Source organism: Apus apus, chromosome 22 (assembly GCF_020740795.1).
Source record: "Apus apus isolate bApuApu2 chromosome 22, bApuApu2.pri.cur, whole genome shotgun sequence".
NCBI classification, from domain to species: domain Eukaryota; kingdom Metazoa; phylum Chordata; class Aves; order Apodiformes; family Apodidae; genus Apus; species Apus apus.
In genome coordinates, this window is record NC_067303.1 from 1,645,757 (window position 1) to 1,716,758 (window position 71,002).

Consider the following 71,002-nt stretch of genomic DNA (forward strand, 5'->3'; position numbering starts at 1 on the left):
ATCTGGTGGGCCTGCCATGGAACGGCACGGCTGGGGTATGGGAAGGGTGAGCTGGCGTGTTGCGACCTTCCATTTACACCTCTGCAGCAGTGTCCTTTTTTACAGATGATTAATCCTGCTCTTTATAAAGACTTCGCAAAATTATAATGGTTTTTTCAAACACATTTACAAATCAACTAAAAAGCGAAATAATTAGTAGAAGTTGTAACATTGGAAAGCAAATGCCAGTCTCATTAAATCAGCACTTAGATGCTAAAGGTGAATGCATTAAAATTAGATGTAAAATTCTCATTTTGAGTTGGCACATCTCAGGAAATGGGTGAATTCTCTGTTTCAGGATGCCATCAAATAAATGCTTTGTGGATGCTTTTCTGAAGATGCTGTTTCACCCCAAAATGACAAACCAGAGCAGTTCAAGGACTTCTGAGTTGACCCATCTGCATAACTTTATGGTTAGTGCTTTAGCTCTATGAATGTATTGCTATTTTTTACTAGAGAGGATGACTGGAGTAATGGGAAGAGAAGGCAGGGCTGGGGTTCAGATTGTGTGGGTTATACAAGTGGATGGCAGTTACTGAAATGAGACTGGGTAGTTTAAAAACATCCTTAGACCAGTGTAACATGAAGTGCAATTTCAGTTCCAATAAAGTTGGCTAGAATGGTTTAGTTTTTAGCTGCAAATGTCCTGCTGAAAAACTGACTGGGTCCAGACTGTGTTCACCCCAAGCTTTACAGTGGTTTTAGGAAAACTGGACATTGATGGAAATTAAACAGAGCTGAGGAACTCTCTGTGGACAGAGTTGGAGTGAAGGCTTCTGTGTCCTCTTTCTGGGACACATGGACGTGATTCATGAGCCTATTCCTGTCTGTGATGAGGAACTGTCCAGGAATATGGATATGCAAGATATTCCTGAGAGGCAGGAACAAATATAAAGCTTGTAGTGACTTAGACAGGAACAGAAGAAAGGAAAGATCAAGAATTGGGCAAGATGATTCTATAACAAGCATGAAAGACTCATCCCAGGCTCATTCCCTAGTCTTCTGTTCCCCCATTTTATTTGGCAAGCAGCAAAGTCTGTATCTAACACTGTGTTGCTGTGAGCCCACTGCACCTTAAGAGTTTTAATAACTTCTTTGAGCAGACAGATGCAGACACTGTCTATGATTTTCTTTGGTCCAGCTGGTGAACCTGTCCTTGGCTTGTCAGGAGACAAGGGAAAATGCTCAATTTAGATGAGTAGAGATCCTGCAGGGAAGGACCATGACACAAGACATCTGGTTGCATTTGGAGTGCTGCCCTGAAAATGACTCTTATTTCCCTAGACAAAAGGCATCCCTCATCTTTCCTTCCAATTCCCCACATGTAAAGAAAATGATAGTGTTGTGTGATCTGTGGATACTGTGAGAGTGACTCCACTCGTCCTTGCAGGGCACGCAAATTCTGTGCTAACACACTCGAGAGAAAAGCCAACCAATAAAGAAAGTGATGAATAACACAGGATAATAGAAACCATTTCTTGGACGTGGTACAATGCAGTTTTAATGACTCATGGTCTCGTGCAGTGTAAAATAACACCCTGGTTTCTGATAGAACAATAGTTGTATGTTGCATCATGCACCAAGTGCTCACAGAATTATGCACAAGAAAGGCAGTTTTATGCTTTATACATGTATGCTTTGCAGCCTTCTGCCCCTCTGCTTCATAAAGGCTTAAGGAGGGTTTATTCCAACTTTGCAGCAAAGCCAGTATTTCTTCCTGAAGATTAGTAATTAGATCCTGTGGCAGCACTTAGATATTTTGATGATGGTCCTTTAAAAGCATCTTAGATTAGATAGTCAGATAGGAATGCATGATAATACACTGAGCAGACAGGGCCATGTGCTGAGTTACTCATTATCACTTCAATCCATTTTGAATTGTGTGAACATGCCGACACCGAAAGGGAAAAAAGTAAAGTGGGCTTCTTAGGAATAATCCTGTTTTTTTGCTCTCTGTAATTGATTATCTACATATGTTACTGTAGAAGGATTCAGAAGAAAGGACAAGGAATACATCATTTTCTTCTTGCCTGTCTTGCTGGCTTCCTTAAAAAATGCAACTTTGAATAGATACAACAATATTCTGAAAGTCTAAATTACATTCCATTAAAAACTTTATTAAAGGGCCCTCCATGAGATACCAGCTCCTAGAGGAGTGAGTCAGGCTGTGTCTTAACTGACTTCAGTGGAAGCTCTGCTGCCTCCAGACACAGGGTTGGGCATTTGCAGGGAGGAACCTGATCCCAGAAAGGCACTGCAGGATGCCATTCACAGTTATGATTAGAAATGTCCCAGGAATGCGTGGGGAAGGGCGGCTGTACAGTCTGCCCTGGGCAGTGCCAGCATGGCCTCTGCTCTCTCAGGAGTGGCCAGATGGCATTGTCCTTTTTTCCCAGTGGTTTTGATTCGCTAAGGTCTCCTTTTCCAAGTGCTCAGCGGTAACAGCTCATTCGCTCAGCCTGGCTGCAGAGGACCTGGGGAACATCTGACTCCAATCTTTTCTGTGGGATTCTTTCAGGATTTGCTGCTGCCCCCATTCCCAGTGCTGGCATGCACCAGCCTACTGCAGCTTTCCAACAGGCAGGGAACACCCCAGGAACACCACCCAGGAACTTTGCTGCCTCATACCCAAATCTCCACTCCCATCTCTTTGCAGGTTCTGCAACTGGCCTCTGACAACTAAAGAATCTCTGCAAAAGGTTTGCCTTTCTCTTGCCAGAGTAGCAAAATGTAAAGCTTTGGGATCATTGTACACAGCCAGCACACCACTGCAGCACTAACAGTTACCATCACTGAGGTCAAGTTAGCCAGCAAGTTACTGGCTGAGATTAATTCCTTTGGCTGTGTCAGTTATCTCCAGATAGGCTTTGATTATTTTTTTCCCTGACATGGAGACTTTGTGATTTGCTTGGCATACTTAGCTTTGAGCTTTATTGACAAAGAGTCTTAACCCAGGCTTGGATTAGTTTAATATATATATTTTCATGTAAATCCTCGTTTTAAAAAGGACTTGCAAGGGGAAGTTTTGCCAGAAGGGGGAACTGTGGCTCCATCTCTCAACCGCTGCTCTAGCACAACTGACAGACATGTACTTAAAGCTTTGGATTCAGTTAGTCCTTTCCCTCTTGAGGCAGCTGCTGGAAAGAACTCTTGGTAACATTCAGAGTGTATTAACTGTTCTTTAGATCAGTTTTACCAAAACCCAGTCATCTAAAAGTCACATCAGTTCTGAAGGGACTTAAAGTACTCACTTAAAATCATGACGTTTTTATTATTACAGATGCCACTTGAAAGATGCATCTTGTGCTTTTTTGTTCAGTCTTGTGGTGGTTTAGTTTCTCAGAAGTCAGAGGTGTGACTATATTTCTAGTAACATAACTCAGGAAGCTGGTGCTTCCAGTGGAGTGTCAGCACTACAAATCTTGCAATGAATTGTTGAGCCAGCAACACTTCAGACCTCAACACTGTTGGCCACCTGAAGAGGCTGCTGGGTGAGGCTACATTTCAGAGGCACTGAGCAAGGTGCAGGCCCCACATGTAAGGCTGTTTCTTTCCAGCTGTGCAGTTCTCCAGGGAGCTGTCTAAGCAGAGAACAGCAACTAAAAAGGTAGGGATGTGTTGCAGTCTTCCAGGGGTCACAGGAATGGCAAGTAGCAGAGTCAGGAATCACATCCATCTCCTGAAACAGAGTTGTTTGCAGATGGCACTGTGCCTTCCCAGGGCACAGCAATGATCATTTATTCACTGTTCAGTTTAGCAATAGATCCATGATCTGTCTCTCCCACTTTTTACTTCTCCATCCCTTCGCTTCACCCGGAATCTCAAACCACAAAAAATTCTGCCCTTCATTTTGGGGAAGAGAAGTCTTCAGAGAGACTCACAGCCTTAAAAGTAATGGAAACATTTGCTAATGAATGACCCCTCGTTATGCACATTACAAGGAAACACTTAATTGACAGTGGCCACCGGATAACAGGGTTTAATTAATAAATCTAGGTGGCGTCATATACACCACAGGAAGGGATTACAGGGGTTAATGTGTCTGTCTGTTGGACTTTTATGGAAGAGTTGTGTTGCCTGTCTTTTAACACGAATAACCCGCATGTCTGTGACCCAACACTTGCAAAAGGGAGAGTCAATTGGTTATGAGAACACAGCGGCCCTGTCTGGATGTTTGGACATGGGTTGGATGGCATCTGAGGCTGTGTAGACCAAAGGGACATTTGTTTTCTTGCCTCTTTAGCCAGCATCTGGGTTTCTATGGTGCTATCTATTCTAACCACACACAGCACCCTGTGTTTGACAAACAGTCTTCTCAAACTTAGCATTTTAATGACCAGTTCATTAGTGCCTCAGATAGGCTGCCAGCACCCACCACAACCAGAGCAGCAAGCTTTAGCAGCAGGACATGCAGAAGAGGGATTCTCAGCTGATGGATAGTGATACCTTGATTGAAAAATTAGTGAATCTGTGCTGACCTGCCTGTACCTACCACCAATCCAGTGTTGCTGTATTCTATGGGAAGCAAGGCTCTGAAGATCCCACTGGAATCTGTCATGGGAGACAGATTGCTGTTATTCTGACCTGCAAGCTGCTCCTGGAGTTTGCAGGGTAGTGTGAAAAGGTCAGAAAGAGTCCAAGACTTGTAATCAATCTGTCTCTTGATAACATTGTAATCCTTTTGATTTGCATGTATTTAGAACAGTTAAAGTGCTCATTTTAGAGGGGAGAGCATTTATTTATAAAGCACAATGAGGGAATGTCCACAAACCCCAGCCCAGGAGCACCTCCACCTTTACCCACTCTGCAGATTGCTTGGGTGCTAGTCACCAGGACCTCAAAAATCCCCTGCAGAGGAGAGAGAAGGCAGCAGCTGACAACACATACCTGTGCCCAAGAGACTGTACCTCCTAATAAAAGTCAGCTAAACTCTCTGGAAGCAAAGAGAACCAGCCTGATTTTTCTCAGCCCACCTTGTGGGCTGCATATCTACTGTTCCTTATGTGGACAAAGTGAGGACTGGGCACTAGATAAACAAAAGTGCCTCATACCAAGAGAGCCCTTTGGAACATGACAGAGTTGTTTGTACTCCTGCACACAGGAGCATCTCGTAGCAATGTGGCCATACCGGTTCTGTTTAAAACAATTAGGAGCAGAAAACCCTTTAACCTGCTCTTTGCCTTTCCCAGCAATCATTTGTGGCTTAGCATTACACCTTAGGTCACTGTTCTTTGCCTGATTGAGGCTGTCAGTGTCACACCTTTACTATTTATAAATAAAAAAATTCACACTGGATGTTTCAAGGAGCAATTTTTCACAAGGATGCTGCTATAAATTCAGAGCAGGGCTTAATTGTTAACCAGTTACTTACCCTGATTCAACTAAGAGAACAGTTGGACCATGAAGACCTAATTAGCTGGTAATTATTCTCAAGCTATGTCTCATCTGGATCACCAGACAGATCTTTATCTAGTATCAGTTTAGTCCTATTGCAGGCAATGGAACAGGATTAATCAGTTAAACTGGACCCTGTTCACAATCCTACTGTTCTGGAAGACTCTGGGAGTTTTCCTGCTCATGTCTGTAGAAACACAGCAGCTGACAGCAAGAGTTAATTGGAAGACTGAAGTGAAGGCAGTAGCCAGAGATGCCATTAATTAGCCAATGTAGGTCATAGACAAAGCACTAAAAAAGAGAGAGACAGAGCAGCTACTGGAGTTAGGCCTCTGCCTCCTGCCCCGTCTTCCCCAGCCTGCTCCCTCGGTGCAATGTCATTCCAACCTCCTCTCCTTCCTGCTAAGAGCTCTATTTGCTTCTTAGCTCCCACACCTCCCTTCGTGCTTCCAGTGTCCCAGTGCCCTCAGCTCTGGTGTTTGCTAAGGGATCCACATCTGCCAAGCCAGGACAGGAGCCTGTCACACTGCAATGGAAACAGAGTTGCCCTAAGCTGGTAGAGGTCCATGAACCCACATCAGCAAGGTTAGCACCACTTTCTAGTGTCCAAACCATGCCCTGGAGTTTGGAATTAGTTGTAGATCAAACGTTCCTGTTCAGGCATTACATCAAGGCAGAAACACCTGGTAGTTAACTGTCAGTCTCTCCAGCCAGTCGACAGCCAGCGGTGCTGTTAGCACTTGCTGTTAGCCCCATCCCTCTCACCTGCACAGCCACCTCTGCCCTGATTATTGCTTTGAAAGAACTCGACCAGAGATGCTCTGTGTTTCCTTTAGAGGTTATTTGGTATTTATAAGGGAAGAAAGCCTATTTCTGTCATTCTAGGAGCAGACATCTCACTGTAAAAGAACAGGCTGAAGTAGCTGTTTCACTACTGATTATCACTAACAGGCCATGAAGTGGTAGCAAGAAGAGCAGCTTCTTTTACTATGAAAAATTCTGTATTTTGGTGAATCCTCTAGTTGCAGCTGGATAATTTTTTCCTGCTCACTTAGTAGAGGATTTTATAGAAGCCTTGTCTGTCCTTCCATGTGCCAGTGCACATACCTACTTTAACACTTGTATTTTCTTACACGTTTAGTATTCTTCCCTGGACTCTAGAGCCATAACTGTGGTAAACAATTTTCTTAGTACAAAAAGAAGAGCACAGAAGAGGATGCAGAAAAGAACTGAGACTACAGACTTTCAGAGTGCTCCCTAATCCCTCTTTATAGCTTCTAAACAACATTCTTACCTACAGTGGGGATGTATAGCTGATCACAGAACGTGTAGGGTTGGAAGGGACCTTTAAAGGTCATCTAGTCCAGCCCCCCCTGCAGTGCACAGGGACCTTTTTAACTACATAAAAGTAAAGTTTCATGTGAATTAGTAAGAATTCATAAGCTAAGTCTTGGAAGGTTCTCTTTTAGCACTAGATGACACACTTGTTTAAAGTTAACAAGCCAGACAAAAAAAAGAAAAGCTCTGTGTATTAAAGCATAGCTTATAGAAAATAGCCTGAGCAACAGAGCTCAGACTTTGTTCTTCATAGCAATCTTTCAGTCCAGTATTACACAATCACAATCTATATAGAATTTTAATATTGCCTTTACCTATACAGCAAGAACACTTTGTTTTCAAACTCTGAGTCTAAAATCTTGTTGTTACCACAGCATAACCAGCAAGCAGTATGAGTCTCTCTGAGACTGCCCTATTCAATTTTTATGATGCAAAGGCACTTAGCACATACCCTAATTAGTGCTTGCAGGTGGAAATGCAGGGGAGGTGGGCACCTTTTCTTTCTTATAAAAGGGGGAAGATGAGCTTCCCTTTTTTTTTTTTTTTAAACTAGGGTTCTTTCTTCCATTTTCTTCTTAGAGTAGGGATATTTTTAGAACAAAATGTGAGATGCTAAACAATGCCTCAACTCTGGTAAGATAGTAAGAGGAGGAAGGCTATGAAGAATGTAAAATGTTAATGTGAGAAGCAGGAGTGTCTCTGGAATAGAAGGAGATGCTGGTGGCAGACTGGTGGCAAAGTGGTTGAGAGGAAGCAGGAACAAGCTTTCAGGCAGAGTCTACAGAGATTTGTTTTCTGTAGCAAAGATGTTGTTCATTTGCTGCTGTTGCTGTCTGCAAAAAGCTGCAGGGTGGAGTTGTACCTACCTTGGGCAGCCTTTGAAATAGGTGGCAGAGAAATGAGAATGGTTCTTGCTTGCAAACAGACACGAGCAAGATGTGTGCAGACTGTTAAGCCCTGAATGAAAGATGCACCATGATCAGTTAGTAGCTAATACCAGGCTCGAGGCTCCCAGAAGTGGAAAGGTCCCTGGCAATAAGGACTAAGAACTTTCCAAATTCCTTTGGGAAAGGACTGCTGAGAGCACTATGGAGAGAGCAGGCAAGGAAACGGGTAATGGTGAGAAGGCAAACAGCTCAGGAGCAAGCACAGAGCTGAGCTTATGGGCAGATAAATGGAATATCTGAGACAAGGAACTCGGAGGTGCTCCTTAAAAGCAAGGGGATTGGACATATGTACCAGTTGTTTGATGTCCTACTCCTCCACTTACATTGATAACACAGTAAAAGCTCTGTGGCTTAACCATTGGCACCAGGGTCTTAACAGCTATGTGTACTTTAATGTCCTAATTATACTGAGTGGCAATGGAATTCTGGTTGATTTCTTGCTCTTCCTTGGGGGTACTAGCTGTTTGGGCTGAACCCGGGGACAGGGCTTGTCCCCACACAGAGCCAGGATTGTCCTAAAAGCTCTGTCTGAAAACATGTTGCAGAGAGAGGAAGGAAGTGAGGCAGAGCCAGGTACTGTGGAGGTGAGCAGTGGCACAACCTGATGGATTGCAGGTTCCTCTGGCTGCCTCAGCTGTTGTGAAGCAATCCGGAGTGTGACAGATTGGCTCCCAGAGTGGCACTGGTGCAGACAGATCATTCTTCAGGGCCAGATCTTTTCGTCCAAGGTTACTCTGAGGGTTTCAGTGTTACGAGTAGTTTTGACTGAGCTGGGGTGGGTGAAACTGAGTGTGCTGCAGGCAGAGCAGCTGTGTGCCGAGTCCCCCAGATACTGTTCTCCTGAGCCCTTGGAGCTGTGTGCTGGTTCCTAGCTGATGTTGAAATACCCAACTGCTGCAACCCAGGCAACAAATCCTTCTGGGAATCGGATCTTTCTTCAAGTCTGGCCATGAAATTGATTACACAGGTAGGAAATTTATACAGACTGTGGCAGGTCCATAAAGGAGGCTGAGCACCATAGGCAGCCAAATTAGGCACTTTTAGTAGGAGGGAGACTCTCCTCTGCATTTCAAGCATCAAATCCTGCCTTGGCTGGCAAACCCTTTGCTGTGAGCAGGCTACCTCAGAAGAGTAAATTTGGCCAGACCTCTGAAAGGGGTTTTTTCACTGTAGCTGAGGTTTCATTCTTTCCTTGTTTAGAAGAGATGAGTCTATTTATAGGCGTGACAGGTTCTGCTTCTTGGAAACCTCTGCCCTTCTCTTAGCATTAGGCAATGGGAGTTTCAACCTTACCTGCGAACCCTGGGGACCCAGCAGTGCTACCGTAAACTCTGGTGTGCTCTGTTATTTATTGACTCCCAGAGCCCCTGTCTCTCCTTGTTTGTCCTTGTATTAATTCAGTGTGAGTCTGTCTGCCCAGGTGAGTTGCAGCAGCACGGTGCCTGGGTAAGTGAGGAGCAAGACCTGGGCTTTTGTAGGTGCACTGTGACAGCTGGGCTTCTTGCAGGCAACTCCTGGCTCTCTGCAGCCCGGGAGGGGAAGCCAGAGTGGTTCATGTGGGACACACAGAATCTGGGGTCTCTCTGGGGAGGGTGGTCTTGGTTTCTTTCAAACAGCTGTGCTAAGATGCATCTGTAGCTTTGGATTTGGAGTCCTGCAGAGCCCAGAATGATGAAGGCTGTCTAGAAACCATTTATAAAGATCATACTTGATGGCATCAATAACTCCCTCTGGGCTTCTTGCAGGCTGAGATAGTGGCAGATTGTCAAAATTACTTAACGTCCTGGAACACCACCCATTCCAGTATGAATAGGTTTCTTGTGTACTACTCACATGATCATGGTGTTTTTCTGGTGTCTCTATGGAGACTGGAGACATTCTTCTGGCCTATTGGTTTGGGATCTTTTTTCTTCTTGCCTTTCAGGTAAATTGTCTTGTAGGTGAAAAGAAAACAAGCAGATATAATCCTTGTGAATAATGAATAAAGCATCAGTCATGGAACACCAAAACATCCGGGCCCCTCTTATAGAAGGAGCTGGAGATATTTTGATTTTTTTTTTTCCTTTTTTAATCTGCTACCATCCAGCTTGGCAGGGATTTAGCAAGCCTTGTGCAAAAAATAATTGGCCTTAGGCAAAGCTGGATGAAGTAGTGAGCATTCACATATGGATCCTCATCCAAATTAGGCTGGAGTGTGGATGGCAGAGCGAAGTGGTGTTCGCTTTGGGAAGCCTACCATGGCAAAATATTGGGGGAGCTTTCTAAAGATGTTCCAATCCCAAACACTCTCTTTCTCATGAGATCAGGTGCTTTCCCTTACTGTTGGCTCCAGTCCCTCCAGGGAAGTGGTTTAAATGAGATTTATTTTTTTACCTTGGCCATATGAAGGTGTCTTGGTTTCCATTGGCATCCTGGAGAGGACAGCAACGTGGATGTGGGCAGGTTGCTTCGGAAGAGATGGTTTTGCAGTGTGGAGCTCCCTGGGGAAACGGATATGTGGGGAAAACCACTATTTATTGTCTTGTTAATATTTGGGATGAGTAGTAGGGGACCAGGCACATCTGTCTTGCCCAAACTGGCCCCTCAGGTGTGCTTAGGACAGCAGTAGGAGCAGTTGCCTTCTGTGATACTCTCCAGGATTTTTTTCTTCCTCAGCAATGGGCCTGTCCGTGATGGTATGATCTGGTACCTTTGCTCCAAGTCCCCCTGGTGTGTTTGGCTGCTCAGGATGACACAAAACGCTCCGTTGCACTCCGGGCTGCTGCTCCCAAACGCCCTGGTTTACAAGTCCTGAATCTAGTCTTTTAGCTATAGCATGAAAAAACAACTCTTCACTTGCTGAAAGATAGCATGTTTCTTGGCAGAAACTCAGGCGAATGGAGTATCTCTACAACACCCAGAAAATCAGAGCCACCCCATAAATATCTCTCTAAATGCCTTCAGCTCTGCCAGTGAGTCTGTCTGGGGATTCATAATGATTTATTCTGTCAGGTTTGGTGTGTTTGGTGCCTGCATAGGGACAAGGCAACACCCCCGGATGAGCTCATGGAAACTATTCCAGCCACCACCAATAGCAGGATCTGGTTTGATTTTGGTAGCAATAGAGCCTAGGAAAGGAGAAGCAGCTCAGGTGTTGTGTGTCTCTGCAAAGAGGTAACTGGAAAAATAGCAAGACACTGTCTTACAGCCCCCAGTGCCCTTGTGGGGAAAAAAAAATGGGATCACAGGAGGAAAATACTGGCATTTAGTTTAAGCTCTCCAACTGGAGAATGCATGGTGTTGAGTGAGGTCTGGCTTCTGTCCTGTGGGTTAACAGATGGACCCTCTGCCTCAGTTTCCCTAAGTGTAGATCTGAAGCCATATCTGTATGTCCTTTCTAAGGGACTTCACGATCCATGTGATAGTTTCTTCTGTCTTGTGCATTGTGAGCCTGCTACCAGCACTGATAAAAACAGTTCATATTAACTGCTTTAGTCCTTTAAAGCTTAACTATCTTAACTAATGTGGAGACTAGTCACTGGCTTCAATCACCTAAGTACCACTATACTCTATTTCTGGAGGAGTCAAAGCTGGCTGTAAGCAAGGGAGACTAGGGGTGGGGCTTATGTCAGACCAACAAAGGTGTCCCAATTGCTAGTTCAGATTTCACTATAATTTTATTGAAGAAAGTAAAGCAAGCCTTAGTTTATGAAGAGGGCTGCTTTGTAGTGACTGTGATTCTGGGTTGCTGCCATGAGCCCAGGTTGGCCATTAAGGGACAAAACCTGCTGGCAAAGGGCTAGTTTGGACTGCACAAAACCTGCAGCATTGCTATGGGGTAGGGAGAGCAGGGGGAGAATCAGCCGTGCTCAGAGTGAGGTCTGTGGACACTCACAGAGGCTGCAGACAGATTTAAAGGTGACAGAAAAACTAATGTAACTTGGAGGCTTTGAGACAGACTCTACAGCAACTGCTGGACTCGGAGCAGTCCTGTTCTGCAGTCACCTAGGCCAGGAATGACATTTGGTTGTAAAGATAAGCTGGCAGCAGCAGCCTCCCTGAAGCCAGTGGAGTGTGTGAGCACACACAGTTACCTCTCTGCTCTGCTGTTGCATTGCACACTTGGGTGCCCAGCAGGGTCATCCTGCCATCTGCAACGGGACCAAGTTAAAGTTCAGAGTCAACAAACACAGCAGTTTCTCTTCCATCCTCTGATGGGATCCTGCTTTTACAGAGGCCTTCCAGGAGACAGGAGAGAGACTCTGCTCAGAAGTGTCTGAATGTCTCTTTCTTTCAAAAATGCCATTTGACAGATAGTAAAAACCCTCTTTACTTCTAGGAGGTGGATATTAAGATCTTTTGCTCAAAGGGACTTTAATGCACCAAGACCCTTCATGCTGAGAAGACAAAGCCTCTGGATGTGATTCCCTTGAGCAAAACACTGGCCCACACTGTGCCTCCCTGTTTCTAGCCATACGTTTGATTTTTATCATGCTGAAAAGGCATACACTTCAGATCTGAGTGTTGGTGTTTAACAGGATTATGTCTTGTTTTCAAAGGTGGTTGGATTTCACTGGAAAAGGCACTTTCCTAGTGATTAAACATGGTAATGTCAGGGGCTTGTGAAAGGGATCTTTGCCCTTTTGATAAGGAAAAAGGAATTCAGAACAAGAACCAATGCACTTTAAGGCTTTGGCACTTTTCTGGACAGAATGGACAGGAAAAAACATAGCTGGTTTTGCATTTTAAATTCTTCTTTAAATGTGAAAACCAGTGAGCTGAAAACCCACCAGACAGAATTCCTCTTCCCAGGCAAATGATCCCAGCGTTCTAGGCAATGTACAAATACAGAAGCAAGGAATCACAATCAGCTAACTCTTCCCTGAGCAGAGCCAGGTACTTTGATACTACCTAAATAACAAATTTAGTAATACAGCAACAGCTTAATTCCTATGGCCTTAATCACCATCTTATAATAATGTTTGTACTTGGACTAAACAAGGTGCTTAATCATTTTCCTGAGGCACACGGTGTCAGTGGGGTTTCAGTACCATACAAAAAAGTGCCTGGTAGCACAGCTTGTCTCCAAATTAAAACAAATTGTCTCCAGAAATTCTAGTTCAGGAGGTCTCCTGCCATATCTTTTCTGATTGAACATGATCACCCTCCTGGAGGATCCACTTTCAGTTCTCTGGTGGAGGACTGAACTCTGCTCTTCAGCAGCAGCAACCAACCCCTTGCTGACTGACAAGCTCAGAGCAGTGCTGTTTTCCTCCTCAGTTCCAATAGTGGTTTTACACAAAAAATAGCTTCAGTCAGTGAACTCTAGGATCATGTCCCTTGGATTAATTCCCCCTTGCCTCTTGGAAAAGGGCATGTGTAGGAATCCTGGTAACTTGTCACACTGCCATTTGTGGAGTGCAGGTTCTGGGCTGGCACTCGAACTGCATCAAGTCTTCTGCCCTCCAGGCCTTTCCTAACACACTTTTTGCTTTTCCACCCTCCTGTACGGCCCCATTTCTCAACCACTAGAGAAACCTTAGGGAGAAGGACTTATCAGCAAGGCTGTCCTACATGGGAAGAGCACTGGGGGCTCCAACAGCTGCTCGGGGTTTGAGTCCCCTTGGCAGATGTTTGCTATTCCAGCCACTTCATTAATGTTGGAAACAAAACCCCTGATTATTCCTGACCAAAGCACCCCCTTTTTGATTGACAGCCAGTGTGTGTTTCATACAACATAACCCACTGTATTTCTCCAGCCACTGTTTTTTGATTTTTTTAAATCATTAATAAAAGAAATAAAGTTCCTCCAGACATGCCAGAGTATCTCATCCCACCTGCACATTGATGGCTCTGGTGAGGCCATCAGTGTTTCTAGGGCACAGGCAGAGATGCCAGCCCCACATCTCTGGATATCCAGCCCTTCAGATGTGAGGAAAATTGTTTAAAGGCAAAAGGAGACTCTTGTCTCGAGGTCAGTGACATGCGAGTCGGGCGAGCCGGCGGCTTTCTTCCCCTCTTCATTTCTGAGCTGGATCTCCTCAGGCTCATGGAAGACTCTTTGATTTCCAGCACTCTTAATTGAGGAAACATTCCTCTGCTGCGTCTTGTCAGGTTTTGCAAAGCCAGGAAAATGCAAAATGAATTTGCAGTGGGGGCAGGGGGGCTGCAGCTACTGCCCAGACACCGAGGAAGCACCGTTGAGCAAAGTGCCGTTTGCTGCTGGTTTCTGCTCTGCCAGGATTTCTTGCTCAGGAAATATTCTTTGCAATAATTATCAGCAGGCAGCGATTGATTAAGTTAATGTTACTGGGAATTACTTTGCTTGGGGGAAAAAAGAAAAAAAAAAGAGTCTGAAAAAGGAGCAAAGAAAGTATGTTCCTAAAATGTTTTATGTCTGGGTTAAGAAGTGAGTGTTCATGGGGCTACAGTCAGAATGAAGTCAGTAAATTGCCTTCAATATTTGCAGCTTGTTTAGCAACAGTTTAAGCAATTTTAAAAAAATTATCTCATCGGGGGGAAAAAATCCTTGGACTCCTTAGTGGTTGTTGTCATTCTAGTGAAATTCCTGTCTGTAAAGATGGCTTTAACTTTTCAAAATAAAATGAAGCAAAACCATTTCCCACCCGTTTATTTTAAATGAGAAGGCCACGCCAACGGCTCGATGAGCAGAACGCTTTGTTTTCTCTTTGGTAGAATCTGCTGTGCTGTCTATTTTAAAACCACGTCACGAGTTTTTAAGAAAAAAAAGTTCAAAAAGATAAATCAGAAGTATTATATTTCCTTGTGTCTGCCTTCCAGTCTTGGCAGCGCGCGGGCAACGCGAGTGTCTTCTTTCCTTTTTGGTTTTAGGGCTCTCCAATCTATCTCTGAAGTTTAAAGCCAAATGATTCTTGTAACTGACAAACAGTTTATAGAGTTTGGAGGGCTTTTAAAAATATAGATCAATAAAGCAGAAGTTGCTCAAGTGGTTTTATGAGAGTTTGAGATGGTCGTTTCCTTTTGCAAAAGCAGATGCAGGTTTCTGATGGTAAAAGAAGGGTTTGCTGCCATTTGGATCACCCAAAGCATGAAAACTAAAGGGTGGCTGACAACGTTTTTGCAGATTATTTAAATCCTCGTATGGAAGCTGCAAATAATAAGCTGTATTTTTTTGGTGGGGTGGCACATCTTTGTCCTGAGCCTCTCTTGAGAAGCCTGTGGCCAAGAGCAGCCACGGGCTGCGGCGGCTGCGGGAAAACCAGGCAGGGAGAGGCTGAGGTTTGGGAGGATTCCTCAGACACCTTCCCCGGAATGAGGTGTCCTGGTGATTCCCGTGCTCAACCACCCTGATTCCAAGCAAGGTGTTTTTTTCTCAGCAGGCTAAAATCCCCCTTTGGGAGCCGTCATTCCTGCACGCCAAGGGAACTGCCGCGGAGAGGCCACGGGGCAGGGAAATAAAAACTCAGCGCTGAGAGAGAAAACAGCTTTGGTGGAGCAGGGAAACCTCGGCACTGCTGGTGGGCTGCAGGGGGTCTGTCCTCAAGGCTCATCTGCGCAAAAATGCGGCTGAGGGAAGCAGCGATGTGCCAGAAAATCCTCTCGTCTGCCAGAGCAGCCGAGGGACCGAGCGAGCTGCGTTTCCTTCAGCAGGGCCCTATAAATAGTCGCTTCCCTGCCGCTCTCCAGCACCGGGGGAGCGGGGATTTGGTGCCGATCGGAGCAACCTGGAGGGGGCTCGGGAAGAGGTGGGATGTGCGCTTTAAATCTTTCTTTAAACTCATTACCGGCTGGCGGAGGGGAGGGGCGGGGGCTGGGAGAAAGAAGAAAGGAGGAGAAGAAAGAAAAAAAACAAAACACAACAACACACAAAACAAAACAAACCAAACCCAAAACAACAAACCGAACAAACAGCCCCGATCTGGGACCTTCCCGGCTTCTGCACCAAAAAAAAAGCAAGCAAGCGGTAGACACAAACACACACACACACACACACACACACCCCCCAGTATCTTAAAATAGAGAGCAGGGAGGGGAGAGGCTGGGGATCCTCCCGCCCGGCGCAGGGTGAGGCTGGTGCTCGGCGGGGAGCAGCGGGCGCCCTGATTGACAGCCCGGGCGTCCTCAAAAGGCGGCGGAGAGATAGATGCTTATCGGCGGGTTTATATAGCGGGGGAGCCGGGCGCTGCCGCAGCAGCGGGAGGTGCGGTGGGTGCCCCATGCCCGCCCGGCCGCGGCTCCCGCAGCCCCGCGCAGCCCCGGGGCCGGCCCCGCCATGCACAGCCCGTCCCAGCCCCGGCCCCAGCCCCGGCCCCGGGCGGGCAGGAGGCGCTACAAGACCTTCATGATCGACGAGATCCTTTCCAAGGAGACCTGCGATTACTTCGAGAAACTTTCTCTCTACTCGGTTTGCCCGTCTCTGCTGGTCCGGCCCAAGCCGCTGCACTCCTGTGCCGGTAAGACCGCTCCCCGCATCTCCCGGGGGCATCACCTCCCGGGGGCATCACCCCCCGGGGGCATCACCCCCCGGGGGCATCACCTCCCGGGGGCATCACCTCCCGGGGCATCACCTCCCGGGGCATCACCTCCTGGGGCATCACCCCCCGGGGCATCACCTCCCGGGGCATCATCACCTCCCGGGGTATCATCACCTCCCGGGGCATCACCTCCCGGGGCATCATCACCCCCCGGGGCATCATCCCCCCCCGGGGCTCGGAGGATGCGCCGGGTGCACCGGCACCGGTTGCCAGGCAAGCCGCTCTGCCCGCGGCGGGGCGAGCAAACTCCTGCGTGTCCCGCTCCTCTGCGGCTCCCCCAAACCCAGTCCCTGCCATCAACCCCAGCTTTCAGTCGCCGGCGTGAGAAAACTGCATGTCCTGCTTCTCTGAAGGAGACTCCCCCAGACCCAGTCCCTGCCATCAACCCCGGTTTTCGGTCTCCATTCCCAGTGCAAGCAAACTCCTGCACGCCCTGCTCCTCTGAAGGAGACTCCCCCAGACCCAGTCCCTGCCGTGAATCCCAGTTTTCAGTCTCGGCCCCCAACATGAGCAAATTCCTGCATGTCCCTCTCTGAAATGAAGGAGCCTTCCTCAAACCCAGCCCCTTCTATGAACCCCAGTCTTCACTCCTCATCCCCAACATGAGTGAACTCCTTGCATGTCCCACTCCTCTGAGGGGCACCCCCCTCCCCAAAACCCAGTCCCTGCCATCAACCCCTTGTCACACCCCAACAGGAGCCTTTGTCTTTTGCTCCCTGTGTTTCCCAGGGAAGAGGGCAGATGTCATTTAATAAACCTTCAGGGCCACGTTGCTAATCTCAGTGTGTAGTGGTGGGATTCAGCTCTCATCTTGCTGGGGGTGTTTGCAAATAAATAACCAATGCAAATGAGAATGAGTTAACAGGAGCACAGGTCCTCTATAGAAAAGTGGCCTTGAACTTGTGCTTGTTGAAACCACTGGTGGGTTTTTTGCTGCCAACTGTGGGAGTACAAAGAAATTAAGAGAAAATGTGAAAAAGGAGAAAATCTGCTACTGAGACAGTATTTTCTTCCTGAAATTCTCTCTTCCTTTGGAAGAAGTTCAGCTCTTTCTAACAGAGATGATGTGAAAATCCTGCTAATGATTTTGCAAACTTAGACACCACAAATAAATCCGTGCAAATGGATGTCTCCTGGACAGATACCACTGATTTTAATGCCATAAAATGAGTGACTGAGTCTTCACCAAAGGTGTTACTTGATTTCATAAACAGATTGGTGTAACGTGGGCTTTGAAAAAGCCATGTTCAAGTAAAAATATCATTCTGAGAATGCATTTTGATTTAAAAAAAAAAAAGAAAGAAAAAAGAAATCCTTCTTCTTCTTTTTTTTTTTTTTTCTGGCAAAGTATGCAGTTTTCCAGATTTATTTTTGTCCTGGTTTGAGCCAGGAGGAAGCTGTTCCTGTGTCAAACTTTGCCAATGTTCTCGTAAGGCCCCACTTCCAATGATGACACCCAATGTCTTAAGAGAATCAGATGATGAAAGTGAAACTTAAAAATACATTCTTCAAAAAATCCAAATGACTGAAATATTTGTAAAAGACTAATTCCTGGTCAAATAATATACATTTCAAGGCTATAAAATTCTATTTTTCCTGCAAATGTGAATTCGCATTGGTATTAGGCTGTGTTTAAAAATTCAAGGCTTGCACTTTGACTTAGGTTTGGTGCTTCGTTTTGTTTTTAATGCTCAGCTAAATACAAATAAGAAGGAACTTTTCAGGTGGTAGTGGAGCTGTGCTAATATATAACCTGCTCTGAGGTTACCTAAGAGTTTGACGAGTAAACCCTTGATCCAAGCGTAAGGCTTCCTCCAACTTCAATATTTATTTATGTAAATAATTAAAGATCCAGAAGTGATTAGCAGGCTGAATCAGAATTAAGACCCACATGGACCTGCTTTTTGAAAGAGGTGAGATGAATAGTGTGATCCTCAGTCGCCATCTCCTTCTTCCCATCGATGTCTGCGGGGCGTCCTTTGCCTTCTCTCACTAATCGCTGACATATTTTATACCAGAAGATCTGGTTGTTAATCAAGATATTGCTGACAAGGGAATTTTCCAGAGCTGATCCCTGACTACTGCGTAGACACTGAAATTCTGCACTTGGCCAAAATAGGCATGAAAGTCCCAATGGTTTCAGTAGGTGGCAGCTTGAAGTTATGCGGAGAGGGCCTGATTCTTCCTCCATCAGAGACCGTGGTGTGACTTCCACAGACTCAGTCTGTCAGGAAAAATTCTATCTCCTGTGCAGCAAGAGGAAACACCAGAAAAGAAAGCTCCTTTTAGCACCCAGAAGGAGTAATTACCAAGATCCAGAAGCACGTACGAGTAACTCGGCATCAAAACACACAATGTCAATGTCATGTTCAGGCTAAAGGATCCTTAGTGGTTTTGATGGATGGGGTTTCCCAGCAGCTGTTTTGAGTCTCACCACCCCCATGGGAAAAAAGAGATATTTATATACATGTATATGTAGTTCTGTGTCAGGTATAGCAAACATTGTCTTCGTAAGACTAATACATGTTCATTAAACACTCATTAATAATCCTCAAATGATTCAGCAGTGGATTCTGAGTGATGCTGGCGTGACTCTTGTGGTTACTGGTCAATTAAAGTCTTATTTCTCTTTATGCCTTGGATCCTTAATGAATTTGCCCTCAAGATTGTGTTTCTAGCCCAAGCTCTGGCCTGTCCCTGTGTTCAGGGTGGATTGTGAATATCTGCTTCTAATGGGATAAGCTGTATGGAATTGCAGTGCTTGAGAAGTTGTGTACGGAGAGAGATTTGATTGCGGGATTAAATCCATAAAAGAAATTGCTACAAAAGTCCATGCTTCCAGATTTTAAGCTTTCTGAGGTTTATAGGTACAACTGAAGTCCTACATGTCTTAGGGATGGAAAAGTTTGTTTAAAGCAGGAAATTCTGTCATTGTCTAAGAAATGGACAATGATAAATAAAAGATAAATAAAGATAAGATAAATATGAAAGCATTTGTAAAATACTCAACACAAACATGTTTTGAAAAACCCCAAAAAACAAACCCCAAAGCACTTTAGTGACTGAAGACTGCAGAAATACAGCACCATGGCATTTAACTCACTGTGTTTCCTTTGTCCCTTGAGTTAAGCAGGGAGGGAAGGAGTCTCAGTCTCTTTGAGATCTAAAAGAAATTAATACTAATCTAAATCACAGAAATTTACCCCGCTGGTGTAGTCATAGCTGAGACTTAGTGTTTAGTACTGAGTGATTAGTTCCTCCAGCTGAACTTCTCTCCAGCTTTTTCTCAAGTCGGGAGTCAAATTTTGGAGGCATTTTCACGTGCTAAAGAATTAAGAGTTCTTTCATCTTGGGTGAAGTCAGAGAAGTCTGATACGCCTTTATAATTTATTTGGAGCTGAAAGATAGAAGGTGTTGAGGTCGTGCAGCGTGTGTTTAGCAACAGCCTTTGTTAAGTGAAGAGAATAAACCATCAGTGACCAAATGGAAAAAGTGGGGCTTTTTGGCTGTGCTCAAACACTAAATATTTAAGCACGTGCAGCTGAATTGGGACAAAACAAAATGGTAAAGTAGAGGGAAATGGGGGATGGAAAGAGGGTTCAGGACTTTTCCTGTGCCTCGTGAAGTCGAAAGCTGACATTTTAATTGTAAGGAGCATCCAGGAGGTCTAATCAAAGCTCACCGAGAGATTCCCATTGCGAGGAGTTTGGGATGAGCCTCAAACAGAATTATCTGTGGTGTTTTTTTAAAGAAAAATGCAATTCCCTGGGAAAAGGATCCATCATTAGCTTAAAATTTAGTGTATGAACATGTATTTGTGGTGTTTATTGAGCCAAATAAGGAAGGCTGTGCTCATACTGAACCTGCAGCAAAATACTTGCCTGGTTCAGAGTTGTTGTGATTAAAAACTAGATTTGAACAGAAATATTCTCAGATGGTGGTTAATACCTCTTTGATTTATGACTTTTTGGATTGTGATGACTTAGTGAAAACAGTATTTATTTTGTTTAATGATTATTTTTTTTTTGGCTATTCACATTGCATCTTAGCTAATTAATTTGTATAAGTAATTATTTTAGTGTTAATGTATATTGTGCTTGGTTTCTTACAATGATTTCTGAAGGTTGCTTTTGGACTGAGCAGAATCCTCTAGGAATCCCTTTTCAAATTGTCCTTATTGTCCTGATTTGAGCCGGGATAGAACCAATTTTCTTTGTAGTGATTTAAAATTTTGGCTAAATTCAATTCTACATTTAAAAATCTTAGCAGGCCTTTATACCAATTCCTGCATTTTTAAAAAATCTTGGTTCATCAATACATTCAAACTCCAAGGGACATACTTGTAGGACCAGGCATGATAAGAATCAAACGACATAGTCAGTGTATGATATTATGAGATCAAACTGGGAAGGTTTCATATTTATTGAGGTCACTAAAATAGATTGAAAAATAAATGCTGGGGTGGTTGTGGCTGGAGGGGAAGTTGTGTGTGATAGTGGAATTCCTTACATAGTGCATTGATAATGGACAATTTCATCTCGGATGTCCTATCTCTTATTTATCCCCCAGTGAAATTAAAAGGGCTGAAGGAAAAAGAATCACGTCTCCTCTTTCAAGAGACCTTTTTTTATGGCTCTTCAGTTTGTTTTAGAAAAATCCGTAATGCAAATTATTTATTGCCTGTGCCGCGTATTAATTTCTACCCGGACCCGTTCTGGAGCTCCTCAAAACCCCTCACATTTGAAATCATCTTAGTGATTTATAACTTAAATTCCAGTGATCATCAGTGTAATTTAATTCTGTTCTACAGGGAGGTTTATTGTGGTACGTATCTGAGGTCAGACTGTGCTGTTTTCTCTGGCTGCTGCAGTAGCTCTACTAGCACAAAACCTTGCGTGGACGTGGTTTTGCAGGCACCAAGATGTTGTTGGTGGGGTTGGTTGGACTGGTCTTCAGAGAGAATTTGCTACTTTGACATCAAATCTTTGCACTTGTGTAAGGGGACTTGTGTGAGAGGGGGTTGTACCTCTCTCTGAGTATCTAAGAGTGCCACAGCTTGGGGAAAGGGACGTAATCTTGATTTTCTCTGCTTGTTTAGGTCTTTTTGAAAGTGTACTGCTCTGCTTGCTAGTCTGTGGAATAAGTTGCTTTTAAAGAACACTAATAATTATGACTTGCTTCCTTTAAATTATTATTTGGCATTTTTGGTGGGGTTTTTGGTTGTTACCTGGGGGTTTTTTTGAGGGTGAGACCTTGTTCAGCGTTTGTGCAACTGGAGTTTTAACGTAGATCAGTGTCTAGTACAGATTTGTTCAAAACTTAAATTCTTCTTTTCCAAAGCTTTTTTTCTGCTTTCTGTTGTTTTATCTTAGGATGAAATTGGGAACTGCTTCTCCCAAAGATTTTTTGAGCTGTCATTTTCCGGGTATATTTGATATCTTCTGGATTAAACTAAGCAACCACTGGGGTGGCAAGGAATTACTGCTTATGGGATAAAGTGTGAGCATTGATATTCCTGGTCCTGAGTCAATCTTCTCAGCCTTTTTAGGAAACCATGGTGAGAAAGCAGATTTATTGTCTTAAAACAGCTCAGTTTTTATGTGTGACCTTACAACAAGATTCCTTCTGATTCTGTTCAAAAAGGCCTCGATATGGGCAAGGTTTGAATTTGCTCTGGGATATTACTTAAAATCGGGGTGAAAACCATTTATTTGGCTCAAGCACTTGCTGAACCTTTTTCCTTTAAATTGAAGGGATCCTGTTACAGAGTTCCTTGGGGGAAAGCAGGACCCTGTGGGAAAGGAGAAGGGAATCCATGTAGTCTGTGCCCCAGCGTGGGGGAAAAATGAGATGCCATCCATTCAAAGTGTTTGATCCGAAGCATAACAGCTGGATTAATCCCATTAAATAAAACAAATGTGAAGTTGTAGGTGGACCTTCCACCAGGCTGACTCAACCCAGCCCTGTGTCTTCAGCTGGGCTTTATTCCCCCCTCGGTACGCTGCGGGTCTGTGCCATCCCAGGCATTGGTACAGGGTGTTGAAAAGAGTTTGGGGCTTGTGGTGTGTGTGAAATGGCTGCTCAGGAGACCTAAATGTCTGAAATAGCTCAGGATGTCCCTTAAAGACCTGTGTCCCACAATGTGTTTGTTGGGGGAAGGAGGCCAGAAGGAACATGTTTGTTTATACAGGAGTGATAGGTGCCAACTTCCATTGCAAAGCTGGAAGTGTCTCTGTGTGGGTATCTACATTGCTGCAGTGCTGCTGGGTTGTTTTTTCTGATTATTGGTGCAAATATATGAAGAAAAAAAGGCTTCTGGGTTTAGCTGACAAAGATCAGCATCATTCTATAATTTAATAGTGAAAAATAAAAGCAGAATGACAAAGGAAATTTATTAATCTCAAAAAATACGTCTTGCTTCTGTAGGTGTTTCTGATATCCTGTATTAGGGAAGCTCTAAAGTATTTCTAATAAATGTAATTAATTCAGTCGACACAGTTCCTAGCAGATCCAGTCACATTTCCATTGATGCCTCTGATTGCTCCTCTGAAATCCTAGCAAAGTCAGAATTTGCTGTCAGGACTGTCTCCCTGCTCCCATGGTGTGATTTATTCAGCTGCAACCTCAGGAAAGTCTTGAGTTTTCTCTAAACTCTCACCCAAATAACTCCCTGTCTGTTTTAGCCCTACAAAACCCAGGTCTTTCTGTAGCCATCATGCTGAAGACCAGCTCAGCAGTGAAGGTAAACTGGGCACACAATATAGACTCTGAAAGTGGATTCACCTGTAGGAGCTGAAGATTGGGCACAAAAGTTAATTTTCAAGATTGTTTTTCAGGATGCCCACCTGGGTTTTTACATGTTTTGATGCCTGTAGTGGAAAATACAGCTCAGAAATGCCCAAAAGTGGTATATGAGGGATAATAATAGACTGGCAAATAATAGCTATATGCTCAGAGAGGAACCTGACCATTTTCTCTGTCAGATTACACATTAAGGGTGGTATTTCAGAAGCGAAACCACATCAGAATCTGGATTTGAAAACAAGTCTTAGACTGAGCAGGGAAATCTGGCTCTGCAGAAGTTTCAAGGCTAGACATTGAAAAAATTGGAATCGAGGCTGAATTTTGCTGTGTGTGTCTCAGTGCAGTTAATAGTGGATAAAAGAAATTAATGAAAGGCAAAAGTACATGGAACAAAACAGAAAAGCATACCCCAGTAATTGCAATAAAACCTACAGTGGAGAGGAATCAGCGTTGTGGTTGTGGTTAGGCATGAATGAGCAGTGTGGAGGAATGCTGTAATAACTGGTACTAATGGCTGTGGGATTCCACTGGGAAAACTGACACCTACACCTGATTTTTCTCAAGCCTCCCGCCTTGCACTGGAGCACAGTTGAAATCCATCTACACACAGTTCCAGGCTTAAAAGCTGTTGGTTTGTGAAGAGCTGCTGACTTGAGTTTGGGCTCTGCTGGGGGGGATGGCACGATGCAGACCTGGTGCCACGGCCGGCCCGTTGTTGTGCTTAGGATTTTTATGACTTTTGTTCCACACGGTGCTGTCAATTGCAGGCAAAAGGCAGCTTTGTCCAGGAGGAGAAACGTCCCCCCAGCATTGCTGCCTTCAGTACCAGTGGGGGGTGAGCAAGGGCAGGAATCTTCACTAGGGAAGTTGGGGAAAAAGGCTTGAGACAATTTTGAGTTGTGTGAAGCTCCCAGTCAGCTCACCCAGCTGCGGGGAACAGAGCAGAAGCTAAGGAGCCTTTTTGTTTATTCCTCTGTTTACTTGTGTTGAGCATGACATTTTTTTTCCAGCTCAAAGGGCGGGGAAGGACAGCTCAGAACATCATCATCTTGGCAGTGTGTTGATCAGAGGGTCAATCCACCTTTGGAGAGGATGAATGGTGACAGGAGTGTTGGGACAGGGCTGGGTGGCTGCAAGACATCCCTGCCTCACTGACTTTGAAGTCACTTCCAAAGTGACTCTGTGCAAAGTGAAAATACTAGAAGTAGGCAGAAAAATGGATGTTTTGGTTTGCTGGTAGACAGAAGAGATAATAACCAATTGGGCTCTTTGCTTCAGAGTGAAGCAAGATGTTTCAGATTTATTTTGGCAAGTGCTAAGTTTAAAAAGGAGACATGGGGGAAATCAGATCAGAGAAAATACTTGATCTGGAATAAATACTTGAAACATCTCGTCTAAAGGCTGAAACAAAACTTTGTAAAGCTTTCTTTTTTATATTAGACATTTGGCAAAGCAATGAAGTCACTTTCTCTACTGCAAAATGGTTCTTTTTTTTTTTTTTTTCCTTTTCTGCTTTGATGAAAGGCAATTGCAAGTGAATGTTTTCAGTCACTTTGATGCAAGAATTGTTCCAGCTGGACTGCAGAAGCCAGAACATGTTAACATGAGCCTCATTTGCTAGGAAATAAGAGTTCCTTGGAAAGTTTAGGGCATGGTTGGTGATGTCATTTGTGAAAGCCAAGGTAACAGGAGAGGATCAGAAGGACAAGCTGATGGGAGCTGGGCTGTGGGTGCCCTCTGAGCGCGGCGTTGGGTCACTCGGATGAGACGCACCAGGTTCTGCCTCCAGCACCACAGGGTCAGCTCACACCAGCTGCTGCAGATACGTGTCCCCTCTTGGCACTGCTGGTGTTTCTCTCTCTGCTGGGAAGGGTTTCTGTGCCACGGGGGCTCTGGTGGCTCCCACCATGGCTTGGGTGGGGGAGATGAATGCCAGAGTTTCGGGGCAGGTTTAGTAGCAGTGAATCGTGAGCTCACTGTAATATTGGCATCCAGGGAAATATTGGAGATGGATTTCTGCCCCCCTTGGGGGTCTATTCCTTGTGTTCCCAGCGCTCTGGGAGAATCTAGCTGAGAGGCTTCTAGCCCTTGTTGAGTGATGTGAAATTCCCAAAGCTACATTTTAGTGACATCTTTTAAAAGATACAGGGATTTGATGTTAGAACCTGGCTAACAAGGTGAATACTGAACATTTTCCATCTGCCCCTCATGTAACTTTTCATTTGACTGACTCTTGGCATCTTCTCTTTCATTTCTCTTGGCCAGAACACAGCTCAGAAGAAGACCACGTTACCACTTGCAGATATTTTGGGCAGGTGTTGGGGTGCTCAGAGCTCAGACGCATTAAAGTAACTGAAGGGAAGGGTAAGAACAGCCTTTCACAAATTAATGCTCCGTCCTCCCGAGCATGGACCCCTGCACTGGTATTCAGGTCTCTTCCGAGAGGAGTTAGCACATCACAGTGGTGCAAATGAGGTTAGATACTTGCTGCTTCTCACATGTCCCCTCTGGGGCCCTGGATATGTTCAGAGGACAATTCCAGTGGGGTCTGGGTGCTGCTGGGAGAACGTGTGCTGTGAGGAGGCGAAAGGCTTCATTCTTCTCTTTGATACCTGATGGGAGTTGATGAGGGTGGGAATGTTCCTGGGGTCAACATCAGTTAGCTGCTCATGTAGATCTCTCTCTCTGAAGTGTGACACATGGAAAGGCAGTCCAGCATCTTTTCATCTGAAAAAAACCACACCAACCACACCTTAATGAACTGGGCTCCCCAGTTCCAGAGGGACAGGGATCTACTGGAGAGACTCCAAGGGAGGCTGCAAGGATGATGGAGGGACTAGAACACCTGCCTGATGAGGAAAGGCTGAGAGACCTGGGGCTGTTCAGTCTGGAGAGGAGAAGACTGAGGGGGGATCTAATGAATGTCTATCAATACATGAGGGCAGCAAGAAGGCAGGGACAAGCTCTTGTCACTTGTGCCCTGGGACAGGACGAGGGGCAATGGATTCAAACTGGAGCCCAGGAAGTTCCACCTCAACATGAGGAAGAACTTCTTTCCTGTGAGGGTGACAGAGCCCTGGGACAGGCTGCCCAGAGAGGCTGTGGAGTCTCCTTCTCTGGAGACTTTCCAGACCTGTCTAGATGCCTTTCTGAGTGATCTGCCCTAGGTTTGGTCCTGCTCCATCAGGGGGGTTGGACTCGATGATCTTCGGAGGTCCCTTCCAACCCCTAATATTCTGTAATTGTTGACTGGTCTGTTCATACCTCTTGATGGTTGGCACTTCTGTAGAGCATCAATGTGTATAGTTCAGTAAGAAGAAAAGACTTGCAGTAAAAACAAGAAGACATTTTTCAGTAAGAATATCCAGGCATATATGATGAGCAGAAGCAAGGCAGTCTTTTCCCTGTGCAAGATTCTTATAAAATTATGGTTCTAGCAGTATTTATTTCTAGAATATTTGATCTGTCCCTAAACCACAGAGCTTGAAAGAAGGCCACCCTTAATCAACAGCTCCCAGACAAAAATCACTTTGTTTTTTTCGTTTTTGTGTAAAAAAACACACTTTTTTTTTTTGAAGGAAGGAGAAAACCAGTTTTCCAGGACATCCTGGATCACAAAAGTAAAATTCTCTTTGAAAATGTGATGACAGAAAATATGCAAATGCTTATTCTCTTTTTTTTATCATTCTGAGATTCAGAGCCCCAACCTTATGATGACCTTAAAATGTGTTTGGATGGGCACATTCAGGTCTTATCTTGTAAATTCTTTAACATGCCAGTGGTTTTTATTCATGCAGTTAGTTGGCTGACTTCAACACAGCTACTCATGCAAAAAAAATAATATTTGAATTGGGAGCTTTTTTATTTGCCCTGAAACTCAAATCATCTCACTATTAGTTTGTGGATTTCTTCAAAATAAGAGAGTTATTTTAAGAGAGTTATTGTAAGAGTCATCAAGTCATCTTTGAACACTCCACTCACCACTTGGCTTTGGATATTTCTACTAACGATTATCTGGCAAGTTACAGGATAGTTAATGGCTGGTTTTCTTGCTGATGAAAATTATTATTATTACTTTTTAAACTGGGATTTCACCTTACAGGGGTTAGAATTCATCTGAATTCAATTTTAATAACCATCTCCAGAACAAACGTTGAAGCAAGAAGCGAGTGTGCAGGTACCTGTTGCCACATGGAGTGTGCAGCTGCCTACGTGGATGCATTGAAAAGCAAAACACTGTTGTGTAAGCACAGAAGGCTTGAAGCCTTAATAAAAGCATCTCCTCTTCTTTTACAAGACAGAGAAATGTGTATTTTAATGTTTGTGGTTACTCAAATAGGGTTTTTTATGGCAGATTAACCTGTTGTCTTTGAAGAGCAGTGGTGGTACTTTCTGATGGGAAGGATCTCCTTGTGTGTTGTACATATCACATGTAATTGCATAACTTGACACCTCTTCAGGAAAGCCTGTTGCTCTGGTTTGTATGTATTCATGTGGCTCAAAGAGGAAAAACACAAAAAATCCCCACTCTGAAATAGAATACAAGTGATGTAATCATTGATAAAACAAAATCACAACAAGTCTGAAGCAAATGGGGAATTTTTTTTTGGCCACAAAACATTAGCATGAGTTTGTGAAGACATTTTGCTTCACCCTTCTGTCTCTTTTGTTCAAATCCTCATCTTGACAGCTCTGCTAACAGATCATTTTGTTCCCCCAGTGACTAAGTAGTGGAGGAGCTGATACTTGAAGTTTTCTGTGGCAGCAGAGGATGGTACTAGGCAGTTTGGATCTCAATTTTCTGCTCTTGGTTGTGCTCTTTTGCTTTCCTTAAGCAGATTTGGTTTAGGTTGCTGGACAGTAGTGCAATCCTCCACTGAGGGACAGGAAGCCATGCCAGGAGTTGGAAGGGTTGGTTTCACCTTGTTGCAATAAATTACAGAGCAATCATAAACGATGGGAAGGAGTTTGATGAAGTGGGTGAGGAACAATTGATGGATTATTTTAGTTAAAACTACTTAGAGCCCAATCCAACTCCCACTGAAGTCAATTAAATCGTAGTTGGATCGGGGCCAAAATGAGTCAAACTCAATTATGCCTGAACTGTAAACATTTAAATGCACATTATTCTAAGGCAGTTTAGCATGTATATTACATTAAAACAAAAGCCTTTATGAAATCCCAGCCTGAGAGTCTTTTATTTGTATAGCTCTAATGAAGCCTTTTTTCTTCTGGCTGGGAGATGGAGACCTCTTAGATGGGTGCCTGACCCCAGCAGCACCTGTCTGGTGTGAGGGGATGTCACAGCCATGGGTCCTGTGTTTCTGTCCATCAGGGATGGGCTGGGGATTGCATGAGAAGGGGCAACAGAGATGGCTGAAAAGTGATTGTAGAAATCCCATTGTTGTTTCATCTAATTGTCAGGTTTTAGAGAGCTTACTTGTGTAAGGATCAGCTCAGCTCATAAGCAGCTGAAATGTTTGCATGAGCTCATCCCAAAGCTGCAGTCGTTATGGAGGCTCCTCCTGCTCCTCACTGTCCCCTCTCCAGCAGGGTGAAGGCACCTCCTGCTGTTTAGAGCAGCTCAGATTTGGCAGGTATAGGGTTTCCTGCTGGGATAGGCTGTCCCAGGAGGTTTTAGCACCACATCTTAAGTGCCATCCCTAAAGATCTGTCAAAAGACACTGGGAGTTGTGTGTAGCAGGGAGTAGCTGTTAACTGGGGTCATTCCTGCCTCTCAGGCTGAACTAAATCCGTCCCCAGGACAGACGAACTCCCAGGCGATGCCAAGAGCTGAAAGGGCTTCTGCAGGGTTTGAGCTTGCTCCTGTTTGTTTTCTGTTTTGGTCAGCAGCTGTGGTTAAAATGAAAGACAGGGCCTGATCCTGCTTTTAAAGAAGGGCACAGCAGGGCTGTGTGAAAGGTCTGTGTGGTGGATGGAGGTGCTGGAGGTTTGCAGAGCCAGGAAAGGGCAGAAAATGGGACATGGGTGGGAATGGAGAAGATTGATTTGTGTGCACAGTCTTCAGAGCTCTCTAGCTGGTTCAGCAGAGCTGGTTTTTAGTCTGGCAAACTCAGTTTGGCAAATTGTTTCCTTTTCTTTTGTCCTGTCATAGTGTTCATGGTTGTTTCACCTTTTTTTTTTTTTTTTTTAATCCTTTTCTGTTTTCCATGCATTTCTGTTACAGCAGGATCCATCAACAGCCTCCACTAGGACTTTCCAAAGAGCTTGTGACTAGGAAGTAGACATTTCTGTCCTTCAGAAAAGGGTGAAAGTGATACCTATCCAGGAGTGTTAATCAAGAAAAAGAGATACAACCACAATAAAGATTGATACAGGATTTCTATGGTGCATACTCAACTTTAGGAAAAATTATTGCCTGTTTTCTCCCCCATTGGTAGCCAAAGACACAACCACAAAAGCAAAAGTTGACTTTAATATGTCTGAAAAAACTGATTTCTGTGATCCTTGCCTCATTTCTTCCTTCTAACATGGTTAGTCCTGTTGCAACTTGTAAAAATGCATTAAAATCAGTTGACAGCTATTTACAAACTGAACATTGCTAGTATCTATTCACAGATGCTGTGACTGATCAGTGCAGCCTAGGTGTGATATGTTTGACTCATAGTAACTCACCAGTGATCTTAACTTTGGTATCACCTTTCAAAAATCAAAGGCAGAGAGAATTTTTTTCTTACCTACTGATCGTGTTTCTTGGAATATCTGCCTGCCAAATAAAAGAGGTATTTTCCTGTAGTAAATTATGGGCTAGAAAATCCTTTTGGACAGGGAAGGATACTAAAAACACACACATTCATCACTGTCCTGTGATGGCAGCTTTGGTTGAAGAAAAAACATTTATTTTAGGGGGAAATATCTTGGGAAAACTCCCAGTATTTCTTAGGAAGCAAAGCTGGTGCTATTTTCTGAGTACTTCTGTGATGATTTGAACTTCTTGCTGGTGATTTACCAGGACACACCTCCACCTACCCTGAACCCACTTGTGCCTGCAAAGTATTCATGGAGTATTTCTTACATATAAAAAAAGCTATAATGGAATGGTTGCTGCTGCCTATTGCTGCTGTGTTAATTAATTGAAACTGAAGTGTTTATTCCCACTGCCTGGCACGTAGCTTAAAACATGGTGGACTCTTTAATTTGTCTTCTCTAAATGTTTGTTTTCACCAAAGCCAATCATGGCTCATTTACCTCCTGTAACTGATACCAACCATATGATGACAAAGTTGATTTTTCAGTGTTTGAAAACTTTGCCTCTGGTTAAGCTGGGCCCAGTTTGCACATTGTGAGAACACTGAGATGCATTCCTCATCTAGTTTCTCTCCACAAAAATTTTTTCATTGGGATGTCTCACTTTTTACAGCAGTCAGTAAATACTGAGCCTCATATATTTTTTAACTCTAGTTTAACCCTTTGCATGATTATGTCTAAATATTGCTTTCCTCAGTACCTCTGGATCTCCCCTCCCCACTTCTTATTTACTCCTTGAAGTTAATAGAAGTTCTGGGTGTGTAGAAAAAGAAAAAGGAATTGCATCAGACTGCAAATAGATGAGTGTTTTCTGCTGAGCATTCATTTAGCTGGCAGCCTGGGACGTGCCACTGGTGGGAGCAGGGATAACTCATGAGAGCCTGTGATTTTGCAGAGTCTGTGGAATTGCTGAGGGGTTGGCAAGGGACTCTTGGTGGTTTGACCATCTCTACTTGGCTTTTTCCTTGACTCCCTGCACGATGTGGAGCCAGTGAGATGCTCAGTGCCTGCCTCACCTTTCCCAGGAGCTGAAGGAAAGGAGCAGTTCATTACACACCTCTGCAAAGGGGTGTAAAATCCTTGGCTGGGAAATACAAGAGAAGCCCAAAGTAATATGGGCAGTCAGGACAGCAAATGTGTGTTTGACTGTGCTCTTCATGAGGATTCCTTACATAGAACCAAAATCTGTATTTTTTTTCCCAGCAGAGGGAAGTCAGTAGGAGGGAGGAGTTAAGATGGGTGTTAAGACAAAGCTGTGCTTATGACTTTGTAGGGTTTCAGCTCCTTCATTAGCAATTTTCATCCATCCTTTGTCCCTTTACTGGACTTTTTTTCATCCTGGCATGTCCTGCTGGTTTTTTGGTTTTTTTTTTTTATTTGCTCTTTCACTGTTTTCCTTCCTTTTTCTCTCCCTGAGCTCCTTCTTGCTGTCTCCCCTCTGCACAAACCGCATCTGCTGATGTTTGAGTTCAAGTCGAACTTTCGAACCCGTGACGTCAAGTTGGTTTGGAATTAGGCAGAACCAGTTTGCCCATCCCTCGTTGTAAAAGGGTTAATCCTCTAAACTATTGAGAGACAAGGGCAGGGAATTATGAAAGGAGCCCCTGTTTTATAAGCATTTGTATTGCCAGTGCTTGAATACCCGTAATAAGCAGGTTGCTTCTGTGATTAATGACTGCGTTTTACACGCTGACGATGGATGATGTGTCGTGTTGTAGAAGCCATTTATTTTTATTTGGTCTCCTCACCCAAGCAGTGCTGGCAGTGAGATGTTAACGGCTTGGTGGGAGTGTGTTTTATTCTCAGCACTTTAATGAAAGGTGACCCACAAAGAGGAGAACATAATTAAAGTGATCCTTTTTTTTTTTTTCACCTCTCGGTAATGAGTGCAAAGGCAACTTGTGTGGATTTTTGTTAGAATACAGAGTTTTTCCTTCTCTTTAGAGATTCTTCTTTTGTTCCCTCCAAATTGGAAAGGAGTAGAGATGTTTTGGCAAGTCTGAAACTTTATAACTTTGGAAGGGGCAAGCTATTCAAATGCCTTAAACTCAGTCTGCCTTTGTTTTATGAATTTATTTTTATGCACTAAAATAACTTGAAATCCTGAATTATTTTGAGCCAATTCTTGTATCAGATGATGTTTCCCATTTTGCTTCAGCTTCAGTTGCACTTTTCCTCCTCCACTAAGTCATTTTGTCACTTTTTGAAACCAGCTGCACGACTGTGTCTGTGTGTATTCAACCCTGCATCCATCTAACTTCAAGATTTTCATTGCTATGATTTAAAAGATTCCTGATAATAATTATACCGTTGCTGAGCAAAGCAAACCAAGTCAAACCAATCCCCTAAGTTTTCTGGACAGATTATCTAAAAACATGGACCCTATAGCAGGGATATAGCCCCTGTTTCAGAACTTAATTAAAACACTGGTGATGTAAAGAGCCTGGAAGTGCCAAAACTAAGATGAGTTTCACCCCAGCTGTGCCACATAAAGGAGGCTGGTGATGATTCTGCTGGAGAAATATAAAAAATATTCCCTGCACAATTATTTCTTTGTCACCATCGTGTAAAAATTGGCAGCCACCAGTGGTCTTTGGCAGAATCTCTTTCTTGGTTTAGAAGCCCTTTAGAACCAAAAGGTTAAAAAAGTGATTTTTGGTTTGAAAAACCACAGGCTGCATGTGTGGCTGTTATTGGAGGAGTTCCCATGGAAACAATGCCAGTTGCACAATAACAGGATACGTGCATTGCTTCAATATTAACATATATATTAATGGCACATTAAGGAATTTCGTAACTGGATGACACAAGGAGAGTTCTTAATGCAGTGCTCATGCAATCTATTAATGGGAAATGTCTTCAGCAAGCTGTGAGATAGTAACACCTCTGCCTCCCCTTGTGGCTGCCATTTGAATGCTCTCCAGACCATAGACCAGCTTCCTGTGGTAGGTGTCATGGTCCTAGTTTGGGGACAAGAGAAGTCCAGGGAGATCCAGGGACTTGGCTGGGATTGTGCATGAAGGCAGTGACAGGGCTGGAATCTCTGTACGTTATGTCCTCTTTCCCCAGAATCTACATTGAGCAGAACTTTGTCCTCTTGGTCCTCTCTGGGGCAGAGGAGAGTAAATGAAGTCGGTGGGAACGAGACAATATTCCCACCAGGCTGGAGTTGTTCCTGGTGCTAGCGGGAGCTGGACGCCCACACGTGTGTGGAGGGAAGAAAGGGCTGCATTGTTTTTTGTGGGTTGACTTTTGTGATTGGTATTTAAATGAGATTATGGAGACCCAGAGGTACCTGTGGAACACGGCGATGCTGCATTCCTCAGTGGCAGGTGCCAGAGGAGAGCTGGAGGTAAATAGATGTGCTGATGAAAACCAGAGATGGGTGATAACCAAAGCCCTCCAGACCTTAGGGTGAGGGACCATCTCCCATCTGCATCCCTAAATTAGAGAGTTTCTCGGGGCCTGTTGGTAGTTCTAGATTGGAGCTGTCAGAAACAGGTGACCTTTTAACATTTCTGTCCATTAGTTCACAATTAAAGCTGGTAGAATCTGAGCACTGTAGAAACCTCATTCAATTCCTTAGGATTAATTAGGGCCTGTCTCCACCCTAAATCTAATCTGTATTTGTCTGGAGGTGTGAAAACAATGTCTTCTTGGCTGATTTCGTATCAGAAGAGAAAAAAACAAACACCACACTGATGTCTGACATGAGTGAGGGCTCATATTTTTTGGAGATCAGGACAGCTGGAACTCACCAGTTGGAATTTCTGGTTTCTCTTTCTACCAGTGCTGTGGTGTGGGCAGCCTGGCAGCTGAGAAGACCTTGTCATTGCCTTTCTGATACAGAAGTGGTTACTTGCCTCCACAGTGGACATTTTTCTCATGGAACTGCTTAGCCTGGGTGGGTCCATTTTGACACTGCCCATCCTTGAGACATTTTTCAGCTTCCTTTTTGAAATTTGATTCATTCCGACAGGAGCAAAACTTGTTCTGTGCTACAGCTGAAAATAACAGCCCTCACCCACCCTGAAATGAGTGGGCTGGGTCTCAGCTACTATAAATCAGGCTGGTTTTGATGTTGGGGGCTGTGCAGGTCTGTACAGGTTGAAGATGTGGTGCAGGCCATACACCCTGTTGTAGGGAGCTGCTGTTTGGAGACCTCGAGGTCCTTCTCCATGAGCAACCGACTGTTCTGCTTCTGTCTGCTCCATTTCCTTGCTACAGACCAACCCTGTAGCTGCCCTCTGTGTTCTGCTGGTGTTTTCATACCTGGCTGTTCTCTGAGGTGAAAACACCCCTCAGTGCTGCAGTCTGACCTCCTCTTTCCGTGATGTCTGTAGCAGTGAATGCAGGTTTCCTTCTCCTCTCTCACTCCTGGGCCACAGGGCAGGGTAATTAAACGCAGATGTCAAAGCCAGTGGAGCATCAGTTCTCCTGGAGACTGGGGGTGTGGGAATCCGGCCTCCCCGGGTCCATATGGGATGGTCATGGCTGAAGGTCCAGGCAGTGATGGAGCTGAGGATTCTTGCAACATCTTCAGCTCGTGACTCACTTCACATCGTGTCCTGCTGAAGCCAGGGGAGCTGCTTTGGGTATGAAGTTGCCAGCACTGACTCTCAGCAATGTTGCACAATGGTTTGCCAGGGAAGGTTTCTGTAAACTGGAAATTCAGCTGAATTTTTTTCTCCTCATCCAAGAAGTGAAAGCTTAGCTGTCCTTGATTCACTCTGTTTGGGTTAAGATTTAATCCCTGGATATGCTGTTATTTGATGTGGAGGGAATAAAAATAGGCATGGCCTGTGCTGGTGGAAGCTGTGACATAGTCTTTGTCAATTTATTCACAGAATTACCTTGGTTGGAAATGACCTTGAGGATCATCAAGTCCAACTGTTTACCTAACACTGACAAGGCCTTAACTAAACCATATCCCTAAATACCACATCTATAGACTTAAATCCCTTCAGGGATGGTGACTCCACTGCCCTGGGAAGCCTGTTCCAATGCCTAATCACCCTTTGGGTGAAGAAATCCTTCCTAACATTCAATCTAAACCTCACCTGGTGCAACTTGAGGCCATTATCTCTCATCCTATCACTTGCAACTTCATTTGATTCAACCAAAATAATCCAGTTTGGAGGAAATCCTTATTCCAAAGTGCTCTAGATACTGATAACAAGGTTTCAGCTTCCTGGAATAATCCTGTGATGTGCATTATGCTCAGCTTTACTCCCTGCATGTGTCTCTCCTCCTTACCCCAGCCACAAGAACTGGGTAGAGATTGCTTAGCTAATTGGCAAACACAAAGGATAGACAGGCTGTGAACAAAACCTACTCGTGTATCATTTGCATCCTTCTAAATTGCATTGTTTGTGCAGCTGTTCAGCCAAATCGTCCAGAGAGTTTATTTTTGTCTGTAGAGGAAATAGAGATGAGTTTTCTCTCTGCTAGGGCAGATGCAAGATCAAAGAATCATATGTGCAGCTCAGAGAGACCAACCTCTCTGCTAAATGTGTCCTGATGGGGGCAAGATTATTAATAAAGCAACCCTTGAGATGATAAGCCACAATTAGAAGGGGCAAAGACTTTGCCAAGATGTGACATGTTGACACTGGTACTTGCTGAAGTCCCCCTTTCATGTCAGTGGGGAGGAAAAGAGGGGGGTGTCTTTGTATTTTAAACACTGATCTGCTGTTCTCCCGAGAAGAAAAAAGCATTTTCCAAAAGATTCATCAGGCAAAATCAACACACTCTAGTGTTTAGAAACAACTGAACTCCCTTTCTTCCCATGTGTCACTCACCTGAGGGATTTAGAGTCGAAGCAGGAAGAAGTAGTGATGTTGATGGCAGGTTTTTTGCTGGAGCTCACACCAGGGTGGGTTTGAGAGCCTTGAAGAGTGCTCTTGTGTGCACAGCTCGTCAGCTGGCCAGGGCTGGTGTTTGCTTATGGATGTTGTGACAATAATTAACAGAGCAGGAAGGGCTGATTGATGGATGCGTGTCTGGCATTATGCATTTGAACTTGGACAGAAACTGTGAAACCTCAAGAGAAGGCAGATTTATTTATCAAATATGTAAGGATGTAAGAATGGTCATAATGTGTCAGTCCAGAGTCCAGATAGACTCATAGCTTGGACAGTGGCCAGTAAGAGATACTCAGGGAGCAGTATAAAGAGCAGAACGTGACTTACCCTTCCATTAAGCTGTACCCTCTTGGCTCTGATCATCCCTTTCCAGATCTAAGTCCAAATCTTGCTCCTTGACCAGTGACACCATCTGGATAGAGAATTTGGTTTGACCTCCTGCTTTTCTCCCCAGTGTCCCAAGATGTCCAGTCATCTGGCTGTCATCAGTAAAGACAGAAACTTTTACAACACAAGCTTCGACACCTTGAGAGTTGTGTCATCTTGGTGCAGTGTTTCTCCTCCACCCCCAACAGACAAAGACTAGAGTCTGCCTGTAAATCCCTTCCTTGGAGTGATTTGATTTTGTAATCTTTTGGCTACTTTGCTAAATCTGAGTCCAAGGGCTGATGAGCTCTACAGTTGAGTCTTACCCTTGGTAATGGAGGAAACACTTGGCCGAAGTATTTAACACCACTTAGTTCAGAAGAAAGAGCTTCAAATTGAAGTTGGCTTAATGGAGCCCAAGTGTCCCTTGGTACAGCTGTGGTAACTGAGCTGGTGGCTTGTGTCCCAGGAACTTTCCTTCACTGCCTGAACCCTGTTGTTGATGGAGATGTGCTCGTGTTTATTTCTCTGGGACTAAAGTGGCCTGGTCTTAAAACTCCCTCAGAGTCTGAGCAGTAAGGGCTTGGAATGGGAGGTTCATGTCCAAACCCACCCTCCATTTGGAACTGTTTCCAGCTGAGATGGCCTTGGGCCCATATATCCCAACAGGCATATTAGGACAGATCTGCTTGGGTTCGGAGCACCTCCTTTCCCACCAATTAGGATTTAAAGGGATCATCTGCTAAAGATGAGGAATCCCAGACAGAATCACTTTTCTGTAGCCTCAGATGAAGAGCAGGACCTCTCTGATCCCTGCTCAGTTTGCCTGAAGAGTATGGACTTGAGTCAAGGGGGCTCCCTTCCAAAAGGCAGGTTGCTGTTGGGATAGATGAAGCAGAGTAATTCAAAAGAAAGAAGTGTTGCCTGTTCTTCTGATTCATGAAGCCAGAGTGCTATTACATTTGCTACAAAGGGCTTCTTGAATGCCAGCCAGATAGATTCTTTAAATGCTTCTTAAGAAAATCCTAATCTTCTTCCATATATAAATTTTCTTCTTCATTGAGGATCTGACAAGGTCTTGGCACACTCCCCTGTTTGACAGGCAGCCTGGAAGATAGGCCTCTGTGTGCAAGGGTAAGAGTCTAGAGCACCCAGATAATTCTTGCTTGTATCTTCTGGCAATTCAGAAGACAACCAGAGCTGAGCTCTGTGCTAACAGGAAACCAGGCAGAGTGAGTAGCCCCAGAACAGCAGCACAACCAGGTCTTCCCACTCCAGGTTCAATGTGCATTCTGATCCTCCCCTGACACATGGGTCTTGAACAAAGCCAGCTTCGTGTCAGGGGTCTCACCAGCCCTGCCAGAAGAACCCTGCTACCATCCTTCACGGAGACACTGGTGCTGTAGGTGAGTTTTGGATGGTGTTTGTAAGAGGGGTAATTGCCTCACATCCAGTCCTGCTTAAGATGGGGCATTAAACCTCTGCCAGTGCCAGCAGGGACTGAGGCAAGTTCTCATTCAAGGAGGCTCTCAGGCTCTTCATTTGTTCAAGACCAATTGCTTGCTGTGTTTACAGTGCTTCCAAACATGTAAAAAAGGCAGAATATGAATATCAAATGTCATTAGTAAGTAAGGAATAATTATCTTTTTGCTTAGTTTTTGTGAGGCCCTCCAGCCTGTGTGCCTCAGATGCATTCAAACTTATTAATTACTGTTATTATGTAGAGGTTATGCTGAGGCATTTTGTTGATAAATGGCTAAAGGGAACAGGCTTGGAACAGAAAACCTGGATCTCAGCTCCAAGCACAGAGAAAATTTCACATGTGGCTTTGAAACTGGGCTAAACTTAAGCCACAGATCTAAGTGCCCCACAGCTGGGGGAGCAGCAGCTGGAGCTTGTGTCTCACTCACCACTGGACAGGTCCCTGCATGATGAGAGGTGCTTTTAGCTGCAATGTGTTCTGTTCACTGTGGTAACAGTTAAGGTTTACAGACCTCAGGGGCTTTGTGTGCAACTCAAACTGCCAGGCTGGTGGGGTTCACTGAGTCGAAGTGGAAATAGAATGTGGTGTGGACTGTACCTGCACCTTGTGACTGAGGAGCAGGTAGATGTTACCCCAAGGAGCTTCACTGAGTGCTCTTTTGGAGAACCACCAGTGTCTCTTCATGCTCCAGCTCTGTGCTTGGATTTCAGGGTTGATTTTTCAAGGTTGACTGCTCTGTTTTGCCACAGCCTCTTTGACACTCATGATTCCCATGGAAAATTTGGCTCTGTGCATTTGTGCTGATTCTTGGGACTATTTTTGGAAGGTTTCAAAATGTCCCAGAAGTGCCCTTCACCTCTGCTCCTGTGCAGAAGCTTTGGCTCTTGCTTAGCTGCAACTGGGATCTACATGTAACCAAAGAAAAGGAGATAGTAGAGAAACAAATAACAAGAAAACAGACAAATCTCCCCTCCCCAACCAGTGCTAACTCAGTTAAGTGACTGAGCTCTTAGATGCTGAGACACAGGCAAAGAGGAGTAGCAATAAAGGGCATTTTCAAGCATTCCCACATCCAGAATTCCTATTTAATATGTAAAAGCCACAAAAAGATCTGATGATAGAGTTGAGCTGTGACACTTTTCAAGAGGGTGAGGATCACATGCAGGTTTTCCAGCTATTTCAGTGTTCAGAGAGGGATAAGCTCTGTAGGAGCTGGCAAGAATGAGAAGAGAATTGATGTCTGAAGGGGTTGATGCAAACGATTCCTGACAATTCATCTGTCACCACCTTTCTGGCCAAGCTTTGCTTGACAGGGAGACTAAAAACATTTAAGTCCATACTTAGGTACCACCTCTGGGCTCGTGGCTCAGTTGGCTCGTGCAGGGAAGAGCTTTGGGAAGAGTTTGTGGCTATGCCTGGACTTCCAGCCCATTAGGAGAGGATACAAGAGGAGGAGCTGGCTCTGGAAGACGTGTTGCAAGGGCTGCTGTGTGCAAATACTCCAGCTCATGGCTTGGAAACTGTCAAGCTGTCAACACACTGTTCACAACCTAATTAGCCCACCTCTCTCCAGGCCATAATTAGCTCAGGTGCAGTCATCCCCTGGCAGGGCTCTGCTGCACCCCTGGAGATGGCTGAGGGGTCTGGGCACAGCACTGTGCTGCAGAGCCTCAACATCCTCCAGGCCAGTTTTTTAACCTGGGATTCAAGAGTTTGTTATTGTCATCTAAAGAATCTGGAGCATCTCGGAAAGGACTGGATCTTGGGCTGTTTGCAAGGGTGCTGGGGGACCTGGTTATTTCCCTTCATCCCTTTCCTAAGCACTTGTTCCTAAGGGGAAATGGATTTGCCTGGTATGTGCACAGCCCATTGCTGTTCTTCTCTTTCCTTTTGCCTTTACATCCTCCCCAGTGGGCTTGGTGGAGCACAGCATTGATCTTGGGAAGGACCTGATGCAAACTGCCTTCTAATAATAATAATAAAGCAGAGCTTAAGGAAAACACAAATTGCAGATGAGTGCAATATTTTTTCCTATGCAGTGGCTGAAGTTCTTTGTGTGTCATTGGTTAGTAAAATGCAATTGCAGAGAAGTGAGGTACCTTGGTGTGGCAGTTCTGTGTCTGGGGGCTGCTCAGGGCCCGAGCTTGGTGCAAATGGAGCAGAGAAGGCTTAAATCCAATGTCAGCAAAAACAGATGGGGGAAGATCTAACCTGAAAGCAAGGATTGCTTTGCTGCCTTCAGCATGGTTTCTGAGGGACAAGAGAGATGGGTCCAGGTGCTGCATGCTGGCTGAGGAAGGTGAGCACGGGGAGGAGCTGTGCCAGGTTCTTCAGCTGGTCCTGGTGGGTACAAGGCAAAGGAGCCCACCCTGCCCTGAGAGCACGTCCTGTGTCCTGGTGTGCACAGTGGGTGTCTGGCTGTTGTCTTTCACCAATTGACTCCTGGGCTATGTTGAGTTTCTGGTTTGTATGAGGTCTATGCTCTGCTCTGGCTTGCCTGCAGTGCTCTGGAGGCTGGTGTCCAGCTGAGACCTGTGGGAATGGCATGGCTGGAGCATCTCAGCTTCTGGGGACCTGTGGTGGAAAAAGGAGGTAGAATGCCCTGTGTGTGGTTCAACTTAGGCTGAACATTCTTTCACCTTCTTTGCTTCACTCAGGGCTTGCTTCTTCCCTTCAGGAGGCTGCCTGCTCCTGCAGGAAAGTGAAGCTCTTTCCTAAATGAACTCAACTCCTTCTTGGTTCCCTTTTGTTTTGACACTCAGGAGACGGCAGATTTATAGACCTTCCTGAGTCGTAAGTTCATTTTCTTTTATTATTTACCTTTCACTGCAGCCCATTCTAAGTGAGATTTCATTCTGCCTCCGAGCAGGGCTGACCTGCCAAGAGGAGCTGATCCATAAATCTTTCCTTCCTTTTTCTTTCTTTCCAAAACAGAATTAGCTGAGTTTGCCTGGGAGGAAAACTGTTCTGCCGTTGCCGGCAGCCAAACAGTGCAATTAATTAGTGCTTTCCCTTTTCTCTTCCCTCTAGTCTGTGTCTGCTGGGGTTGAAAGCAAGCCAGGGAGAAGGGGGAGGGGAAAATGATTTGTTTGAAGCTTTGATTTTTAATTAAAACTTTAGCAAGGTGATTGGTGGTGTACCTACAGATCTAGTGGTCATAAGAAGTTTGATAGAAGCGTCCCAGCTGGTGAGTAGAGATGCCTTCAGGTTGGGCTGGTGAACAGCAAGTGCTCCCAGTTCCTCTTCGTGTAGCTGGAACCTGCATGGCTGGAGGCTTTGCTGCTTTACCCCGGTGTCCACACCTGGGTAAGAGGCAGTAAAAGGCTGAGGTGTTGTGGATTTACCCCTGGGGTATTGGCTTCTTGGGTAGTAAAAACAGACATTCCTGACTGAAACTTTCTGGAGAAAATGGGCTGATTCCCCTGTCCTTGGTGTCACTGCTGGAAAGCAACATGAGTGAGAAAAAAATACCTTTGGATACATTAGATCATTGTACATTTCTAGGACAAGCATTTTACATGTAATTAAGAAACAGGACCTAGGGTTCTTTTTGACCTGGATGGCTCCAGTTACCCAGTTGATGTTAAGGTGCTGTGGCCAGTGCAGTGTGTGAGGGGCAGAGCTGTTCTTCACTGCTCAGGGACTGCCAGCACAGCCTGGTATTTAATAGCAAAGCAAAATGTTTGCAGATCATTAGAAAACACTCTGCAGATCCAATGTCCTTTTTATTTTTAGCTCTGGGTTGGTTTGAGCAACTGAGTGGCCAGATGTTAGCTTTCTGGAGGTGGACAGAAAGAAGAGCTTTCTTGCTGCTTGAAATTGAGACTATTCAAATGCTTAAAAAATAACTACAGGAAAACTTCTGTTGCTTAAGCACCACTCCCTCAGTTGTGCATGGTATGAGGTATGGATTATATTAATACTTCCCAGCTATTTGAGAAGTATTCAGCAGCAAAATGAGCCTAGACTAGACTTTGGGGTGATTAAGAGTATTTTAGTAGATAAAAGAAGGACTTTTCTGCATAAAATCACATAGTAAGAGACTGCTGTTCCTATAAACAGCACTGAGAACTCCTGAGTCCTAAATCACTGGTACCTTTACCACCAGACTGTGCTGCCTCTCAATTGTCTTAGATGGAAACAATAAAACAGTTGAGGTGTGTAAAAAAAGTCCTCATTTTCTGGCTTATGTGGGCAGCTTGTTGGTTTTCAAGTGCAAAAGACCAGTGGGTCAGGATTGGAAAAGGTGCTTGGACAAAAAAGCAGGAAAGTGTGTGTTCAGCTGAAACTCTTCTGAAAGGCAGGTGGGGAAGGGGAAGAGCACTTCATTTCCATTCCTTCCCATGTTGGGAGACAGAGCATGTCACAACAGTGCTGAGCAGACAAGAGCTGCTTGCCAGCACTTAATTTGTTGAAGATTAAGAAATTATTCCATTCTTACAATAGCATGTCAGTCTAGAAATACCTTTGAACTCTGGGGGATGTGAAATTTAGATCTAGCCTCAGATTTCATGGTGTTTGGGAGCCAAGGCTTTATCAGGGTAGGGACTGTACGGGTGGTTTAAGGGGCGTCGTGTTAATCGTGTACCTAGAGACAACGCGCTGGCTCCACTTCAGCTGCCTTTGAACTCTGGGGTAACTAGTTCCAGAGCAGGACACTCAAGCTTTTTCCTTTGTGATCCTGAAGATAGTGCAATGTAGAGCCTGGCTATTTCTGGGTTGCTCTGCAGGGAGAGCTGACTGCTAAAGCGTTGACACCTCCAGCCAGCAACTTCCCTGCAGCCTGGAGCCCCACGTCTCTCTCTCCATGCTGTCCTTGCTCTGTGCCCTCACCATCCTGTGTCCTCATCAGGCTGAGGGCAGAAAGCTGAGAAGTCTTGTCTATGACTGGGCTGAACATCAGAAGATGCTTTCGTTATTTACAATGGTTTCTAAAAGCACTGTCCCAACTGTTGGTGTCAAACCATATGCAGAGGCTTCTCTTATGAGCACAAATGATAAACAAATACAGGACACTTGGTGTCAACACCCCACAAATCTGTTCACCACCTGGAGCTCGAAGCAGCTCAGCAGTTGCAAACCATTACATGCACTCAAGCACAACAGTGGGTTCAGAAGTGCCCGTAAGTAAAGAAGAGTCCTGACGTGAGCACCAAAAATAAGTGTGCTGAGCTTTGCTGAGCATGTGGCCAGGGCACAGCTGCTGGCTGCTGAGCATTTTGGAAAACGTGTCCCCTCATTCAGGTGCTCAGCACTTTGAAAATGTGGACCTGGACAATCCAAAGTCACCTGCTTCTCTTATAACCAACCACTGGTTTACCCTGAAAAAAACAGCCAAGGTCGCTCTGCCAATCCTGGAAGGAGGAAAGCAGTCCTTTTATTCCTGATCCTACCTGATAATTAGAAAAATGGCCTGAAGAGACTTTCCTCTGTTGGATGGAGGCAAATCTTAAGGTCTGGGAGCACTGTAGCTGGCCTCCTCCCACCCCAAGCAGTCCCACATGCTGCTACCCTGCTCTACAGGGCAAGCAAATATCCCAGTGCTCTGATATCAAATACCTTTTGCTGGGCTCCCTTGAAGAGAGTCCCTCATAACAATGCTTTTGTCCAGGAGTTTCAGTCACTTGGAGCCTCACAGGGGTTTCTGAACTCTGCTGATTTATTATCTCTTCATAATCTTGTGGTTTCTGGAGAGCCCTGCTGGAAATACAGAGGGGTACAAGGTTAAAGGTATTGATGTAACCAGTGATCTGGTGCCAAAAGCCACCCATGTGCAAGGACAGGAGAGGGGTTTCTGGCTGTGAGATAAGGCTCAGAGAATGAACCAGCTGGGGAGCAGGAGCTCAGTGATGGGAATGCCTGACCCAGGGTTCCTCAAAGGGCTCTTGCAATGGAGGTGGCCTTCAAGAAGGGAAGAGGGGCTCACTTTTTTTGTTAAAATTTGACTGAAACTGCTGTTCCATTGGTGGGTTGACACTGCTTTTGCTGTCCTGTGATGGCAACTGGGCTGGGTATTGGGGAGGAGGATACAGCCTGTGGGAGTGGGATCTGGGTTATCTTCTGTGTAGTTGGCTGGTGTCAGTGGGTGCATAAGTATCAGTGAGGGGAGAGTTAGTAGAGGAAAGCAAAGGACAGTGTTCTCTGTCCTAATTTATAATCTTTGAACAGCCCCTGAGGTTGTAAATCAAGGCAGAATTTCTGCCAGATTACTTGGTGATGCTGTAGATCAGCATGGTCTTTAGCTGAAAAAAATCCACAGGAAGAGAAGGTAGATAACACTTTGCACAAGCTACATGTTGATGTGGCAGTTCTGATCTCATCTCTCAAGTATTGCCTTGGACATTTAAGTGGAATAATTTAAATGTATGGAAAAAAATCATTTTTAGTGTTGCAGAGTTGTGGAGGAGAAATAAGGCTCAAGTCCCAGTCTGTAGCCACAGTCTTGCTTTAAATTCCCAATCTGTTGGGATTTACAGTGTTATGGCTATAGTTTTCCAAGCTCTGTAGGTGGCTGTTTTCTGCACAACTGGTTGTGAAGGGAAGTGATGATCAAGAAGCTGCAGGATTCTGTGATGTACCCTGAGCCCTGGGACCTGAGTTGTGCCATCACAGCCCTTGGCCCAGGGGAGGAGGGTAAGGAACACAGGTCATCAGCAGGCCAGGCTGGCAGCTCCTTTCTTTCCCTCTGATGAGTTATTCACTGAAATAGACTCACTGAGGTCTGTAGATCATTATTTTCATTAGTGGTGATTCATAGGAAGAGTTTCACAATCAGACCTGCTGGTGTAATGTGTTCCTTTCCACAGCACCTCTTATCTGCAGATCTCAGGATACTTTATGTACATTAAACTTCAGTCCATGTTTTACCACCAGTGAAGCAGGGAAGGAGGGTTGTTTCCATTTTGCAAATGAGGTAAACTGAGGCATGGAGCAACAGAGTGACTTGCCCAAGACTCTGCAGTTTGGTTGCAAAGCTCTCTAGGGTGCTGTCTTGCAACAAGTATACATTTCCCTTACATGGCCCCATTTCTCTGCTGGAATTTTAAAGAAACGTTTGATTTCCTGGGGCTAAGGCTGAGCAGAAATCTGTCTATAGCTATAAATCCAGAGGTCTGATGTGAATCAGAACTTCCTCTAGTGTTTGGGAATGCTTAGATTTGTCATCCCAGACTGGCCCTGACCTGAAAGGATTGGAGCAGAACTGCTGATTTGTTTTTTAGGGCTGGTATCAACTGGTTGGTGTAAGATGTAGAGTTAAGAGTCAGAGAAGAAGTCTGCTTCCCACCTGTTCATCCTTAGCTGCCAGTAAACAGGGTCAGTATAGACAGCAGAGGATGAAAGTGTGATTCATCTGACTCAGTTACCTGCTAGAGGGTGGGATCAACTGTGACTTGAACTCCGTTCTGTGTCGCCTTTAAAGGGAGAGGAGGTGACGCTGTGACAGGAGCCCTGTCCTGTGGCTGTAGAGAAGCAGAGTCGCATGAATGGGGACAAATCTCATCGTTAGCTCCGTTTAATCTCTTGTGAATCTCCTGTGGTAATGAGGCAGATTGATTCCGTGGTGTGTGTTGTAATAGCTGCTTTAAAAAAATAATAGAACAGGCATTGGAAACGCAGACCTTCCCTTCCCTGGGCTGGGGAAATGCACTTCATCAAGACTTGCAGCCAAGGAAACGCCATCTGGGAGAAGGAGCAGGTGCAGAGAGGGGAACTGACTTGCTCATGGTCATTGAACAAGGGAATGGCAGAGCTGGAAGGGTTTCCCTCTCTCTCTCCTCCCTCCAGTGCTCCCATTGCTTAACCATATTGCCACCAGACTGGCCTTCACCCTCCTCTGCTTCCTTCCCTGCCAGGGTCCCCTTCTCTGAGGGCCTATCCTCTCATCTCCGTCATCACCAGGCAGCCCTCCGTGGTCCCTCACCTGGTCCCAGCTGCCTCCAGCTCCCGTGTGCTGCCAGCCCAGAGCTCCCCGGGGACCGGCGGCTCCGAGGCTCCGGCCGGCGAGGCTCAGGCCAGCAGCGAGTCCGAGGCGGAGCAGCCGGCGCCGCGCCTGAAGAAGCCGCGCAGGAGCAGGACCATCTTCACAGAGCTCCAGCTGATGGGCTTGGAGAAGAAATTCCAGAAGCAGAAGTACCTCTCTACGCCTGACAGGTAGGTCATAGAATCCCAGACTGGTTTGGGTTGGAAGGGACCTCAAAGATCATCTAGTCCCAACCCCCTGCATGGGCAGGGACACCTCCCACCAGCCCAGGCTGCTCCAAGCCCCATCCAACCTGCCCTTCAACACTGCCAGGGATGGGGCAGCCACAGCTTCCCTGGGCAACCTGGGCCAGGCTCTCACCACCCTCACAAGAAGGAACTTCTTCCTAATGCCCAACCTGAATCTCCCCTCTTTAAGCTTCAAACCATTGCCCCTTGTCCTTTCACTACACACCTGTGCCACAAGCCCCACCCCAGCTTTCCTGTAGGCCCCTTCAGACACTGAAAAGTTGCTAAAGGTTGGTCAGTCTCTTACAGTGGGAAAAGGAATGAGCAAAAAAGGCTGCCCTAGCCCTGCTCAGCTGCTCCCATCCTGGATGCTCCCTGTCTGAACTGTGCTGCTCTCTAGCTCCACAGAGATGCCTCTGTTGTTGGTCAAGGACGTGGGCAGGTGACCAGATTCAATTTCAAGGCTAACTTTTCCTGGGATCAAAGGTGACATGAATAGATTACATCCATGGAAATGCCACACGCTGATATATGTGCTTGCTAGCAGGCTCAGAGACAGGGCAGAAGGCTCTCTGTCCTTCCCATTCCTGCTGCAGACTTGGAAAAACATGGAGGCTGTCTCCTCCTGGGATCTGGTGGTGGATGACTCTGTCTCTGTGGCAGCTGAGAGGTTGGCTGTAGCTTCAGCTGGCTGCTGGGCTAGCTTTCCTCCAGCAGGCTTGGGTAGCAGGTCAATGAGAAGGTGGTGGCCTGTCCATCAGCTTGGAAAACAGAGCCAGGGTTGCATGGAGTTGAAGGCTCCTTGTCCTTGTGAAGGAAGAGGGAAGTTCCTAGGGACTCCTTGATACCAAATGGACAAAACTAACTAAGAAGAGGCTGCAGCTTTTTTACAGGCTTTGAACCCTACTCTGCAAATTTCAATTTCAGGAAAAAGACCTCTCCAATTCCTGTGAAGTCTGCAAACCTAGAGAGGGTGTGTAAGGTACCCCAGTCCTTGAACTCCACAGTGGCAGTGTCCCAGTATTTAAATTGATTTTGGAGATCAGCATTCTCTGCTCACACGGCCTGTTACTAAAGCCAAGGATCACAGCCAGACCCGTTTCATGCCATGGCCTGGCTCATGCAGCTTCCAAGTTCCTAGTGCACCTGTACTGACTCCTCACAGCTTCACATAACCAGATGGTTGACAGTGTTGATGAAGCACTCCAGGCTGTTCATTAATTTTATTGTATGACTGTTCCTTGGCATTGTACTTGTTGGAAGCTGGTGAGCAGTTCCTGTCCGTGTCCCTCTTCCCCTCTGTTTGTTGCCTGGGGTTTCCAGGTGATGCTGGTTCATGTTACGTGTGTGGCAAGAGAGGGAAACTGGCTGCAGGTGAGCAGCAGGTGGTAAGATGTGCACCAAGGCAAGAGGAGTTAGTCAAGCGGAGTTTGTTTCTGTCACCTCCTGGCTGGAAATGTGATGGAGAAAGCAGTGGATCCAGAAAACAATCTGGATTTGCTCCTGCAGCTTTAGGTCTGGACACTAGATTGTGCTGCTGGAAGGGCACGTGAAGCACCGGGTTTGTTAGGAGTGAGGAAGCACAGCCTGGCAGGACAGTGTCTCTGCTAGATCCTGCTTTTCCACTCCCAGCAATGGTGTCAGTGGGGCTTCTCACAGACCTTACAGAGTGGCAGCAGCAGCAGGCAAGCCAAGGCTGCAGGCCTGGAGTGAATCCAAAGTGAGGGAAGAGCCTGAATCCAGGAGGGTGAGTTTGAGCACAGAATGCTGGTGGTGGGTAAGTGCAAGAGTGAGTCTGATTGCCCTGGGAGCCCAGCTGAAACCAAAGGTTTGTTATGCAAAACTTGGCCTTGATGAATGTGTTTCCCCATCCAAAGGCAGGGAAATATCTGCTAAAGAGGCCAGAACACCTTGGAATGTGACTCTGTGCTTGAGCTGTCCCACCTGCAGGATGTGTGTGACTCTGTGTGACACTTGCCCACCATCCCCCAGGATTTCCAGCTCCATCCATTGTGCAGCTCCACTTCCAGACCTCCAGATGAACAGTGCTGGCACCTGTGGGGAAGGATCAGGAGTTACTCTGAGCTGCATTTGCTTCATAGCCTGAGTTTTAAAAGAGAAATAATGAATGGTTTCAGATGAAGCTGCACAGGTTAGAGATTTATGGAGGATGAATCAGGATTATGGGCTGTCTGCCATGTATACCCTTAAGCCAAACACCCAAATACATTCATTTATAAGCCTAAATTGCCCGTAATAGCAGAATGCAGAAGAAATTAATGGAGTTAGGTGTTGTACTGCTCCATGAGAAATGAGAAACTATTGTTATCCCCATGATTAGGTAGTGAAGAAGAAATGTGATACAAAGAGCAGCACTTTCAAAGGCAGACTGATGCTGGGGGTCTTGGCTCTTCTGTCTTTGCTTCATACCCCAAGGCCCTGTATCTCAGGGATGTGTTGTACCAGTAGCTCCCTGCTTCATGTACAGACACGGAGTGTCAGCAGCTGCTACCACAGGCTTGTGTAAAGAGGGCAGGCAAACTTCTGCAGCTTCTGTGCCTGCCATTTTTCCAGTGGACACAGAGGAGAAAATGTGTGGCAATGTCCACTTGCAGCCCAGAAAGCCACTGTGTCCCGGGCTGTGTCAAACCAACATGGCCAGCAGGGGCAGGGAGAGGATTCTACCCATTTACCCACTTCTTGTGAGAACCCACCTGGAGAACTGTGCTCAGCTCTGAAGCTCCCAACACAAGGATGACATGGAGCAGTTGCAGTGAGTCCAGAGGAGGCCACAAAGATGATCAGATGCTGGAGCAGCTCTGCTCTGGAGACAGGCTGGGAGAGTTGGGGTGTTCAGCCTGGAGAAGAGAAGGCTCCAGGGAGACCTTAGAGCACCTTCCAGTGCCTGAAGGGGCTCCAGGAAAGCTGGGGAGGGGCTTGGGACAAGGGCAGGGAGGGAGAGGACAAGGGGGAATGGATTAAGACTGGCAAAGGGAGATTGAGGTGAGACATGAGGAGGAAATTCTGGGCTGTGAGGGTGGTGAGAGCCTGGCCCAGGTTGCCCAGGGAAGCTGTGGCTGCCCCATCCCTGGCAGTGTTGAAGGGCAGGTTGGATGGGGCTTGGAGCAGCCTGGGCTGGTGGGAGGTGTCCCTGCCCATGCAGGGGGTTGGGACTGGATAATCTTTAATGTCCCTTCCAACTCAAACCAGTCTGTGATTCTGTGATGCTATGAAAAGAGAACAGATACCCTGCATACTCCTAAATATCCTGGCCCCTTCCCCAACAGCATCTATATTTACTCCCTGAATTCACTGTATTTACCACTTTTGTTTGACTTTTTCTCAAAACAACAGGTTAGAGAAACAATCATCTTTTCTGGTGGCTCCACTGTTGTATGCTCTTACAGTGTAGGGTTTGCTGCCTTGGGCCTCTGGCCTCTTATTGCCCTCTCTAAACTCATTTCAATACCTTTTTTGTCTCCCAGGCTTGACTTGGCCCAGTCCTTGGGGCTGACTCAGCTCCAGGTGAAGACGTGGTACCAGAACCGTAGGATGAAGTGGAAGAAAATGGTAAGTGGTCCTTAAAACCTGATTTGAGAAGAACAGATTTGGAGGCTGAGCACAATGTCTGTGACCTGTGTCTATCTATACCAAATTTTGGGTTATTTTGGATCACTTTTCTTCAAGACATAGTCTTTTTATTACAGTGCTCATGCTGCAGCATATGTGGTGGGCTAGAGGAGCCACAGGCAGTAGGAAACATGGGAAGCAAAGGGATGAAAGAAATCAGAACAGAACAGAGGGAAGAACCAAAATATCTCCCTCTGCAGTTTTGGCATTCCTGTGATTTAGTGCTCATGGGATTGGTTATGTGCACAGACAAGAAAAGTTGTATTGCTCCATGGAAACCAGTGCAGCTTGGAGAGCTAATAGCATTAATTCTTGCTTTTCATATCTTCTTTTCTCCTCTTTCACTTATTGTCAGCTCCGTGGCCCTTTCCCAGTTAAAATGCTTTTAGAAAGGACAACTGTTCAATAAATCCTGGTGGGAACCACAATGCTGTGACATTATCCAGTGGAGATGTTTATGTATTCTGATCTGGGAGAGGAGATGCAGTTCTAGACTGTATCTTTGAATGTATGTGACAGCTGCAGAAGTTCCTGCCACTTAAAACAAATTTGGGCTTAGCTTGGATACAGATCTTTGGTTGGAAGTGTCTTGTTGCTGCAGTGATGGTGTGAAGGGAGAGGGAGTTAAACATAGGAACAGGCTGTCATACTGACTCCCCTTTAACTGAGATGAAATGCATTTTAATACAGGTCTTGGGAAATAAAGAGTATTTCCAAAGGCAAAGAGGCTGGAGGAAAGGTAGGGAGAGGAAACCTGCCTAAGGTTTATTACTAGGGCTTTGAATAAAGTAAATGCTCAGGAAAAGAACTGAATTCTGCATCAAATCTTCTCTGTATGTTTAAGGGCTGTGTGCCTGGGTGATTCGGGGCCTCATGTAGGAAGTGACTCGTAGAACTCCAGAGTTCTGGGTGTCCTTGCTGGTGATGGTTGCATTTCATTTCTGTGAGATCGTGGGTGAGCTCACTCCGTGAATGCAGAACATTGCTCTGAGGCTGAAATGGGGACCAAGTCGTGCATTAACTTTGAGATCAAAGCCAAGGTTTATCCTTCTCTCAAGGCTGTTTGGTGGCAGATTCAGATTGATCCTGATGGTTCATCTCTTTGCTGCAGGTACTGAAAGGTGGACAGGAGGCTCCAACCAAGCCCAAAGGCCGCCCAAAGAAAAACTCCATTCCCACCTCAGAGGAGATTGAAGCAGAAGAGAAGATGAACAGCCAGACTCAGAGTCAGGAGCTGCAGGGACCTCAAGCCCCCGAGGAGCCTAAATTGCCAGAGGAGAAGCCAGAAGTCTCTTTGGAGACAGAGAAGTCTCCAGAACATATACCAGAGCCCTCCTCAGAGGAGACTACACCGCTAAGTTAAAAGGGAAAGCGAGGAGGGAAAGAGCAAAAAAGAAAAGCAAAGGAAGACACAAGAGAAAAACCAAAACCAAATATATATATGTGTATATATATATTTAAATATGTATGTAATTGTGTGCGTGTACATATATATATAAATATATATATATATGTAGACCTTGTGTATAAGTCTAAAGATTGGTCACTTTGTGCCTTTGGGAATGAGCCATCGTGGGCCCTGGTGGAGCAGAGATGTGAGCAGTGCTGCCCTGTCCCTCAAAGTGTGCAGGAGCCTGGACATCTTTCCTGAGAAAACCACCTCCTGAAACCCAAGACAACTCCTGGCCAGGACAGGGGGAGCCCAGGGCTCCCTTCACGCTGTGGGAAGCAAATGTGTGGTGGCACAACCTGTGCTGGAGGGGTTTGCTTGGCTTTATCCTTTGCCTTTCAGTGGTGCACAGGGACACAGGACTTGGTCTGGCCCCAGGTCAGGGACAGCTGAGGAATGAGGAGCTCTGTTAGCACCATTTCATCGTGTAACCAGCACTTATATCTGTTAGGGGTGGCCCCAACTTTGGCAGTTGGGATGGAGTTCAGACCCGTGGGTTTGCTTTGGCCCAGTAGAAAGATCAAATCTTCCACAGGGAAGTTCCCCCCCAGGTCAGCAGCCAGAGTTCATCTCTTGGTTGGGTGTCGTGTCTGTGACTTTGCAGTGACCCAGGAGAAAAACTCCACATGAGATGAGGGGTTTGGATTGGAGTCTGCTCCAAAAGCTTTCGGATGCTTGGATCTGGGATTTTATTTTTTTCTTTTTTTGCTTTGGGCCCACTTCTAATTTTTGTAGGTTGTTTGTTGTTTTTGTTTTTTTTTAAAGAACATTTAAATGTTTTCAGGGCTTTGGGAGAACGATGGATTTGAGAAGTTGCTGCAGAAAGTCCACGTTTGTTTAAGATGTGTGCCAAGAATAGATGTGCATCATGTTTCATAAAGTCTTGTTAAGGGCGCATTTTGCCCAAAGGCTGCAAGAGATGTATTAAGATAACCTTTATTTTTTAATTAAAAATTAAATATATAAATAAAGCAGTTGTTGTTGTTTCTCTTTCAGCATGCTAGGCAGCGGCTTTGTGGAGCTAGTGTTTTTTTTTTCTGTACTAACAAACCCTGGAGAAAATGGGAGTCATCAGACTTTCCATAATGCAAACTGCCTTGGAGCACCTTGCTGAGGTAGGTGAGGGTGTTGTTCCTGCCACTGGGTGCCTGTGTCAGAAGGAGGGCACTCATGCCCTGCCTGTTTGCTGTCACCTCCCCTCCTGCTCCATCCAAGAAATGGGTCTTTGTGACCCTGTGAAGGTGGTTGCTTTATCTCCCTTTTTTTGGGGGGGTGGTGACAATTCACACATGTACATCTCAAGTGACTTATCCAAGGAGGGTTGAGTGGGGAGACACTTTTTTTTCCCCCCCAGTTTCTTGCTCAGTGGTGTTTGGAAGACTTGAATTGCAGCTCCTGCACATGAGCTCTACAATGGCTTGTGTGTCTGCACCAGGTAAGGACCCAGCTGCCTCCAACACAGCCAGGCTGGGACATCCCTCCTCTCACTGTGTGTTTAATGCACAATAATCAACTCTGAGAAGGCATCTACAGCTTTAAGTGCATCTAGAGTTTTGCACTTCAACCTAAAAAAGAAAAGCACCCACCTTGGGCAATGCTCACCTGCAGGAAACATTGGGAACCCCTGGCATTTGATGCCATGTAGCTCTTTTTTTTTATGGCACAGAGGGATGTAAATGGGACAAGAGATCTCTCTCTGGCCTGTTGTGTTAAAACACAGGCTACAGCATCGTTCCTCTGCCACTAAAATGCATCAAAACTTGTCACTTGTTCTTTCCACTGAGCCCTGACATACTCATGACAGGCACAGCAAGAGGCAAAGGTGGTGGGGCAGGATTTTAGCCTTTGTCTGGAATCACAATAGAGTCTGTTGTTGCACATTCTTTATCTGTGCATATCTTTCTTTCTTTTTCTTTCCAGAACTGTGCTTTAGTTGAACCATATCTATTGGACTTGAAATGGCATTTAATTTAAAAAAGGCCTGTGGCCTGTTTACACAGGAATTAGATTAGATGGTCTGTGAAATCTATAATCATCTTCTATTGTTCTTGGACAGTAACACCAGCTCTGTTATCTCAAAATAAAATGTTTCCACAAGTCTTAAATGCAGACTCAGTGAGGGTGAAGAGAGCAATTTACTGGAAATAATTTGTCTAATGAGCTTCACCACCAGATTGCAAAAAAAAAGTCTGCAGGAGTCTACTAGGCTGATTTGGAAGCCTGAAGAGCTCATTAAACCAGATTTTTCTGTACAGATCATTCCAGAAACCTAGAAGCTGATGGTCAGGGAAGGCATCAAAGTTCTTTTAACTTCCCTGAGTTCAAAGTGGAAATATGAATTTTTTTCAAAACGTTTTCAGAGGTTGATGCCAAACTCAGCATTTGGACATGTAGGTGTACAGCCTTTCTCCCAGCCAAAAGGAGTTAAAATGGTTAATGCAGATGGGTTTTGTGGTTTGTTGCTTGTTGGTTTGTTTGGTTTTTATTTGACACCCAGTGGCTTTGTCTGATCTGAGATATTTTGATAGATTGACATGGCAAAGAGAAACCTAGAAATGGGGAAAAAATTACTTTCTTACTCTGAACTAGGAAGTGGTGATTCTGTGCTTTCCAGTGAAGTGGATAAATACGAAATTTCCAACCTGCAAAAAATGTAAAGATAGGTTTCTGCATCACAAACCAAGCAAAGTTGGTCCTTTTCCTGCAAAGAGTAAAGGAAGTTTTACAAAATGACATTTCCCACTTCCCAGAGGAAAATAATTGTTTCTGACTCAGCCCCACTTTACAGTGGGAGCAGTTCCAGTGATTATATTTTGTTGTTGTTAATCCCATTCTAATCACTTATGAGTCAATCTGGGTAAAAATGCAATACTCTAGATGTCTGGGCTAGTTTTTAATGAGTCCACAAGACGCTGAAGATGTTTTTGTTCCTCTTTTGGATGAGTAGCAATCTTAGCATCTTCTTTTCCAATGTGATTTTTTTTTTTTTTTAAGTGCAAAATTAGCTCTTGAAATGTGTCTGGTATTTGCTCCCACTGAATTACTTTCACTGACTTCCCTAATTATCTCTTTCAACTTTGTGGAAAGCACATTCAGATGGTGTGTGCTTGGATGGAAGGAAAAGAGTGGGGGAGAAATGGTAAAACCAAATTATTTCTTGGCTCAGTCTTTTCATACTTGTCTCTTCTGTGTTACATCTGCAGCTGCAGCCAAACATCTACAAATTTTAGTGGAACTCAGCATTCTGATCCCAACCATTGCTGCTAGGCAAGTGCTCCTTTTCCTCTTGTTGTAAGATTTCCCTCCGTTGGAGTAATTGTTGGTTTTGTCCCTGAAATGCAAAGAGTTGAGCAGCTTTTCCCCTTTACTTTGGGCTGAGGTGACTCCAGGGCTGGGCTGGAGAAAGCTGGTTGGGTTTAGCCTTGACAGGGGGCTGTGCTGATGCTCTGGAGTTGTGTTCACTTCATTCTCCTGAGACCCAGGCAGAACGTTCCAAATCTCATTTTAGAAACCCTTGTTCAGAACTGTAGCCAATGAGGACCACTCTTTTCAGCCAATATTGAAGAAACCTGCAGAAAACCCCTTTGTCTTTTCCAGCAGTGACAGGGAAGGGCTTTCCAAGTGCCTCTTAATCCTGCAGATACTTTTATTTTTTAAGGTGGTTTTATCTCCTGTCCAGGACAGCTGGTCACATAGAGGAGACTGATGGGAGATGTTTGCCCTTGGGGTTCAACCTTGCTGATGTTCAGGGGTGTTGGGCTTCCAGTCCCAACAGCAGGGAACAAGCCCTGATGTTGAAATCCCAGCTTCCCTACAGGGATGGGAAGTGCTCATATCCGGAGCTCTGGCTGGGACCCACCTTTTCTTGTACCCACTGAGATCATTTTGCAAAGCACTGAGCTCATCCTGCAAGATGGTAAGTTCCCCCAGGTCCCAGAGAGGATGACTGGGCTTTTGTCCTGGTTTTTGGTGGTGTTTTTTTTTTTTTTTTTTTAAATAAAATAAAAAATTAAAAATGTACTTAATTTGACTCCAGGCCAGTAGTAAGAAATTTGGTTTATTTGGGGTTTCAGTTTCCCTTTCCATCATCTTTCTTCAGAAGCAAAGTGGAAAAGGGCAGTAAGAAAGGAATGAGTGGAGAAAGAGGGAGTGAAAAAAAGGCAAAGGTGAAAAGCTTAACTATCAAACTACATGAAAAACGAGGGGAAAAAATAATTATGTTGAAAAATCAACTTTTTTGGTGGTTTTGCTTTGGCTTGTTTTGTTTTGATAAATCCTGACAGCTAAAGAAAGCTCTGGTTCTGTAAAGAGATTTTTCTGGGGTTTAGCTATACATGCAAGGATGGGGAACAACAGGTTCTTCATAAGTTTCTTCTTATGCTACATAAGTTATAAAGAATAATTGGAATAGATTGAGGGTCAATACAGGATTTAGCCCAAATCTGTGTCTTGACAAAAGCAGAGGTTTGGTGATGCCTGGATCCTCTGGAATCCTAGATATTGGACATGAACATCCTGCAAGAACCTCATTCCTCTTTCTTCCCAAGGTCTGGTACTGCCAGGTAGGACTGCTCAGGTTTTCCTGAAAACTGAAAAAGGGGTGGTTTGGTGGCATAAATGCATGGAGCACAGCAGCTTTCCTTTGGTTTACAGGACAAACGGGGTGGCTGCAATTCATCTCTCTTAAGTTAGTGATGCTTGCTTAAAATGACAACCAAAAAATCAATTTAAAAAAGCCAAAATCAAATAACTTGTTGCTTGTCTAGTGCTCTAGGAATCCATTGCTGGGTACGAGGCTTGAAACTTCCAAGTCCTGGAGTTGAAGTTCATGAGGGTGATTTTCAGTGCAGGGATTTAAAGCCTAAAATCTAAATATGTTTTCCCTTTGTAGAAATAGATTGATTCTTTTCCCCCTCCCCCACCAGAAATCCTGCTATTTTTAGGCTTTCTCCCAATTCCAGTCCCTTCCCATGTTGCTAATGCCTTTGATCATGCTCTCCCAGGGCAATGATGACACCTTAGCATGGCAGTGAGTGCTAGGAAGAAAGGAAGGAAGTTTCTTATCCCTTCTGGGATCCACGGGTGCCAAAAGGGAGAGGTGATCTGCTCGTGACTGCCAGTGCAGAGAGAAACCCCCTGAGCTGCTCTGACATGTCAGGGAACTGCTGGAAACACTGAAGCTCTTGTTTTGTCAAACAATTGAAAGTAGTAGAGACAGTTACTCACTAGGAGAGGTTCCTGAAATCATCCTGCTCCTGGACAGCTTACCTTCTGCATGCAACTGGCAGGATGGCTTGCTTGCTTGTTTTTTCTCCACCCTAGAGATTAGTGAGAAACACATTTATCAAAAAGAAATGTCATAAACCAAAATTTCCTGGGGAAGAAGGCTGCTGAGCACGCCAGAGCACCCCTTGGGCAAATGCTTCTGATATTTGCATAAACCCAAAGGAACCAAACCCTTGTAGATAAAACGATAGTAAAATATTTCAGGGCCTTTTATGCTTCCCATTAATGTTTTTCCCAAACAGGAACTAGCATGGTTGTCAGGTGGCAAATGTGACAAGTTCCTGGACTCTTAAGCCTTCACTATTCTCACCACACCCAAAGCCCAGCTCTTCTTGAAGCCAAGGCAAAACCTTTCTTGGTGATTTTAGAGCCATGAGACCCAACCCTGTTACTGTGCAGACTCCTCCAGAGCTGCAATGGGAGGGTTGGATAAGGTACCTAAGTACAAGAGCTCCTGCCCCCCTGCAAGGTGTCAGAGAGGGAGGTTCTCCTCCCCCTCTACTCGGCCCTGGTGACACCTCACTTGGAGTGTTGTGTCCAGTTCTGGGCTCCCCAGTTCCAGAGGGACAGGGATCTACTGGAGAGAGTCCAAGGGAGGCTGCAAGGATGAGGGACTGGAACACCTGCCTGATGAGGAAAGGCTGAGAGACCTGGGGCTGTTCAGTCTAGAGAGGAGAAGACTGAGAGGGGATCTAATGAATGTCTAATTAATACATGAGTGCATCAAGAAGGCAGGGACAAGCTCTTGTCACTTGTGCCCTGGGACAAGACCAGGGGCAATGGATTCAAACTGGAGCCCAGGAAGTTCCACCTCAACACGAGGAAGAACTTCTTTCCTGTGAGGGTGACAGAGCCCTGGGACAGGCTGCCCAGAGAGGCTGTGGAGTCTCCTTCTCTGGAGACTTTCCAGACCTGTCTGGGTGCCTTTCTGAGCGACCTGCCCTGGTTTTGGTCCTGCTCCATCAGGGGGGTTGGACTCCATGATCTCGATGATCAGAGGTCCCTTCCAACCCCAATATTCTGTGATTCTGTGAAATGACTGAAGTTAAAGGAGATCTGAGAGCTGCTCTAAGTCAGTCAGATCCTAACTTTTATGGACTCGGGTGGCTGTTCCAGCCATGTCACCTCATAACGGTGATACTAAGGCAGTACTCATTGCAAAAGTGGTGGTGGGGAGGGGTGTAAAGAGGTGTAAACTCTCATAAAACAGCAGGGCTTCTTCCTCGAGTCTGCTGGGTGCAAACCCTGCAGATTTTTGTGACTCCTGAGTGCTTTTTAGCGACTAACATGAAGGGGGGGAGATTATTTTTACAGCCAGCTCACACAGCTGCTCTCTCTGGAGGGTACAGGCTCTCCTGGATGTCTAGTAGCTAAATGGGAAACAAACCAGCTGAAAGTGGTGGATGAAATGTGATAAATACGCAGACAGGTCCCAGGCTGGGGGTTTCTTGCTGACAGCTGTTCTGCTGGAGATGATGGCACCAGCTCAGTGAGAAGAGGGAACTTTGCCTCCATCACCCATCCATGTCCCAACACATACGTGCACATACAAGTCCTGATGCTCCGGGCATCCAAGCTCCTGCCAGGAGAGATGAGAATTTTCCTCTGCTTACTGGAAGCTTGGATTACCTGTAATTCCTGCATCTGCCCCTTCCCAGTCAGCTTTGCTCCCACAGGAGGTTCCTTGGGGCTTCAGCATCTGGTGATTGCACCTTCCAGGATTCCTGGAGCTCAGAGCTGTGATCCACCCATGCTGCCAGCTCTGGAGCATCCTACACCTGAGGCTGCACCCAGACCACGAGCTGCCACATCAGAACTGCTTCCTGCATCCAGAACAATGGCTCCCTTTATTCTGCCCCTTGTTGTTGAGGTGGGATGACACTCAATCCCAGGATTGATGTGGGATGATCAGAGGCCATGGCTTCAGCAGCACCCCAGGCTGAAAGGACTGATCCCTTGCAACCAGGGATGTACAGCATCAGCTCTCTGCAAACCTCCAAGACAGCAAAGAGCTGGAGTCCAGGCAAGGAGAGCCAGCTTTCCATGTTGGGATTTGCACACAGGAACTTCTTCATGGGGAGAATGAAGTGCAGCTAATCCCTAACGTCATCTGCTGCTCCACACGGAGATATTTCTATTCTTTGGGTGGGGAATATGACTCAGAGAAGTAATTTCCTTTCCTGTCCATGCTTCTCATTACTGGGAATACAATGGTATTCTTTCCCTGCTTTTCATTTTGTGTTATTTAGGCTAATGATGCTGAGGAGGTGTCTGACAATGGGATTAGAAGCCCAGACTGGGAGTTACCTGCCTTATTCTCTCTCTGCCTGAGTAAATATTTACCCCCGAGGTAATAATTAGATCCATTTGTGCAGTGAAAAGTCCCCCATGGTGCTCAGGAAGATGAAGATGTCCAGGAGCAGAGGAGGGCCTGACGTTGGCTCCAAGTTCTTGCCAGGAGAGGCGGGATAACTCCCTCAGGAAGCACCAGCCAGACGCTTCCCGCTAATCCGAGGTGGTTTATTCCCCTTCCCAGGAGCTGCCTCTCTCCTTGTGCCATGTTGCCACCTGGGGATAATGGCAGGGCCCTGACCTTTATCCTCCCCTTTGTAAAAGCTGTTTGGAGGCTGTGGAGCACCCTCTGAACCCCCTCCTGAGGAACACTCTGCTCCCTCTCTCCCAGCTGGATTCGGCCGAACACGTTGAGCTTTTGGACACAGTTTGGAGCCAAAGTCTGTGCAGAGCCTGAAGTAGCAAAGAGTGGGGTGTTAGCACTTCAGCCTGATTTACCCAGGGCTATCTGCAGTTCCTGTGGGACGTGGACCTGGGCCAAGAGAAGCCTGAGTTTAAGACATCTGAGAGAGATCCCAATTTTCCAGCAGCAGATACTCCTGCCTGTGAAGACAGAGCTCCTGAGAGGTCATGGGTGGTTTCCCACAGCCATGGTTCTCCTAATCTCAATACTCAATCTCTTTTCCAACAGCTCTGTTCAAAGATCTGCTCTCAGTAAAGAAACTAAGCTCTAGTTTCAGACCATAAATCTGGAGCAGGTAAAGAGGGGAGTGTTGCCAAGCCAGTGCAGTTCCCCAAGTGCTCCTAAGAGCCCTGCTGTCCTCTTTGGAGGATCCCATTTTTATCAGTTTCCTTTCCTGCTTGTTTTTCCTAACAGCTTAATTGAATCCAACTCAGCTTAGTTCCAATAACAACAGACCAGGCAATGGATGTTTGGGAAATGTAAGACAAATATTCCCCTTTTCCACGTGCAACAAGATTCTGCACTTAGTGCTGGGGGCTGCTTTCTCAAGATGGGATCCTGGATGATGGCAGGAGATCACAGTCAGGATTGGCAGGGTCTGTTTGGGTTAAGGAGACCAGGTTGTTGCAGCTCTGAGTGTTTGTTCATACTTTCCCTTGCATAAATCTTTCTGTTCCCATTTAAAAACAAATTGAGGGGTTTGTACATTTCTGCTCCTCTTGGAAAGCTGTTTCAGAGGCTGAATCCTGTGACAGTCCTTCAGCTCATTTTCTGCCTACACTTATGTATGTCCCATTTCCCTGTATTTTATGGTTTTTACTACCATTGCCCACCAGCCCAAGCAGTTCTTCTCCCTCTCTGCTGCTTCCCTCCCTGGGTATTTATAGTGAGGGATCGTATCTCCACCTACTCTCCATCCTGCTGGGCTCCTGGGGCTTGGCCCATGAGATAAACTCCTCCCCTTCATCACTCTGGTGTCCTTTTGCTGCTTCTGTTTCAGGCTGGATTTATCTTTCTTGAACATAGGGGGTGAAAACTATACCCAAGGTCCCACAGCAGGGCTGTATCTCCAGCTCAAATACTTTACGCAGCTCACTTTGGAGTTACAACTGCATGGTTCTTAATATGGGCCACCTGATTTTGGCAGTCAGAGACCTCATTCAATCATGCACTGGTTACCACGCTCAGAGTTTGCTCCTCCCACATCTCCTTCCTCTGTTCCAGGCCTCTGTCTCCCTGTTCTCTTGTAAGTTGGACAGTCCTTCTCAGTCATGGCAATCTGACTCAGCTTTTTCTCATCAGCAACCTTGGATGGCTCAACTTGGCTTTTTCTGCCCAGGGTTTTAATTAAAGACATTTAAATGAGTCTCAGTCTGAATCTTGAAGTTAAGAAAGTTCCTTGAGCCCACTTGGCTCCCTTTCAACACATTCTCCTTAGATCTCTAGCTGCTCTGGACCCTTTCCTACAAACCCCCACTTTTCTCAGTGAAGTCATCAATTCCTTATAGAGAATTACAGCCCACACATGTTCCTGGTGTGCTGCACTTCCCTTGTCTAGAAAATCCATTCACTTATTGAAGAATCATAGAATCCTAGAATGCCAGGTTGGAAGGGACCTCAGGATCAACTGGTCCAACCTCTCTAGGTGCTCCTATAGTTGATATGAGGTGGCTCAGCTGCCTGTCAAGCTGAGACTTCAAACTCTCCAATGTGGGGAAATCCACCACTTCCCTTGGGAGACTATTCCAATGTTTGGTTGTCCTCATGGGGAAAATTTTCCTCTTGTGTCCAATTGGAATCTCCTCAGGAGCAATTTGTGCCCATCACCCCTTGTCTTTTCCATGTGACTCCTTGCAAACAGGGAGTCTCCATCTTCTTGATAGCCACCCTTTGAGTACTGGAACGTGGTGATAAGGTCTCCCCAAAGCCTTCTTTTCTCAAGGCTGAACAAACCCAGTTTTCTCAGCCTCTCTTCATATGGCAGGTCCTCCAGCCCTCTGGTTGTCCTTGTGGCCCTTCTCTGGACCCTCTCCAGTCTGTAGAGCAGGGACCAGAACTGAGCACAACACTCCAGGTGTGACCTGACAAGCACTGAGCAGAGCAGGATGATGACTTCTTGATCTCTTCTAGTGATGCCTCTGTTGATGCAGCTCAGCATCCTGTTGGTTTCTTTGCCCTGCAGCACCCTGGTCACTCATGTTGAGGCTCTTATCCACCAAGACCCCCAGGTCCCTTTCCACAGGGCTGCTCTCCAGCCAGGTGGATCCCAGTCTGAACTGTCCTCCTGGGTTATGTGTTGCCAGCTGCAGGATCTTACACTTCCTCCCATTGAACTTCATAAGGTTCCTGCTCACCCACTAGCTCCTCCAGCCAGTCCAGGTCATCCTGGAGGGTGGCCCTCCCTTCTGGACTGTCAGCCTCTCCACTCATCTTGATATCATCAAGGGAGGGTTTAGGCACAGCAAACTTCTTTCCCCTTGTTCCCATTTTCATCTTCTCTACATTTAACAGCTTTTTGCTTATTTCCATTTTTCTTTCCAGTTGGTAAATAGATGTGACATTTCACCAGTGCCACCTTTGGCTGGATTGATTTCTTGAAACTTTTGGTCTTGGAGCTGGGGGGTGTGATGAGCAACCTGCTTGCAAGACAAGAGCTCTGAGCTCTCTGTGACTTGTTTCTTACTGGTTTGTCTGGTTTGTCACAGATCCAGCTTTTCTGCCCTAATTTCCCCCCCAGTCTGACTCCTGCTTGCAGCAGGTTGAGGGTTTGTGGTCATTTTTCCTCTATGGATTCAGAAACCATTTCAGAAATGCACGTTGTGCTGTCCATGAGAGTGGAGATGCCCTCTGGAAGTCCCAGTGGATGCAGATAATTGCCCAGAGCCACAGAGATGGATCTGCAGTGTCCACAGCCAGCTGATCTCTCCAAATCCAGAGTTCCCAGGTATCAGCCAAGCCCATTTTCTTCTGGGAATTCAAAGGTCAGCCAAACAGGGGCAGGAAATGTGAGCACAATACTATTTCAAACAGTTCTAATGACAATATCCTTTTATACCTGCCAGTGATTTTATATTCTTTTAAGCTCTTTGGCATTGTTAATCTTTCCCCCCCCCATCCTTTCTGTTTATTTTTGTTGCAGATTTATTAGGTGCACAGTTAAGTGCCATTTAGCTTTGCAGAACTGTCATCACCAGCACTTTATGAATGGGATCATTCACTGACAAAATATTTAAACACTAAAAAGGGGGGAAAATTCACTGCTACAGGTCAATGAAGAAGCCAAGATCAACTGAAACTCAGCTGCATTTCTCCTTGAATACAGGAATGTGACGAAGGCACAGAGAGTTTTCTTTAACATATCCTCAGCCTTAATTTATCCTCACGTGTCACTGAGTGTCACTCTGGTTTGCAGTGGTATTTTACCCAAAATAATGCCTTTCTTTCTGACAGTTTGCAAGAGCTCAGGGATCTAAAAATGTAGCTAAACAGGCAGTCCCACACCTGCTTATTAAGGCTATGAATAAGCTCTGACCAGTCAAGCAGCCACTGACAACCAGATCCAAGCAGGGAAAATGTTAGGACAAAAAAATGAGGAGAGTGTGATAGAATCATAGGATCATAGACTGGTTTGGGTTGGAAGGGACATTAAAGGCCATTTAGATCCAACCCCCTGCATGGGCAGGGACACCTCCCACCAGCCCAGGCTGCTCCAAGCCCCATCCAACCTGCCCTTCAACACTGCCAGGGATGGGGCAGCCACAGCTTCCCTGGGCAACCTGGGCCAGGCTCTCACCACCCTCACAGGGAAGAATTTTTTCCTAATATCCATTATTTCAGCTTGAAACTGCTCCACCTTGTCCTCTCCCTCCCTGCCCTTGTCCCAAGCCCCTCCCCAGCTTTCCTGGAGCCCCTTCAGGCACTGGAAGGTGCTCTAAGGTCTCCCTGGAGCCTTCTCTTCTCCAGGCTGAACACCCCAACTCTCCCAGCCTGGCTCCAGAGCAGAGCTGCTCCAGCCCTTGGATCATCTTTGTGGCCTCCTCTGGACTCTCTCCAGGAGCTCCTTGTCCTTCTTATGCTGGGGGCTCCAGAACTGAGCACAGTTCTCCAGGTGGGTTCTCACCACCCTCATGGTGAAGAATTTCCTCCTAATGCAGCCCTGGTGCTGGGAGCCTGGAAGCAATTCTGGCCTTTTTCCCTGAATAACCTTGAAAAAAATCTTACCAGCCTTTAACATTCCTGTCCCATAGCTGCCCAAATGGCAGAGCAGAGCATCCTTTCTTCTAGCAGTGGCTACAGAGGGAAATATTTCATGCCAGATGTCAGAGCTGGACTTTCCCCTTGGTCACTTCTTCCACCCACGTAGCATGGTAGTAACTTCCATGAGCTGGAACCAACTTCTGCAGCATGGACCACAAGATCAGCCTCACCTCCATCCCTGGAAAGGTGATGAAACAACTTATTCTTGACACTATCTCTAGGCATATCAAAGATGAGGGGGTCATTAAGAGCAGCCAACATGGTTTTACCATGGGGAAGTCATGTTTGACCAACCTTATAGCCTTCTATGAGGAAGTAACTCGGTGGATAGATGATGGTGGGGCAGTAGATGTGGTTTTCAGTCAAGCATTTGACACTGTCTCCCACAGCATCCTCGTAGATAAGCTGAGGAAGTGTGCTCTTGATGATCAGGTAGTGAGATGGATCATGGTTGAAAGGAAGAGGTCAGAGAGTTGTGGTCAATGGGACAGGATCTAGTTGGAGGCCTGTGACTAGTGGAGTCCCTCAGGGGTCGGTGCTGGGACTGGTGCTGTTCAATATCTTCATCAAGGACCTGGATGAGGGAACAGAGTGTGGCCTCAGCAAGTTTGCTGGTGATACCAAACTGGGAGGAGTGGCTGACACACCAGAGGCTGTGCTGCCATTCAGAGAGACCTGGACAGGCTGGAGAGCTGGGCAGGGAGAAACTTAATGAAATCCAACAAGGGCAAGTGTAGAGTCTTGCATCTGGGGAAGAACAACCCCAGGTACCAGTACAGGTTGGGGGCTGAGCTGCTGGAGAGCAGGGTATGAGAAAGGGACCTGGGGGTCCTGGTGGGCAGGAGGATGACCATGACCAGCAATGTGCCCTCGTGGCCAAGAAGGCCAATGGCATCCTGGGGTGGGTTAGAAAGGGGGTGGTTAGTAGGTCAAGGGAGGTTCTCCTCCCCCTCTATTCTGCATTGGTGAGGCCACATCTGGAGTGTTGTGTCCAGTTTTGGGCCCCACAGTTCCAGAAGGACAGGGAACTGCTGGAAAGAGTCCAGGGCAGAGCCACAGAGATGATGGAGGGAGTGGAACATCTCCCTGATGAGGAAAGGCTGAGGGAGCTGGGTCTCTTGAGCTTGGAGAAGAGGAGGCTGAGGGGCGACCTCATCCATGTTCACAAATATGTTAAGGGTGAGTGTCAGGAGGACAGAGCCAGGCTTTGTTCAGTGATGTCCAGTGACAGGACAAGGGGCAGTGGGTGCAAACTGGAGCAGAGGAGGTTCCATGTGAATATCAGGAAGAACTTCTTTGCTGTGAGAGTGACAGAGCCCTGGGACAGGCTGCCCAGAGAGGCTGTGGAGTCTCCTTCTCTGGAGACATTCCAACCCCCCTGGACACGTTCCTGTGTGATGTGCTCTGGGTGACCCTGCTCTGGCAGGGGGGTTGGGCTGGGGGATCTTTCCAGGTCCCTTCCAACCCCTAGGATTCTGTGATCATCATAAGTAGTTATCACTCTTCTACCTCAGCTGAAACTTCTCATAAGGAAGGGGAGTCCTGTTGGAAATGGTGCTTGCTTCATTTTTAATGTTCTTTTTGAGTATTGTAACATGTACAGCCTTCAAAGGGCTGATCAAGGTTGTGTTTGCTCACATTATTTTGTATGTTTAACCCTGTCCTTCACATCCACATCTTTCATAGTTGCCTTTTACTACTTGGGAGTGTGTAAATGGATATTTGTAGATATATGTGTATGCCTATGGATTTGCAGAGAGTCTGGATAAGCTCCAGGAGTGCAGCCAGTGGGGATGGCTGGTGGTGGCCTCAGGTTTCCCATCTCTTCTGTCTCTGATGTTCTGACCCTGTGAATTCCACTGTTTGGGTTGGTTTTTTCTCCCCTAGTGAAAGTTTTCTCTTCACCTGATCCTGGGGTATCACCAGGGGGGAGCAAGTTGTGTTGTGAAGTTGACAACACGGACCTTTCTCTGTATTTTCTCCAGCCACTCCACTCTGCCATGCAAGGCTCCTTGGATAATCCACTGGGCTTTGGAGTTAATCCTCGTGCACTCGGTGTGTTTGCGTGGAGGTATTTGAAGGATTTAAATGGACACCACTAACCCCTATGGGGTCCCATTTCTTAACATACCTTAGAAACATAATCTGGTGGAGGAAGATGAGACACAAAGGCTTCTTTTCTATAGAATCAGCTTTCACTTGACTCTCCTTAGAGGGTGAAATCAAGGAAACAAGAACTCCATGGCCCTGATTTTAAAAGCTTTAGCAACATGACTTGATGCAAAGAGTCTGGTTTAGGTGAAGTGCCCATTTTACAGATGTGGATACCAAAGGCACAAAGAGGTGAAGCCCATTCCTCAAAACAAGAAAGACAGACCCTGAAAGAGCTGGCAAGAGTGCAAACCCCAGGGATCCTTTTTGATAGCAATAGGAGGATGAATGTGAGTTCAGCTGCTCAGAAGAAATGTACTTGAATTCCTTTGGAAGGCTTTGGCTTGTGAACCAGGCTGTAAATATTGCCAGAGTGTCTCATAAATTCTCCCAGATTCCCATGCTTTTGCTGCACAGCGAAACCTTCTAACAGATTTTGCAGCCCAGAAAGTCAACTGTGTCCTGGGCTGCATAAGAAGCAAAGGAGTGAGAGGACTTGGGGATGTTGGGTGATGAGGAGCACTGTGATGAGCCAGCACGGTGCACTCACAGCCCAGAAACCAACTGTGTTCTGGGCTGCATCACCAGCAGTGTGACCAGCAGGGCCAGGAAGGGGATTGTCCTTCCTTTCTCCAGTCTGGCGAGACCCCCATGCAGGGCTGGGTCCAGTTTTGGAGCCCCCAACACAGGAAAGACATGGAGCTCCTGGAGGGAGTCCAGAGGAGGCCACAGAGATGATCCAAGGGCTGGAGCAGCTCTGCTCTGGAGACAGGCTGGGAGAGTTGGGGTGTTCAGCCTGGAGAAGAGAAGGCTCCAGGGAGACCTGAGAGCACCTTCCAGTGCCTGAAGGGGCTCCAGGAAAGCTGGGGAGGGGCTTGGGACAAGGGCAGGGAGGGAGAGGACAAAGGGGATGGATGAAAACTGGAGGAGGGGAGATTGAGGTGAGACATGAGGAGGAAATTTTGGAGTGTGAGGGTGGTGAGAGCCTGGCCCAGGTTGCCCAGGGAAGCTGTGGCTGCCCCATCCCTGGCAGTGTTGAAGGGCAGGTTGGATGGGGCTTGGAGCAGCCTGGGCTGGTGGGAGGTGTCCCTGTCCATGCAGGGGGTTGGATCTAGATGGTTCCTTCCAACCCTAACCGTTCCATGAGTCTATGATTTTCTGGTAGTGTTTTGTCACCTGCAATTGATTCCAGCAGCTGCAGAAGGATGGGAGAGGTGTGGATGGCAGCAACCTGTAGCAATCAAGTCTGGGTTATGAAACCTCAGTTGTGGTGGAACTTGTGTTGGGGGTGAGTTTCTGAAGGTCCCCAAGGCTGGCAGTCACCAGCCCCACCTGCAAATCACAGCTCTGCTCCTGCAGGGCTGCTCACCTGCTGTAGAGAGGTTCAGGTTGAAGCCACCAGCCCTTAATGTCTGAACCTGGATCTTCTCACCCATCTCCAGTGAAGCCACCATCTAGTTCGGGGTCCAAAATCCACCTCAGGTATCTCAGGTCCCATTACTCTTTACTGTGACATAATTCCCGTATCCTGATTGACATTTCGTTGCTGCTCTGAAGCCAAATGAGCTCATACCAGTGAATTTCACCTGGATTTAGCAGAAGAGCTGTCATGACTTCTCAGTGAAAGTTGCTGTGATTTACACTCTTCCTCTGGCTCCTTCTCCAACATTCTCCTCCAGTTTCGGTTGGTACTTGGATCACTTCATCCCCTTTTTCTTGCTTTTATGGCATGCAAAAAATGAGCCCTGTCAGGCCTGACAGGGAAGAGGTGAGGAAATAAACTTCATGCTACTTTTAGGTTTTTTTAAAACTAAGGAAGAAATTTTTCTTCTCCTTTTGAGAATCTGTCGGGCAATCCTGCACAGCTGAGGCTTGGAACACTTCTCCTTTTGGGTGGGATTCATCTCCTCTGACTTGGACCATCTAAAAGTTTGCTGCTTAGTCTGAGTTCACCATCTTCTTTCCATCCATGGTCAGGGCAGAGAAAGAGACAGTTTATCCAGTCTCCTGCAGAGGTGAATTTATCTCTGGTTGAAGATAGAGGTTAAGTTGGTTTCTGTAGTTTAGGTTGCAGATGTCTTGATAAGACCAGAAGATCCCTGTGCACTGCAGGGGAGGCTGCACCAGATGACTTTTAATGGTCCTTTCCAGCTCCACACATTCTATAAGCCACCAGACCCTGATTTGCATGGAAATGAGTGACCCCCTGGTAACTTTAGCAGAGACAGATGTCTCAAAATTTGGTTGCTTCATTCTCTTTAGCTGAACACTGAGAATGGAATCTGAGAGCAGGGAGCAAGACCAGAGGAGGCCAAGAAGATGCTCAGAGCCTGGAGCAGCTCTGCTCTGGAGATAGGCTGGGAGAGTTGGGGTGTTCAGCCTGGAGAAGAGAAGGCTCCAGGGAGACCTTAGAGCACCTTCCAGTGCCTGAAGGGGCTCCAGGAAAGCTGGGGAGGGGCTTGGGACACGGGCAGGGAGGGAGAGGACAAGAGGGGATGGATGAAAACTGGCAGAGGGAGATTTAGGTGAGATATTAGGAAGAAATTCTTCACTCTAGGGTGGTGAGGAACTGGGATGGGCTGCCCAGGGAGGTTGTTGATGCCCCATCCCTGGAGGTTTTTAAGGCCAGGTTGGATGAGGTTTTGTGCAACCTGGTCTAGTGGTTGGGTTCCCTGCTCATGGCAGGGGGGTTGGAACTGGATGATCTTTAAGGTCCCTTCCAACCTTCATGATTCTATGATTGAACGGGGACAGCAGCAAATGGCCAGGGCTGTGTGAGACCTGCTGTTCCTAGGGCTGGGCCCCATGCTGGGCCAAGTCCCTTCCTTGCACCCTGTCAGTGCCTTCATTAGCTCTTGGGCTGGAGGCAGAAGCAGAAGAGCTGTAATTGCAGCTTCTGGAAAAGAACATCTTACAGGGAAGGGCTGGGTTGTGGGTTTTTTTTGGTGAATTATACCTTTCCCCCCCCCTTTTTTTTTTTTTTGCATTAAACCATGATATAGAAGTTGAAATGACATGCATCTCATTTTTTAATCTACTGGATTTTCCCTAATGGATGGAATGGGTGATGGAGAAGGCAGGAGGGACCTTTTAAGAGCCAGGCTAATTGACCGTGGAGCAGAGTGCTGAGGTTATGGTGGGTTTTCCATTACTGGCAGTATCAATATCCCAAGTAAATTCCTCTTCTTAAGAAACTTCCTCTAGTTAAAATGAACTCTGTGCCTGTGTTATGAGGGAGATGAAAAGGGGGGATCACCCTGTGTTACATCCCTCTTGGGATCACTGTGACTCTTGAGGGCTGAATAAACCCCCAGAGCTGATGGATGCTCTCGCTGTGTCTGTGGGTCAGCACTGAGCCTCTGCCTGCTGGTGTCTGCTCTTCCATGCAGGAATGTTTGCTTGGCATCACCTAGAATGATTGCTGGGCAGTTGGGCTTAATCCTGCCTTGGCATCATGTGTGTCCCCAGCGTGCCTGGCCTGGCAATCCTGCTTTATAAATAGAGAAGGTAAAAATGACAAGTGAGGAGCATTTAGGGCCCATGACGTGATGTCACCCTCTGGAATGGGTGACATGGAGCTGCAGGCTCTGCCTTGCCAGCTCCCTGCTTTATTTTAATACTCCTGGTTCTTCTCAGCTTGAGCCTCCTGTCCAGGTCAGCAGGCAGCTCTCAGCAGGCTTTGGGGAAGAGGATGAGTGACAGGAGGAGGAGGAGAGGGAAGGGACAGACCTTTGTGGGCTGGAATGATGGGAAACACAGAAGAGAGGGTGTCTGTTACTGCACAGGTTTTCATTTCTCACCCTGTCAGTTCCAGAGGTGTTTCCCCAGTTTCATTTCCCATTTCTTGCAACACCCAGTTTCCAGCATTCCCAGCTTCCAAGGCCTGGAGTTTGCAACTAAAATACCAAAGGTCTTTTTGAAGTTCTGTTGTCTCCAAGCACAAGCCTCTTCCTCTCAGCACAAAGGCCCCTCTGTGTGATGGGTGCTGCACCCTGCACACCATGCTGTCCATGGCTCTGCTGGCTGGGCATGAAAAACAAAACTTAGAAAAAACTACAGGAACTAAGACAGAGAGATGATGGGGGTTTTTTTCTGAGTTTGTTTTTTGTTGTTGTTTTCTGGTGTGTGTTGCTTTTAAAAAAGCTGGTGATATTGATTCTGTTGAGGCCATAGAAGAGAACAAGCCCTCATTCCTCAAACACCTGTTGCAGGAGCTGGAAATCTGTGCTTAGCTGAACTTCCTGGGTGCACAGTGCAGTGGTGTAGAGAAGCCTAGAGACACAGTTGAGGTGTATTTTCAGCTGACATGAATCAGTGGGGAACCATTTATAACCTCTGAGTACCTGGCTGGGGATTTGGTGTTTCAACTGTCTTCCCTGGCCGAGGTTCATCCCACGAGCAAGGAACAGATTTGACCCAAAGAAGGTAGAAAGAAAGGTGAGGTTATGTACCCAGAATTCAGTGAAGGTGGGAACATGCAGAGGTGTCTGCTCTTAATGCTATGTGGATGGGAAGTTATTTACCTCCCTGGTTTGGAGAGCTGGGGGGAGAAATGTGTGAAGTGATGCCACGTGTTGCCCAGGCTGTGGGACAGGGGATCATGGCATGGGGAAAACAGCCTGCAAGGAAATGATGGGAGCCTTAATTGCAGATAAACTCTGGGAAAGCTACATGAATCATGAGCCTGCACATTAAATTGTTGCACAGTCTGTGGGGAGGAGAAAGAAGTCTCAGCTGGTGAGGCCTGGCATGGGCAGAAAAAGCTGTTCCCACCTGTTGTCTTTTGAAGGAAGACAAAGGGTAGAGAAAAAGGGAAGAGGAGGCAGCAATCACCTATATACATTAATTAATGCTCTCCAGGCTTCTTCTTCTTGGTCATGTTAAACCTTTACTCCTGGGGATTTAAGATGGTGGCTTTTTATTGGTCTCCGGATAAGAAGTGTGGAAAGGGAGAGCTTTGGGAAAGCCCTTGTATCCAGCTCCTCCCCACTGGGCCAGGCACCCTTGGAGCACAGCCTGCATCCCACAGGAATACTGGTGCTCCCAAAATTCCCTTTGCTCACCCTCACCTTCCCAGTGCTTCCCATTAAGCCCTTTTATTTTCGATTGCCTGTAGATTAACAATGGGTACAAGGTCAGCTGTGCTACCTCGGTCAAAAGGCCATAATTTTGCAGGGTATCTTATGTCCCCTTTATTCCCAAACATCCAAATATGCAGACATCAGGAGGAAATTCTGGAGTGTGAGGGTGGGGAGAGCCTGGCCCAGGTTGCCCAGGGAAGCTGTGGCTGCCCCATCCCTGGCAGTGTTGAAGGGCAGGTTGGATGGGGCTTGGAGCAGCCTGGGCTGGTGGGAGGTGTCCCTGCCCATGCAGGGGGTTGGAACTAAATGATCTTGAAGGTCCCTTCCAACCCAAACCATTCTATGATTCTATGATCCTAATGCTGTTCCAAAGTGACATAACTGGCATTCTCAGCCGTGTCCCTGCCACGTGAGCTGAAGGGATTGGTGGCTGCTGGCAGGGAGGGCTGGAACAGATTCCTTCTCCGTCGATTTCTGTTGCTCCTTGGCAGGGGAAATGCTCCCTCGCTTGAACTCTTGAGGTTAAGCCACATCATTCCTGAGTGTCATTCAGTGCTTCAAGGTGCTGTCAAGGAGATGACACAAGAATTTGTTAAGAAACTGATGTTTCCCCTCATCCCCTGCTCTCCCTCCGGGCTTGCAGGCATCCTGGCTGAGGAAGTGGAAATGAGAGGGGAGGAATTAAA

At 46.0% G+C, this 71,002-nt stretch overlaps 1 protein-coding gene across 1 annotated transcript; it reads left to right on the forward strand.

The window, feature by feature from the left end:
* The first annotated feature begins 15,735 nt into the window (after positions 1 to 15,735).
* On the forward strand, positions 15,736 to 51,760 carry BARX2 (BARX homeobox 2). Its single transcript, XM_051638487.1, has 4 exons — positions 15,736 to 16,132; positions 45,352 to 45,649; positions 49,192 to 49,276; positions 50,448 to 51,760. Exons 1-4 carry the CDS (start codon positions 15,952 to 15,954, stop codon positions 50,697 to 50,699), a joined length of 816 nt encoding a protein of 271 aa, XP_051494447.1. The 5' UTR covers positions 15,736 to 15,951; the 3' UTR covers positions 50,700 to 51,760.
* Positions 51,761 to 71,002: the final 19,242 nt, after the last annotated feature.

What these genes read in the sequence shown, in the direction of transcription:
- BARX2 (XM_051638487.1), top strand. Translation starts at nt 15,952, where the DNA reads ATGCACAGCCCGTCCCAGCCCCGGCCCCAGCCCCGGCCCCGGGCGGGC. An exon ending in GCCGCTGCACTCCTGTGCCG is followed by an intron (nt 16,133 to 45,351) that starts GTAAGACCGCTC and finishes CTTCCCTGCCAG; the next exon opens with GGTCCCCTTCTCTGAGGGCC. An exon ending in TACCTCTCTACGCCTGACAG is followed by an intron (nt 45,650 to 49,191) that starts GTAGGTCATAGA and finishes TTTGTCTCCCAG; the next exon opens with GCTTGACTTGGCCCAGTCCT.